The sequence below is a fragment of the Lolium rigidum genome, chromosome 6, assembly GCF_022539505.1.
Source record: "Lolium rigidum isolate FL_2022 chromosome 6, APGP_CSIRO_Lrig_0.1, whole genome shotgun sequence".
Classification (NCBI taxonomy): Eukaryota; Viridiplantae; Streptophyta; class Magnoliopsida; order Poales; family Poaceae; genus Lolium; species Lolium rigidum.
In genome coordinates this window covers 13631485-13696596 of record NC_061513.1, presented here as the reverse complement: position 1 = coordinate 13696596, position 65112 = coordinate 13631485, and the positions used below count along the sequence as shown (strand labels likewise).

At 43.6% G+C, this 65112-nt stretch overlaps 2 protein-coding genes across 2 annotated transcripts; both read left to right on the top strand.

The window, feature by feature from the left end:
* The first annotated feature begins 8757 nt into the window (after positions 1-8757).
* Positions 8758-10600, top strand: LOC124661917 (uncharacterized protein C24B11.05-like). Its single transcript, XM_047199803.1, has 8 exons — positions 8758-8834; positions 8941-9006; positions 9133-9230; positions 9396-9433; positions 9548-9635; positions 9717-9989; positions 10080-10145; positions 10240-10600. Exons 1-8 carry the CDS (start codon positions 8768-8770, stop codon positions 10393-10395), a joined length of 852 nt encoding a protein of 283 aa, XP_047055759.1. The 5' UTR covers positions 8758-8767; the 3' UTR covers positions 10396-10600.
* A 47028-nt stretch (positions 10601-57628) lies between these two features.
* LOC124661661 (chloroplast stem-loop binding protein of 41 kDa a, chloroplastic-like) lies at positions 57629-59660 on the top strand. The gene is made up of 6 exons (XM_047199537.1): positions 57629-58091; positions 58185-58306; positions 58407-58509; positions 58602-58740; positions 58836-59113; positions 59236-59660. Exons 1-6 carry the CDS (start codon positions 57729-57731, stop codon positions 59425-59427), a joined length of 1197 nt encoding a protein of 398 aa, XP_047055493.1. The 5' UTR covers positions 57629-57728; the 3' UTR covers positions 59428-59660.
* The last annotated feature ends 5452 nt before the right edge of the window (positions 59661-65112 follow it).

Here is a 65112-nt window from a genome sequence, read left to right as displayed (position 1 = left end):
TCGAGGAGCCCGGTTGACCGGATCTAGCGCCGGACCGGCCGGTTCACAGCCCGGTCAGACCGGGCCACTGACCGGGCCGTCCGGTTTCCGACCGGAGCTGGGACCGGGTCTTGACCGGGCAGCCGCCATTCTTTACTGGATAGTGCCCGGATGGCACCGGCGTAGAGGCCGGTTGCAGACCGGGGCGCCCGGTCTGGAGCCCGGTCCGACCGGTCCAGGAACCAGAGCAGCCGGTTCAAACCGGGCTGGCAACCGGACACTGACCGGGCAGCTCTTCAACCTTTACTGGATCCGTCCGGATGGCACCGGTCCATGGTCCGGTTGGTGACCGGGTGGTCCGGCGCCAGGGCCGGTCCGACCGGATCTGGGACCGGCCAGTCTCTGGAAACCTTGCTGATTTTTCTTCGAATTGGGGGGTCTCCCGTTGCCTTCTTGTTCCATTGATACACCATTTTACCTCTTTGGCTAATACCTGTGAATTATCTTGTAGACATGTATTAGTCCAAATACTCTAGCACGGTGTCATAGTTACCAAAATAATGGATAAGGGTAAAATACCCTTACAAAGATAACATGCATTGTGGAAGAAACTTCCAACACCCCTGGAGATAATGTTGATGCTCCATCTCTTGAAAATACTTGATTTTCACTTTCTGCGCCTAGCTGAAAGGCGTTAAAGAAAAGCACTTCTCGGGAGATAACCCATGTTTTATTTTATTTACTGTATTGTTGAGTCTTGGAAGTTGTTTACTACTGTAGCAACCTCTCCTTATCATGTTTTTGTGCCAAGTAAAGTTTCTATGTTAAAGTTGATACTATATTTGGGATTGCTGCGCAGAAACAACATTGCTGTCTGTCACGAATTCTCGCGGAGCTCCCTGTAAAAAATCGAAAAAATCTGCAAATTTACGAGCGTGATCCTCAGATATGTACGCAACTTTCATTAGTTTTGAGTTTTTCCATTTGAGCAAGTTAAGTGCCCCTGCCAGATTCATCTTTACAGACTGTTCTGTTTTTGACAGATTCTGCCTTTTATTTTGCATTGCCGCTTTTGCTATGTTGAATGAGTTTCTTTGTTCCATTAACTTTCAGAAGCTTTGTGCAATGTCCAGAAGTGTTAAGAATGATTGTGTCACCTCTGAATATGTGAATTTTGATTATGCACTAACCCTCTAATGAGTTTGCTTGAAGTTTGTTGTGGAGGAAGTTTTCAAGGGTCAAGAAAAGAGGATGATATACTATGATCAAGAAGAGTGAAAGGTCTAAGCTTGGGGATGCCCCGGTGGTTCATCCCTGCATATTTTAAGAAGACTCAAGCATCTAAGATTGGGGATGCCCAAGGCATCCCCTTCTTCATCGACAACATTATCAGGTCACTTCTAGTGAAACTATATTTTTATTCCATCACATCTTATGTTCTTTACTTGGAGCGTCGGTTTGTTTTTATTTTTGTTTTGGTTTGAATAAAGTTGGATCCCACCATTCTTATATTGGAGATATTACGCTCCGCTTTTTCATACGGAACACTTGTGTTCTTAATTGTGCTTTAATGTTCATGGCGAAGGCTGATTGCTTCGTTAAATTGCTAATTGGTTGGAATCAGAAAATGCTGCATATGGTTTGGATTAACTTGGCAATTGTTTTGAGCTCTCATAGATCATGTTTAAGCTCTTGCATCATGTAGTTTAATCTATTAATGAAGAACTACCGTAGAGCTTGTTTAATATGGTTTGCATGATTGGTCTCTCTAAGTCTAGATATTTTCGGGTAAAGTGTTTGAACAACAAGGAAGAGAGTGTAGAGCCTTATAATGCTTGCAATATGTTCTTGTGTAAGTTTTGCTGTACCTGTTCATACTTGTGATTGCTTCAAACAACCTTGCTAGCCCAAACCTTGTACTGAGAGGAAATGCTTCTCGTGCATCCAAATACCTTGAGCCAAAACCCATGCCATTTGTGTCCACCATGTCTACCTACTATGTGGTATTTTTCTGCCATTCCAAAGTAAATTACTTGAGTGCTACCTTTAAAATTTCATTTCTTTACCTTTGCAATATATAGCTCATGGGACAAATAGCTTAAAAACTATTGTGGTGATGAATATATAGTTATGTGTCTTAATTCTTATAAGTTGCTTGTTGAGCGGTAACCATGTTTCTGGGGACGCCATAAACTTTACCTTTGTTGGATATCATGTGAGATGCTATGCATGTTCGTCTTGTCTGAAGTAAGTGCGATTTCATGATCAAATAGTTTGAGTATGCATATGTTAGAGAAGAACACTGGGCCGCCAACTAAAGCCATGTATCATGGTGGAAAATTCAGTTTGGACATACAACCTCAATCTCTTATGAGAATATTAACTGTTGTTGAATGCTTAAGCATTAAAAGAGGAGTCCATTATCTGTTGTCTATGTTGTCCCGGTATGGATGTCTAAGTTGAGAATAATCAAAAGCGAGAAATCCAATGTGTGCTTTCTCCTTAGACACTTGTACAGGCGGCATAGAGGTACCCCTTTGTGACACTTGGTTGAAACATATGTTATGCGATGATAATTCGTGTTTTCCGAGCTAAGTAGGACAAGGTGCGAGCACTATTAGTACTCTATGCATGAGACATGCAACTTGTAGGAACTATTATGCATAGCACATATGAATTATTACTACCGTTGACAAAATTGTTTCTATGTTTTCAAAACAAAAGCTCTAGCACAAAAATAGCAATCCATGCTTCCCTCTGCAAAGGGCCAATCTTTTACTTTAATGTTGAGTCAGTTTACGCACTTCTTTCTATCTTAGAAGCAAACACTTGTGTTAACTGTGTGCATTGATTCTTACATGTTTACTTATTGCACCTGTTATATTACTCTATGTTGACAAATATCCATGAGATATACATGTTACAAGTTGAAAGCAATTGCTGACTCTTAATCATCCTTTGTGTTGCTTCAATTCATTCTACTTTGAATTTATTGCTTATGAGTTAGCTCTTATGCAAGTCTTATTGATACTTGTTTGATAGTATTATTCATGAAAAGTTTTGCTATATGATTCATTTGTTAGTCATTATCTTTGTTAGCAATCTTTTGTTCAGATCTCTCCATTCATCTCATATGCTTTACAATAATGTTGATCAAGATTATGTTGGTAGCATGTCACTTCAGAAATTATTTGTGTTATCGTTTACCTACTCGAGGGCGAGTAGGAACTAAGCTTGGGGATGCTTGATACGTCTCAAACGTATCTATAATTTCTTATGTTCCATGCTACTTTTATTACAATACTTGAATGTTTTATACATACTTTACAAGCATTATTATACATTTTCCGGCACTAACCTATTAACAAGATGCCGAAGTGCCGCTTGTTGTTTTCTCGCTGTTTTTGGTTTCGTAAATCCTAGTAAGGAAATATTCTCGAATTGGACGAAATCAACGCCCAGGGGCCTATTTTTACACGAAGCTTCCGGAAGACCGAGGGGAAAGGAAGTGGGGCCACGAGGCGCCGACACACCAGGGCGGCGCGGCCCGGCCCCGGCCGCGCGGCCCTAGTGTGTGGGCCCCTCGCGTCGCCCCCGCACCTACCCTTCCGCCTACAAATAGCCTTCGTCGCGAAACCCCCTGTACCGAGAGCCACGATACGGAAAACATTACTGAGAGGCCACCGCCGCCAATCCCATCTCGGGGGATTCAGGAGATCGCCTCCGGCACCTTGTCGGAGAGGGGAATCATCACCGGAGGGGCTCTACATCATCATGCCCGCCTCCGGATTGATGCGTGAGTAGTTCATCCTTAGACTATGGGTCCATAGCAGTAGCTAGATGGTTGTCTTCTCCGCTTGTGCTATCATTGTTTAGATCTTGTGAGCTGCCTAACATGATCAAGATCATCTATTTGTAATGCTACATGTTGTGTTTGGCGGGATCCGATGAATATAGAATACTATGTTAAGTTGATTATCAATCTATCATATATGTGTTAATTATGTTCTTGCATGCTCTCCGTTGCTAGTAGAGGCTCTGGCCAAGTTGATACTTGTAACTCCAAGAGGGAGTAATTATGCTCGATAGTGGGTTCATGCCTCCATTGAATCCGGGACGAGTGACGAGAAAGTTCTAAGGTTGTGGATGTGCTCGTTGCTACTAGGGATAAAACATCGATGCTTTGTCTAAGGATATCCGTGTTGATTACATTACGCACCATACTTAATGCAATTATCTCGTTGTTTACAACTTAATACTGGAAGGGGTTCGGATGATAACCTCGAAGGTGGATTATTTAGGCATAGATGCATGCTTGGATAGCGGTCTATGTACTTTGTCGTAATGCCCCGATTAAATCACATAGTAATCATCGTTGATATGTATTGAATCTTTATTTGTCAATTGCCCGCCTGTAATTTGTTCACCCAGCATGTTAGTTATCTTATTGGAGAGACACCTCTAGTGAACCGTGGACCCCGGTCCATTCTTTTACATCTGAATACATTCTACTATTTTTACTGTTCTTTGCAAACAAACACCATCTTCCACTCGATACGTTTAATCCTTTGTTTTCAGCAAGCCGGTGAAATTGACAACCTCACTGTTACGTTGGGGCAAAGTACTTTGATTGTGTTGTGCAGGTTCCACGTTGGCGCCGGTTTCACTGGTGTTGCGCCGCACTACATTCCTCCACCAACAACCTTCACGTGCTTCTTGGCTCCTACTGGTTCGATAACCTTGGTTTCATACCGAGGGAAACTTGCTGCTGTGCGCATCATACCTTCCACTTGGGGTTCCCAACGGACGTGTACATCTACGCGCATCACACAGCGAGCTTCAACACTTCCCGCTGCCGTCGAGCCCCAGAGTTTCACACAACCCTGCCACTCCTTCTCCCCTCGGCACCACTGCAGGCCAGAGAAAGAGGAGCAGAGGAGTGAGGAAGAAGATGCCCAACATAGCCAAGAGCCTTACTGATGGAGTTGCTTGTGGCAAACACTCTTATCGCTGCTGTCTCCAACCATAGGAGCACTTCGGCGAGCAGAGCCACCAGCGGTCTCCTCCAGATGAGCAACAGAGAGTTGCTCCACCATCTTGCAGCGGAGAAGCGAACACTTATCCTCTTCCTCCCCTCGTCGCCACAGCCGGCCATAAAAAGAGGACACGAGCTGCTAATCCGAATAAGAAGGAGGCAAGCGACTTTATTCCAGGAGGTATTGGCCATCCGCGTCGTCTCCAGCTCCGATCAGTGAAGCTCAAGAACCACGCCGACGAACCCTAGACCTAAGATCTGGCCGAAAAGATCTGGAGTACTACCCCAAACTACGGGCAAGCAGTCCAAAACCGGCAGACCGCCGAAAAACCTAAACTTAGCTACTCCGGTGACCTTCCCAGTCCAACTCCGGCCAGCTAGCCCGGCGGAGTGGACATGGGAGAGCTCCGGTCCCTAGCTTGAGAAGCGCAATTACTGTAGCACGGTGAGAGAGAAGGAGAAGGAAATGGTGCGTAGCACGAATCCCTCTCCATCTGATCTGTTGCTTCTGGATAGAGAAGAGGAGTACGTGCATGCCAAAGTTTAAGCCGAGCAGTGCGGTAGTGGTCGGTTGGTGGCTGGGTGCAAGCCAAAGTTGAAGCCGCTGTTCGTTCAATATTGAATGGAACCTTCTTGGGCGAGACTTTGTGGATTCTGGACGGTGCTCTCTTCCTTCATTTTGGGTCACAACTTCTTTGTTGTTAGTTTAATGCTACTAGTGGAGCACAATAAACAGTGTTACTACTATATTGTTTTGATTTGTCACGAAATGCCGCTTTGTGCTGGACAAACGGTGCACGTGGCGGCACCGCGATGAGCAGACGTGGTGACACCTCGTTGGTTCGGCGATTTCGACAGTTGCATACAGACTCATCAACTAGAAGTGATTTTTTTTGTAATTCACGAATTCCTTTGACAATCGTCTCAGTGGATCACGTGGTAGTTTGTTTGTTATCAAACTAAGGAAATGAAAAATAAATACCGGATGGAATAACAATGTCCTTTTCCGGTTACCAACACTGCATCTTGGTCTCTTTCTCCCTGTCTCTTCCCATTGGCCCAGATTCGCGGGTATTTATATACTAAAATCAGTGGCGAAGCCGTATGAGCAATAGTTGTACGTAGTAGGCTACTACAAATGACAGTTTTACTCATACTTGTCCTGCTCATGTGAATTACACAGATATACAAGCTTTTTTCAAAAATTAATGTGTATGCATTTGTATATCTATGCACATATTTCTCTTCTTCTATGACTAAAACGCGTCTTGTATCGAGACGAATCTGCGGCAAATAATTTAAGACCGAAATATGACCAGCTCAAAAAAGAAATGGAGAGGCCGAATATGACTATCGCGAACCACACGGAACAAATCGAACACATTTATCATTATTCTTTTTATTATTCTGCACGGGTGATGAGTAAACGGTATCAGATCCTGTCTGACGTGGTGCTTCTAGAGCGAGAAAGAATGGAGTATATACCGGGTCAGAACGTGACACCGACGAAAAGTGTAGTTGTCGGTGCATGCAAAGCCAGCCAAAGTTGAAGCTGCTGCTGTTTTCGCTTAATATATTGAATGGAATCCCTTTGGTGAGACCTCGTGGATGGATTGTGGACGGTGATGTCTCCTCTTTTTTGGGTTACATCTTCTTTGTTGTTTTCTTAATAGGTAATACTACAGGTGTACAGTATGACAAACACTTTTTTGATTTGATACGAGATTCAGTTTTTGTGCTGGAGAATGGTGCACGTGGCGACACAGCTGTGACTATGCATGGTGACGCACCAAAATGCAGATGCTTGCGTTGCTTCACGACTAAGTTAATGTAACTAGTGTTGCATCTGGAGAACAGCCGTAGCTGTCGAGAGCTAACGTATCTTAGCAAAACAAATTGAGACAAGGAAAGATAGTTTCATGTCGTTGTGTTGTGGAGCAAGAAACTCGTGAGTCGATTGTGACCTGAGTGAGTGAGTACATTTGGGAAGTTGCTCATCTGTTTGGATGATTTAGACAGCTAACTGCAAGCGCTAGCTAGAAAACCACATCTGCCTAATTTCTAATCAAATTATTTATCAGAACTATGTTGAATTTTGACACCTTTCATTTTTGAAAGGAATACGATAGGAAAGCCGCTGTAGTGATTTGCTAAATGAAATAATAGAGTGAATTTCACTTTTTACCGTATAATTATGTATTTGTGACACATATTATCCTATTTAGTAGAACGTTTAGCAAAATATAACATTTAGGAGACCTTGAATACAGTTTAACCTTAGTTTCGCATTTTGCTTGGTATTGTTAGATGGGACATGCTGACATGTCTATCTGACGGGATAAAATATGTAAATATTGGAGGGCGTCATCGAGGATTATGTCCAGAATTCTTTTACACATGTGTTCCATTCATCGTCAATGTTTTGATATTTTTTGATCCCGGCCATCACCTGACACCTTACCGAATGAATACCCATTAGAAGTTTATGGTCCAAAACTTATAAAAACGGTAATCTACGCGATTTCTCACTCGACGGGGTAATTAGTGTCACAAAAACCAAAATAAAGGGTAAAAAGTGGAGTTCACTCGAAATAATAAGAACCTAAATGTATGTTCCTGAGAACTTAAAGCTAGGTGGCTGAGTTATACATCGGGCTTTCCTAACTTAAGTGAGGTAGGCTTACTTCTTTTTCAACATCTTACACTGTACACTCTAAAAGAATAATTAAACACAACGTTGCGGAGTAACATGATGGGAAGGGAGTGGCATTTCTCATTTATTTGTTTTTATTAGTGACATAGTTTTGGACATACATGGTGTTTTGGCTCATAAGTGGAGATGCACTCATTAGGAAAAAATATATTAGGAATGTATTTTAAAATTAAAGAAATAAATATTTCCTTGCGTATATCCGGACATTCTATGTCGGCACACAAAGTTTGATGGAAAAAAGACATATTATATGATTTGTGTAAAAAACCAAATTAAAATATTTTTAAGTAGCTATTTTGGAGAACCGAAATTATATACAAAATCCACTCTCTTGAAACCAGGTCACAATATATAATTTTTTTTTAAAAAAAATTGGGGTATGAACGTAGAATGTCTGGACTTACACCCTGATTTTATTTTTGAGATTTTAGACATTTTGGTATATGTTTTTAAGCAGTGAGTGCATCTAAACATACGAGCCAAAATGGACTTCCTCATAATTTCGAGCGTTTTTATTTTTACCAGTTATATTATAAGTTGAAATAATAAATAAATAAACAATAAAAAAAATACTGTGCTGCGTATCGTAAACACTGGACGCCGACGGAACGGTTTCTCTTTTCCGTTTCCAACGCCACCTCCCATTCTCTTTCTCCTTTCCTCGTCTCTTCCCACGCCGACGCCGCCGACGCCCCCCCTCCTCCGGTCCATAAATACGTACGCCTTCACACGGAAACCTCTCCCCGATCCGCCATTCCTCTCCTCCTCGACGGTTCATCTCGTCCGGCCCCTTCCTCACTCTGCAATCTGGTACGTGCTGCTCATTTTATCCACTCCAATCCCCTCCCCTCCCCGGCCACTGCGTGTGTTGGGCCTGTAATGTAGCGTCACGCGGAATACTCATTTCTTAGATCTAAAGCCTGTGGTGTTCTCTTCTACAGTAGTATCTATGTTCGTTCGTTCGCATCGCCTGGATTGATTGATTGGGGATTGGTTTTGTTGTGTGACGAATCTCTTCTTGCGGTTGCAGATTCATCCAAATGGGTCACCAGGGCAGCGGCAAGTACAGCGAGGACCAGCGGCCCAACTGCGACTGCCTCCTCTTCGGTACGCACGCATTATGCCACCCATTTCTCGCCCGATTTCTCATTTTAGTTTCACCACATCTTGTGTCGTGGTATCTCATCTACCTATACTATGCTCTGTTTTTCAGACCTGGATGATACCCTGTACCCGGTGAGCTCTGGCATCGGGGTCGACGTCATGAAGAACATCCAAGGTACACATAGTATCCAACATGTGGCTTCACTGAAAAAGAAAATCCAGCTTGCATCAACAGATGACTGATTTTGGTTTCTGTACCGTTTTCGTGACCTCACGCTGTTGTTTTCATTGTCTGCTCCAGAATATATGGTCGAGAAGCTCGGCATCGAGAAGAGCATCAGCCTGGAGCTCTGCATCCTCCTCTACAAGCAGTACGGAACCACCATGGCCGGCTTGAGGGTGCGTGTGTTCTGAATCCCATGATAAAGATTGGTCATTTTGTTTGTTTCTAGCCTTAATAACAATGTTTCTTGATGCACCTGATTTGTATCATCCACAGTAAAGCCTAGTTCTCTCATTTTTATTCAGAGACTAAACCATGTTTCTTGTGATCCTTTGATGTAGGCTGTCGGCTACCAATTCGATTACGATGATTTTCACAGGTACCCACTGCTTCTCTCTTAACTTGCTGCTACTTGTTACTTGTTCTGGTCAGTAAGTTTGGAGAGAATAAAAAATGGAATGTCATGTTCTTGATGAACTCATTTGTTTTGCAGCTTTGTTCATGGAAGGCTGGCGTACGAAAAACTCAAGCCTGACCCCGTACTCAGGAACATGCTCCTAAGCTTGCCCATCCGCAAAGTTGTATGTATCGCCACCTTAAAATCTTATATCAGAACCCAAGTAGTAGAATGTTAATTCATGATGATGTAACTGTGCTACCAGGTGTTCACAAACGGTGATAGGCTCCATGCCTCGAGGGCCCTAAAGAGGCTCGGAATCGAGGACTGCTTCGAAGGCGTCTTGTGCTTTGAGACACTGAACCCAACATCACCTGCTACCATCCCAGCCAATGAAGTCAAAGTCTTCGACTTCATGAAGCACCTGGCTGATCCCCAGCCTGGGGTTGAGCTCCCAAAGTCGTCGATCCTATGCAAACCGTCCATAGACGCAATGCTGCATGCCCTCAAGCTTGCCAACATCAATCCTCGCACAACTGTAAGCCCCCAAATTACTCTTTTTTCATCATTCATGGGTACCTTATGTCTGTTCTATGGTGTACTGACTCACTACGAAAACACCTACCAGATATTTTTCGATGACAGCATCAGGAACATCCAGGCTGGGAAGCAAATTGGAATGCACACTGTCCTGGTGAAATCTCACCCCCGGTTAATGTTGCGCAATATTGTACTATATAATGATTTGAGTTGCTAATGTGAATGCGTTGAATTTATCAATGTGTCAGATTGGAACTTCTAAAAGAATTGAAGGCGCTGACCATGCCCTGGAGAGCATCCACAACGTGAAGGAAGCGTTGCCTGAGCTGTGGGAGGAAGCTGTGAAGGACGAGGATGTCAGGAACTCGAGCAAAGTCGGAATCGAGACATCTGTGATTGCATAGTATCAATCACCATGAACTGACTCTGTTTTCCGGCAAAGAGCAGTGAGGAGGGCGTATCAGTATCAGAGACAATCTGTGCACTATCTTGTTTGTGTAGATTTACTAATTAGCACGAGCGAACGTGTTGTAAACGTCAAGGAGAACTGATGTCACTTTCTTTTATACTTGTCCCTCCCCAGTAATAATAAGAAATAGTTACTCTCAACGTCAGTGTAATACAATTGGCATGGCAAAATATCTGCACTAAATTAATAATATGTAGATATCTTCACAATAGTTCAGCGTGGCAGCAAAGATACTGTTTTTGAAACGGGTTACCGAGCAAAGCAATCTGCATCCAAATGAATTTTGCATAAACAAACTTACCTGAATGACCCGAGGCGTAATTACTCCACATGGAACCGTAGTTGTTTTCATCTTGCCTATCAGAGCAGCTTGGCATCTCCAACGCGCTGACTGAAATCGGACCCGTTGGCCCGTTTGAGTGGCCGTGCCGACACTCGGACGCGTTGGCCCGTTCGGATTGGACCGTTTGGGTGGTCGTGCGGATACTCTGACCTGGCCGACGGTCCGTACGTCCAACACGACACGACAGTGCAAAAATTAAAAGACCACAAAAAAGTAAAAATAAAAACAATTAAACTTAAAACTTAGTTTATTTAAATATATGTCCTATTTTGGGCAAATTTATACAAAAGAAAGCCCTATATGGGCTTTAATTAAAAAAAACCCTAGCTATGGTTTGAGGTGGACGAGGTGGGCACATGTCGGGGTCGTCGTCCTCCTCGGGCTTCGGCACCGGCGGTGCGGGTGGCACCAATGCCACGGCACGCGGCCCCGCATCCTCGATGTAGAGCCCTCAGCGGTGGCGGGCAGCCCTCAGCGCTGACGCAATCCGCCGGTTGCTGCCGGCCTCGTCGTCGTTCAAGCCGAGAATGAAAGCTCTCTTCGGGGCCATGGCGGCGGATACGAGCGCGTGGGGAGTTGGAGTTCTGAGTGGGGTAGTGGACTGACATGGACAATCCTCTCCCAGTCCACATTTAATAAGACGTGCCCGTCCACCGACAGCTGCAGGCGAGCAGGCGGACGCGCGAGGACGCCGTGTGTCATCCACGGCCACACAAACCTGGTTCAGATCTAAGCCAAGTTTAGGTCGTTTCACACCGCGACCATCCAAATTTGAGATGCGTCGCGGCGTTGGGCCGCGTTTTTGTCGGCCACGACCCATCCAAAGTTGGAGATGGTCTCAGGTGAGCACCAACTTCTTGAGGTACGATTACGAAGGCGCGTCCGTTGAGCCGAAAAAAGGACAGGAAACGAAGTACTCCGTTCGTTCGTGCCTACCAGCGATGTGCTAATGGGCCCCGGCCTGCCAGCGGCTCGCAATAAGCGTTTGCGTAAGGTAGAAATTACTGTAGGCCTATATCATCTCCTCGCTGGGCCTTTGACTCGTGTGTACTAATAACTGCGCGACAAGCGAGTCCCTCGTCTTCTAGGTATCCTTGTTCCCCAATCCCTGCGAAGATATCTAGTGCTACCACTTCTTTGCATGCTACCGTGTTACTGTATAAAAAAACATATTTTGGACATGTTAAAAAATTATACGAAAAAATGTGAGTACTCATGAAGCATGTCCCTACAACATTCCAAAATTTCATATCCAAAATCGACATGGACACTGAGAAACAAAAAAGAGAAAATCAGCATGAATAGTGCTACCTAGTGTCACAAAAAGACAAATCAGAAAATGACACTATTCATGCTGATTTTCTCTTTTTTATTTTTCAGTGTCCATGTCGTTTTTGGATATGAAATTTTAGGATGTTGTAGGGACATGCTTCATGAGTACTCACATTTTTTCGTATAATTTTTTGACACGTATAAAATACGTTTTTTTGATGCAGATAGACGGTAAGACGCTAAAAGGTGGTAGCAGACTAGATATGTTCTCCTCTGTTGGCCATGATGAAAAACGGCGACAACGGCGCCGGCTCTTGGCTTTTTAATTTTGACGCAGCTGCTGATCCTGATTCGTCGATTCCCTCGAATCTCTCTCCATAACTTGCAAAGGTCAGCTGAAATACCCTTCTATATATATACAACAAAATGTACGTTCGTGTTCCTTTGTCCTATTGATTTTTCTCCATTGATGTAACTTCTTCTACTCCCCAGTTCCCCATCTGGCATTCCCCATAGGGTTAACCGCTTGATAGATCTTTTGTTGTCCAACGTATGTACTAATTGAGACCTTTGAATTTTATTAGAGCATCTCCAGTGCGTCTCCCAAAGCGTCCCCCAAAGGGATTTGGGGCGCGCCGGACAAAAAAAGCGTTCCAGCTGCGTCCCCTAAAGCCCATTTTTGTCCGGCGCGACCTGATACGGTGTCCGGCGCCCCGAGCCCGTCCCCGTCCCACAGGGGACGCTCCGAGGACGCCGGACACAACGAAAAGCGAGGCCAACCGACGCGGGCCCGACGCGTCAGCGGCACGGAAGGCTAAAACCCCGTCGCCTACCTTTGGTCAAGCGACGTTAATGGCGTCCCTGTTTTCCCGAGCGACGCGAGGACGCGTCTCGTCGTGCATGGCCGCGTGGCCGTCCGCGGCGGAGTTATTGCGTGCAACCACCCGCCGCCGCGGCTGTTTTAAGACGCCCTCCGGTTATCGCCGCTCATCATAATCCTTCTCGTCGCCGCCGCCTCCCCTTCCCGGATCCTCTCCCCGCCGCTCAAAAAATGTCGAGCTCGTCCTCCCGCAAGATCGCCGCGGCGAACGGCTTCGGACACGGCAGCCTCACCGTGGCGGAGGCGTGGGCGCCGTACCACGCCCGGTATCCGGTCCCGCCGGACATGCGGGCCGCCAGCGCGGCGGCGGCCGGAAGATGGCCGTGAACGGCATTGGCGTTCCGCCGCCGAAGCCGAAGACGGACCAATGGAGGGACGCCATCAAGGCCCGTCGGGCTCAACCGACCGCCGAGGAGCGGTTGGATCCGACGTGGGCGGTCAACGACAACGACGCTCGGTGGACGACATACTTCCGAGCGAAGTACGACGTCGAGATGCACAACACCGACAACCTCGTCGGCGGCCCCAACAGCTGGAACAGGGAAGGCCGCGCCCGTTGCCGGGGCGTTCCGGGGCGCACCCTCGAGAACGTCATCCGCGGCCTCCGCAACGGCGCTCCAAGGCTGGAGATGCCGTCGTCGCCGCCGGCGTCTCCTCAATGGCAGCCGAGGAGCTCGTCGTCCTCGCACTCTTCTTCCTCGGGACCGGCGCGATCGACGCCGTCCTCGTCGTACCGGTCGGCGCCCTACACCGTCCCCAAACGGGAGGTCAAGGAGGAGCCGGCGACGCCCGTCAACACGAGGCGTGGCGGTAGCGGCAGCGGGCGGCAGCAGGGAGGCGCGGCGGCGCCCTCCTCATCCCGAAGCCGGAGGTGAAGGAGGAGCCGGAGGAAGCGTCGCAGCGGCGGCGCGCGGCGGAGTACGAGCGGCAGCAGCGGCTTATCGCCGGCCGACGACCCCGAGGACTGCCCGGGGCTGCGGGCGGCGTTCTTGGCGTCCATGGACGACAAGGACGCCCGGAGGGGCGACCCGGACGCGGCGATCGCCATGTCCATCCGCGACTCCGGCAAGCCGGCCGGTGGACCTCACCGACGACGGCGAGGCGGACCAAGCGGCTTGGTGAAGGACGAGCCCGTGGACGAGCCCGTCGACGAGCGCGTCAAGCGGGAGGTCGTCACCGACGAGATGTACAACTTCCGAGCAGTACTACGACGCCTCCGGCCGCCGCAAGTGGTTCTAGATTAGGTTTAGTTTAAATTTAGTCAAATTTCGTTCGAATCTATGTAAGTTTGGACGAATCTTAATCGAATCTCGTTAAGTTTAAAATTTCCAAAAAAAAATTTGGGGGACGCGACTGGGGAGCGACGTCCCCCAAACGCGGCACGAACGAAACACGTCCTCCAAACGCTCAATCCGGCGCGATTTGGGGGACGGTTTGGAGGACGCGACTGGAGATGCTCTTAGGATCTACTGAGCTAGATTGAAATCCATACTATCATAAACGGCTTTGCACAAAGATATTTACTAGAAGAAATTGCTCACGTGCCTAGTGCGCTCGTTAGCAGATCTGCGCCAGGATCACTTATTCTATCTCCTCAGCGTACCCATATATTAACCACAGTGTGACCTGCCGGAACTAGCGGCTGCGTGTATTGCTGATTTATTTATACTACCTTAATCAGCCCCGTCTCCAGGATTTGGGGGTCCTAGTGCGAATTACAAAACGAGGCTGTATTTTTTTTCCCAAACTCACAACTAGTATCTAAATCATGCATTTCGGAATATGATATCCTGTGCAATGTTCAGAAATATATCATGTATTTGATCTAAAAGAAAAATATAGCACTAAAGTAATAAACGTACCTCATGCCCTACTAAAAAGTATCATCCGGCTGATGTTTCTTGAAATAAAATCTTTCAACTATATCTTTATAATTCATCTTCAATCAACATTAGCAACTGAAGTTTGATTTCAGAATTTATTTGAGACTTTCGAGACTCATCTTCTGCATCTAATCTCTGTCTTTTCTTCTTCCTTCCAGATAGATACTTTTCACAAAGTAATAAATTAACAAATAATTAACAAAATAATTTACCTTGATTGCTTGTGATTTGAGATCTTGACGTGTGCCTGGTGTCTGATGAACCAGATCCGATGGACAACGGGCAGGCTCGAACGCGAAGGGCGGAAGGGGCACGCCGGCAAGGACCAGCAGATAGGACATGCCGGCGCGAGTGCGCGACGCTCGCCAGGATGGGCGGAATGGATAAACGATCGGGAGGCAAATCGATTGGGAATTCGGAACTGATCGACGTGAGATTATTTTGAGAAAATTGATCATGGCCTGTTGGGTTTGGGCTGCACGACCAAACATCAGAGGAAACAAGTACTGGGTTGCAGGAATTTGGGGCCTCTAGAAATCGGGGGCCCTGATCTATCGATCACTTCGATCATGGCCATCGACGGGCCTGACCTTAATAACCGTCAGATTGCTACCGAGAAAAAACAGCATGCCATCATAACAAGGTTTTTTTATTTAAAACGCCTCGAACAATTATGTTTTCCATGTCTTTGCATTATGGTGGCGTGCATTCCTCCATGTAGACAACGTTAATCAATGACGCGTTCCTTTCTAACAAAATACATTTTCATGTACTCTCCTTTCGATCCATATTATTTTATGCTAAAATAAATGTATCTACAACTAAACTGTGTCTCCGTTTCGTCTCCACCTACTTTTCATTTCCGTCAAGGTTCCAGAATCGCGTCAACTTGTTAGTTCTCGACTCCCTACACCCTCGTATCCTTCTCTATCCCACTTAAGTATTTGCGGAGGAATTTTTCACCGGCCACCCCATGACCAACGCGACGTGGAAACTTCCCCAACCTCAAGTATTCAATCGGATTATTCAACGTAGATGGAGCCGACGAATTCTACCTAACTTGGAATGCCACCGTGATATGCTATAACAACTTCCATGACCACCTCGATTGTCGTGGCGGCCCTTTCCTTGTGGTCTCTCAGTGGCCTACAATGACGTAAAGGAGGGGATTACGTTCACTGCTGTCTACTCATCTGAGTCTGGTAATTGGAGCAAAACCATCTCTATTGACCAAGCAAACACTATGGGTGTAGGGATCATTGTTCTTCTGAAGATAAAGTATACTTCCCATGTGAGATATCAAACATAACCGTGGAGCACAACGTGGGTGAGCAAGAATTATCTTACCCACGTTGTACTACTCCATGATTTTTGTTTGATGTCTCACATGGGTAGCATATCTTATCTTCCAGAAGGACAACGACCCATGCGCTGATAGTGTTTACTAGGCCAATAGTGATAGTTTGGCGCCACTACTCAGATGAGGAGATGGCGGCGAACGGAACCCCCCCTCCTCGGCATCCTTGGAGCCAAAAAGAACACAAGGAAAGGCCACGTGGGCAATTGAGGTGGTTAGGACATTTGTTAAAGCATAACACTGTGCCATTCTAGGTTAGATTGAATTCATCGTCTCCATCTGCATTGAAGAGTCTGGATGTACCATGGGTTGGGGGCTTTCCACGTTATGTTGGTCACGGGGTCGCTGTCAACACCCGGATTTTTAAGTCCATATGCCTATTATGCCATTCATCGCAATCCCAGGAATATTGTTTTTGCGAGACATAATAGATTGATATCACAACACATCATTCATTACAACACATAATTGTCTTACATAGAGGGATCACATGATCCGGTCTTAATACATCATAGTGGATCTAGAGATCCTATTACATAACACATAGCGGAAGCGAAGTAACGGTTGCGGTCCATCTATTCCACAGTAACCTGTTGACGTCGGGAGTGATCCTAGTTGTCGTAGACGTCCTGCTGTCCATCTTCCTCGTACTCGTTGTTCTCCTTCATAGTCTGGCCATTTGAATAGCCAGGGACAAAGCCATGAGTACTTTAAAGTACTCGCAAACTAATACTAATGTAAGCACTATCAGCTATAGTAAAGGGGTGCTAAGCTCTAAGCTTATTTGCATAAAGCCAATTTTATTTCATAAGCATTTAGTAAAAACCTCTTCCTTTGCTAACTAACTCAAGTGGGAACATTAGTGTCATTCCCACAACTCTGTTGTGATTCAAATCAAATTCCCCATTCACCTTTCAATTCACAAGTCACCCTTCACATGTCACATTTTTGAAAAGTTCTGATGACGGAACAGTATGGCCTTTCCAACCGTCCATAACCGCGGCTATTCGAATAGTTCTACACTCTGCAGAGGTCGTACACTTGTGCCACAACATTTGCAATAATCCGTCAGGGTTAACTGGCCCTGATTTATCACACTCCGTGTGCGGACTACCAACCATAACCTTTCACTTACATACCCTAGTATAGGCACCTCTCCCCATGAGCTTGGCCTCCCGGTGAAGACAAGCTGTCAGCCCGGGAACCGCACGAGGCTTGGGCCGGACATTCACCTCATATCACGTCATTTCACATCATTTCATATTTCTTTGGAGGCAGCCCTTGGCATAACCCCGATGACGCTTGTTTAGAGGGAACCTATACTAAGATACATAAACTTCTAGTTAAGCCCTACCCATATCAGGTATTGTGGGGGTACTTGTAAAATTGGAATGGTATCGCATCCGAACCCAACCATCAGTTTTTGTAAAGTTCACCATTTCATTCACCAGTCACATTCACCTTCAAAATCTTTCAATAGAATGACTCATCATTCCAAGGTTTTCAAAGTCATTTTATTTCACAAGTTCCCATCTAGAGTAGTCAATTTTATATATTAGCACTAGCAACTAGTCATGAAGGGTGCTAACTAGCTTTGATGGTTCTAGGCTAACTTTGATACTCTTGTAGTACTCTATCTCTAGACCAAAGTTAACTATAAAAGCAAGTTATAATAATCAAAGTAAAAGCTTGTAAGAATAAAACTTGGGATGGGATCATGAAGCATAAAGTAAATTGGTGAGTGTGCCTTGCTCTAGTAGAGCTTTGCACTTTGCAAGAATATTAGCTTGCAAGAGTATATCTTGCAAGAGTATAGCTTGCAAGAGTATAGCTTGCAAGAGTATAGCTTGCAAGAGTATAGCTTGCCTTGGTTGGCGTATTGGTCAAAGTTCTCTTCTTCTTCCTCTTGGTAGGAAACCTCCTCCTCTTGATAGGCTCCGGTACTAGCGTCTATAAACGAATACGAGGACACAATCACCAAACAAATATTAAATGGCTACTTAGCCTTATTGGCTCACTCAAGATGATCTATTATCATCACAAACATTATTCAAACTTAGACTAAGGTTTCTCCTTAGGTTTTGGAAAAACAACTCCCCGGTTGAAATGTGGATTAGGGTTTCTCTTTAGTTTGGGAGAAATAATTTCCTCTCATTGAACATTGTTAAGATTTAATTTCCTCAATTCATAAAGGTGAGATCATGTTGACCAAGGTCAATACTTCACATTTACCATTTGAGAAACAAGATTTAAATGAGGTTCCATACCTCATGCAATTTAAATCCTATTTGATTTAATATCCACAAGTGAACAGGTATGAGACCAAGGAACAAGGGTCATCATATTACTTCATACCACTTGGGAAGATGATTTAAATGAGGTGCTACACCACATAGATTTGAAACCCTACTTTTGAAATAGTTTAAATGGGCTAGATTTTGACTACATAGCCAATACTTTGCTCTAGCCCATGATCATATGAAACAACTATAGTATTTTATTACATAATAAATTAGACAACATCAAATGTGATTTATGAGAGGTGGAACCACCTCAAAATAGTTTATGGTTGATTTTTAAGATTTATTTGAAGTTTGAAAAGTTACTGATTTGTTATTTTTATTGTAGAGGATCTAGGAAGAACTTTGAATTGAATCCAGTGCGATTAGCTAGGTACTTTCATGAGCTTTCCAAAACATTTTGAATCACTAAATTTGGATTTGTACAATTTAAGATATTCAAAATCTAGCAAAGTATCAGCAAGCAAATTAAAGGGAATAAAATTAAACGAAGTTTGAATTCGAGAAGGGGGCGGGAAGAAGTTGGGCCGGCCCAGTTGCTGCCCGGGCCTGGCGTGCATGGCACATGCACGTCGGGTTCCCGCGGGGCGCGCGGATCGTCTTCCTCCCGACGCTGCTAACTTGCGGGGGCTCTAACTTTTACCTCGGAGCTCGGATTGAGGCGTGGTTTGTTGCGTTGGAAAGGTCTTTCCAAGGGCTACAACTTTTCTGTAGGGCTCGGGGGCTATGGTGATGAAAATCTTGGCGCTTTTGAGGGATGCCGCCGGTGGCCGTGATGAGCTTGTGGACGCCGGTGTGTGGCAAGGAGGGAGAGAGGGAGGCTTTAGGAGGGAGGGAGTGAAGCTGCTGGGTGGTGTGGTGATGTCCAAGGCGCGGAGGGCTGCTTATATAGGCTCCAGGGACGGGAACGCGTCGTGGAGGTCATGGCGGGCGACGTCACGGGCGTGTCAAGTACATGGGGCTCTGGTCCTTGCCATGGCGTCAGCGGAGAGGTAATGGGGAGGGGTGAACGCGTGCACAGTGGCTGGCCTACAGACGTAGTGTGCAGGGCACATGAGGACGAGGCCGACGTCGGTGTCCTTGTGGGGCGTCGCGTCGTGTCGTGTCCTGGCGCGCATGCGAGCCCCTGGACCATGTCTAGCGTGTGTGTGGGAGCGAGGAGGTGTTGGTGGCGCAGGGAGACACGATGGTTTGCGGTGTACATGCGGGGAGAGGGTGGTGTCCACGGTTTGGTGACCATGGGCAATGGCATGAGTGTTGTGGTCATTCACTTGCTCTCCGTGACATAGGGTCATGTCTAGCAGGTGTCTAGGGTCAATGTAAAGCGGAATGACATGGTGAGAGAGAGGGAAAAGAGCCAGGGCATGTGGGTGCATGGTGGTGACTATGTGAGTGGCATGGTGTGGCCTTGAGGTGTGCAAGTGTTTGGTTGGGTCAAATCTGGTATGGTGGTGTTCAGAGGAGTGGGATGAGTCAATTTGACAAGGTGAGGGTGACCAGAGAGGGAGAAAGACAAGGGTTGGCATGGTGATGTCATTTGGAGTGGCATGGCATGGCATTGGTTCTTTGTGCATACTTTTCTTGTGTACCAAGGTGCTGCAAGCTTAAGTGGGGTGAGGTGAGTCTAGGAGACATGGTGGGCAAGGTGAGAGGGTACTAGAGTGTGCACAAATGATCAAAGTCAAAAAGGTGTGTGACATATGCAATGACATGGAGTGTCCTTGTGTCAAGGTGATCATGACAAGGCTAGATGAGGTCATTGAGAGTGGTCAGAGGTACAATGTACTGTGGATGATCACAAGAGAGAGAGGGTGAGGTGGTGAATAGTGGTTGCATAGTGGTTGTACTTCCATATTACTCTATGTATACTTTTCTATCTCAAGCCATTGACTTCTCTTGTATGTAATTTTGACCACTTTGCTGCATGATTGTGTTCTAAATAAGATTTGACACACATTGGTGGTCTTTGTTTGGGTTTTGGAGATGGTTTGTAAAAATTTCGAAAAGTGGAGGGAATCTAGAATCTGTTTCAATGTTGCCACTTGGCTTGACTAAATTAAGCAATGGTCAACGATCTGGTCAAGGTGGTCAACATCAAAGTTGCTCATCTTGATGAGGTCTTGGATGAGGTGCAAAGAGTTGTTAGGGTTTGGTTTAAGAATCTCTTACTAAAAGGGCTCAAAGTGGGTAAGATAATATAAAGTGACAAATTGACCAATATCATATGTAAGTTGCATTTGCAATTTTCTTTGATTTTATTCTGGTTTCTTTGATGCATTTGGGTTTGTAATTGATATATAAGTGTTTTACAAGCAAGGGAGCAAGCAAGTGTGACCTTGGTTGAAGATTTGCAAAATTGGCTAAGTGTGTATGTGAGTGAAAATGGGATTTTCTCCCTATTTGATTTCTCTCTTTTGATTTGATTTTTATTGACTCCAAAGTGATTCTTATTAGTTTAGGAACATTCCCAAACCATTGAAACCATTCCAAAAGGTCTAGCTCAAAGATTTGCAAAAATGGCCATAACACATAAGAGATGATGTGTCAAATTTTATTATTTTTGTAAATGGTTCCCCTTGATCTACTTGGGCATGGGTTAGGATCAATTTAGCATTAGATTAGGTTTAGAGATGGTTTCACACTAATTGATCAAGGTTTAAAGACATAGGGCAAGAATTGGGTATTATGGCTATGTGTCACATATGCCTCTATGCGTATGTGGCATTTGATTTTTTATTTGACTTTGCTTGACCCAATTGATGTTGTTGAGTGTTGAAATGGTATATGGAAGTGATCCAACCATTCACAACAAGTCCTAGGATCAATCTTCTCAAATTCATAAATTTGCTAATTTACTCTCATATGCCTCGATGGCATTTTTAGTTTCTTTTTATTTTCTATGGAAACCACTTGGATTAGGTTTGATAAGTACTAGATAGGGTGTATAATGGTTTTCCAAACCACTAAACAAAGTAGAGGAGCTTAGGATAAAGATTTATAGAAATAGCCATAGGCACATATGCCTTTTTCTTATTTAACTTCCTTTTATTTTATTCTAAATTGAATGATGAAAAGAGGGGTGAGGTTTAGGGTTTTGTGGGGTATCTCAATGGTTCACCACTCTTTAGAGTATTAGTCAAGGTTTGCATACTAGGGCTATATGTCCACATATTTTATTTTATTTTAGTTCCATCTTATTTGATACTATTTTGTTTTGGGAAGATTAGGGTTTTAGGGTTTTGGAATTTGGTTCAATGCAATAAATAAACAATCGGGGCAATATCACAACATATAAGGATGCTCACTAGGCACCACACTTACTTTTATAAAAGTTTTTGTTGGTTCTCATTTTTGGAAAAAGGAAATTCATTCTCTTTGTTTTAAATTTTTGGGATGTTACAAACCCTTCCCCCTTAAACAAATCTCGTCCCGAGATTTTAAGAGAAGGTAGGTTCCTAAGAGAGATTGAGCATTTTGATTAACAGGAAAACATACTTGGCATGGTCTGAGGTGCTTCCTGGGCTTCAATGGCAGTCAGGTGGTAGAGGCGGCCGTTATTGTTGTTCTGGTTCCTTCTACTGCAGCGCTGGCTGTTCTTGGGCGAGGTGCAGCAGTGTTGGCGGCAATCCTGGCAAGCTTCTTGGGGCACTCATTGGAGTAGTGACCCACAATTCCACATTCATAGCAGTTGACGGTGGACTTGTCTTTGGGGTTGACGGGAATGGCATTGCTTCCAGTCTTCGGGCCAGTGTTGGTGTTGTTGTTGGGGTTGTTGTTGTTGTGGTGGCTATTGTTGTTGTTGCCTCCAGTCTTCGGGGGTCCTCCGTTGTTGCTGGTGTAGTTGGGGCGATAATTCTGAGCAGGGGGCTTGTTGTATCTTGAGGCAAATCCTCCAGCTGAGTTGTTGCAGTGCTTCTGGGTATGGTGGGGTCCACTCTGGTTCATCATTCTGCGCTTGCGGTTCTCATTGGCCTGATGCAGCTTTCCTTCCATCTGTATGGCTGAGTCTACGAGGGCTTCGAGGTCAGCGAACGGAATATTCACTAACACAGTTTGCATCTCGTCGTGCAGTCCGTTCAGAAATCTTTCCTTTCTCTTTTCATTGGTGTCGGTCTCATCCGGGGCGTACCTTGACAGTGTAAGAAACCTGTCGCGGTATTCCACCACGGACATCCTTCCTTGTTTGAGTTCGCGGAACTCGTCTCTCATTTTCTTGATCAGTCCTTGGGGCACGTGATACTTGCTAAACTTCAGCTTGAAGTCTTCCCAAGTCATCATCTGTCCAGCATTCATTGCGCGGGCACTCGTCCACCAGGCTCTTGCAGGTCCTGACAGGTAATGGGTGGCAAACAGTACTTTCTCTGCGGTTTCTACTCCCGCAACTTCTAAGTTGTTCTCCATTGTCTGGAGCCAGTCATCTGCATCTAGGGGCTCTTCAGTCTTGCTGAACATTGGGGGATTAGTGTTTTGGAAATTCTTCAGCTTCGATCCAGGGTGATCGTGGTTTCCATGGCCCTGATTGGTCTGAGCTATCTGCTGCAGTGCAGCAATGTTGGCTTGTCGTTCAGCTCTCTCGGCTTCGCGGTCTTCCATCATCATCTGCAGCATTTGCATCATTGCATCCTGGTTGGCGCTGCGGGTTGGTGGGGCCATCTGAAGATTGAGGTAGATGATAAGATAAGAGGGAAATTTCTATGGTTTGTTTGAGTTAAATTCAAAAAGTTTCAAAACTTGGGTAGTGTTGAGGGGGTAAAAACCAACAACACTTTTTCATTCATACCAAGCATCACACATTACAAATCTAACACACCATTGGTTTGAAGAACCATTCATTCGCTCTACGATACAAGGGGATCCTGATACAACTCACACCTACTCAAGTGCTTTAGTGATACTACTCTTCAGGGGGGAATTCTTCGTCTTCATGGTTAAGGTGCTTGGCGAAGGGCGAGGGCATTGTCCAAATCCCTGCGGGTTTTGTACAGCCTGAAGTCCCGGTGTGCTACATAGTGGTTCATCTCCGTGTGTGGTGGCCTGGTCATCGATCTTCCCATGGAGTCATGTCTTGGGTAGTAGATGAAACGAGTGTTCCGGATCTTGTTCTCATTTTGTCCACACAGACGGGCGATTGCTTCTTGCATAGCTCTGACTAGTCCTTCCTTCCGAGTGTTTCCCGTTCGACGTAAAACCATATGGTTTCCCATACCGGGGCTCCAAGCTTTCTTCCTAGATCGGCAGAAACTTCCCACCGAGGTGATCCTCCCAACTGATTATTGAAGGATGTTCGAAGAACTCAGGATACGGGTGTCCTAGATATTCCACTAGTTGCTTCAAATCCTTTTCGAACTTCGGTTCTCCTCCATGACCAAGCCGATAGCATTCCCATTGGTATTCCATCCGTGAGCAATTAGGATAAGTAAGTTAGAGAAGTGATCAAGTGTGCAAAATTTTATGTAATATTTACAAGGAAAAGTGGAGTATGGATCTCTTATTTTGGAAAAGATCTCAAGGATAAGAGTGAGAATTATTTTTCATAAATATTCACTTCATTTGTTTTTGAAACTAATTTTTTTTTCAGGACGTCCATTCTAACTAGGGTCTCCTAAGGTCAACAATGGCTCTGATACCAACTTGTCAACACCCGGATTTTTAAGTCCAGATGCCTATTATGCCATTCATCGCAATCCCGGGAATATTGTTTTTGCGAGACATAATAGATTGATATCACAACACATCATTCATTACAACACATAATTGTCTTACATAGAGGGATCACATGATCCAGTCTTAATACATCATAGTGGATCTAGAGATCCTATTACATAACACATAGCGGAAGCGAAGTAACGGTTGCGGTCCATCTATTCCACAGGCAACTGTTGACGTCAGGAGTGATCCTAGTTGTCGTAGACGTCCCGTTGTCCATCTTCCTCGTCACTCGTTGTTCTCCTTCATAGTCTGGCCATTTGAATAGCCAGGGACAAAGCCATGAGTACTTTAAAGTACTCGCAAACTAATACTAACGTAAGCACTATCAGCTATAGTAAAGGGGTGCTAAGCTCTAAGCTTATTTGCATAAAGCCAATTTTATTTCATAAGCATTTAGTAAAAACCTCTTCCTTTGCTAACTAACTCAAGTGGGAACATTAGTGTCATTCCCACAACTCTGTTGTGATTCAAATCAAATTCCCCATTCACCTTTCAATTCACAAGTCACCCTTCACATGTCACATTTTTGAAAAGTTCTGATGACGGAACAGTATGGCCTTTCCAACCGTCCATAACCGTGGACGCGGCTATTCGAATAGTTCTACACTCTGCAGAGGTCGTACACTTGTGCCACAACATTTGCAATAATCCGTCGGGGTTAAGCGGCCTCGATTTATCACACTCCGTGTGCGGACTACCAACCATAACCTTTCACTTACATACCCTAGTATAGGCACCTCTCCCCATGAGCTTGGCCTCCCAGTGAAGACAAACTGTCAGCCTGGGAACTGCACAGGGCTTGGGCCGGACATTCACCTCATATCACGTCATTTCACATCATTTCATATTTCTTTGGAGGCAGCCCTTGGCATAACCCCGATGAAGCTTGTTTAGAGGGAACCTATACTAAGATACATAAACTTCTAGTTAAGCCCTACCCATATCAGGTATTGTGGGGGTACTTGTAAAATTGGAATGGTATCGCATCCGAACCCAACCATCAGTTTTTGTAAAGTTCACCATTTCATTCACCAAGTCACATTCACCTTCAAAATCTTTCAATAGAATGACTCATCATTCCAAGGTTTTCAAAGTCATTTTATTTCACAAGTTCCCATCTAGAGTAGTCAATTTTATATATTAGCACTAGCAACTAGTCATGAAGGGTGCTAACTAGCTTTGATGGTTCTAGGCTAACTTTGATACTCTTGTAGTACTCTATCTCTAGACCAAAGTTAACTATAAAAGCAAGTTATAATAATCAAAGTAAAAGCTTGTAAGAATAAAACTTGGGATGGGATCATGAAGCATAAAGTAAATTGGTGAGTGTGCCTTGCTCTAGTAGAGCTTTGCACTTTGCAAGAATATTAGCTTGCAAGAGTATATCTTGCAAGAGTATAGCTTGCAAGAGTATAGCTTGCAAGAGTATAGCTTGCAAGAGTATAGCTTGCCTTGGTTGGCGTATTGGTCAAAGTTCTCTTCTTCTTCCTCTTGGTAGAAAACCTCCTCCTCTTGATAGGCTCCGGTACTAGCGTCTATAAACGAATACGAGGACACAATCACCAAACAAATATTAAATGGCTACTTAGCCTTATTGGCTCACTCAAGATGATCTATTATCATCACAAACATTATTCAAACTTAGACTAAGGTTTCTTCTTAGGTTTTGGAAAAACAACTCCCCTGGTTGAAATGTGGATTAGGGTTTCTCTTTAGTTTGGGAGAAATAATTTCCTCTCATTGAACATTGTTAAGATTTAATTTCCTCAATTCATAAAGGTGAGATCATGTTGACCAAGGTCAATACTTCACATTTACCATTTGAGAAACAAGATTTAAATGAGGTTCCATACCTCATGCAATTTAAATCCTATTTGATTTAATATCCACAAGTGAACAGGTATGAGACCAAGGAACAAGGGTCATCATATTACTTCATACCACTTGGGAAGATGATTTAAATGAGGTGCTACACCACATAGATTTGAAACCCTACTTTTGAAATAGTTTAAATGGGCTAGATTTTGACTACATAGCCAATACTTTGCTCTAGCCCATGATCATATGAAACAACTATAGTATTTTATTACATAATAAATTAGACAACATCAAATGTGATTTATGAGAGGTGGAACCACCTCAAAATAGTTTATGGTTGATTTTTAAGATTTATTTGAAGTTTGAAAAGTTACTGATTTGTTATTTTTATTGTAGAGGATCTAGGAAGAACTTTGAATTGAATCCAGTGCGATTAGCTAGGTACTTTCATGAGCTTTCCAAAACATTTTGAATCACTAAATTTGGATTTGTACAATTTAAGATATTCAAAATCTAGCAAAGTATCAGCAAGCAAATTAAAGGGAATAAAATTAAACGAAGTTTGAATTCGAGAAGGGGGCGGGAAGAAGTTGGGCCGGCCCAGTTGCTGCCCGGGCCTGGCGTGCATGGCACATGCACGTCGGGTTCCCGCGGGGCGCGCGGATCGTCTTCCTCCCGACGCTGCTAACTTGCGGGGGCTCTAACTTTTACCTCGGAGCTCGGATTGAGGCGTGGTTTGTTGCGTTGGAAAGGTCTTTCCAAGGGCTACAACTTTTCTGTAGGGGCTCGGGGGCTATGGTGATGAAAATCTTGGCGCTTTTGAGGGATGCCGCCGGTGGCCGTGATGAGCTTGTGGACGCCGGTGTGTGGCAAGGAGGGAGAGAGGGAGGCTTTAGGAGGGAGGGAGTGAAGGCTGGCGGGTGGTGTGGTGATGTCCAAGGCGCGGAGGGCTGCTTATATAGGCTCCAGGGACGGGAACGCGTCGTCGAGGTCATGGCGGGCGACGTCACGGGCGTGTCAAGTACATGGGGCTCTGGTCCTTGCCATGGCGTCAGCGGAGAGGTAATGGGGAGGGGTGAACGCGTGCACAGTGGCTGGCCTACAGACGTAGTGTGCAGGGCACATGAGGACGAGGCCGACGTCGGTGTCCTTGTGGGGCGTCGCGTCGTGTCGTGTCCTGGCGCGCGTGCGAGCCCCTGGACCATGTCTAGCGTGTGTGTGGGAGCGAGGAGGTGTTGGTGGCGCAGGGAGACACGATGGTTTGCGGTGTACATGCGGGGAGAGGGTGGTGTCCACGGTTTGGTGACCATGGGCAATGGCATGAGTGTTGTGGTCATTCACTTGCTCTCCGTGACATAGGGTCATGTCTAGCAGGTGTCTAGGGTCAATGTAAAGCGGAATGACATGGTGAGAGAGAGAGGGAAAAGAGCCAGGGCATGTGGGTGCATGGTGGTGACTATGTGAGTGGCATGGTGTGGCCTTGAGGTGTGCAAGTGTTTGGTTGGGTCAAATCTGGTATGGTGGTGTTCAGAGGAGTGGGATGAGTCAATTTGACAAGGTGAGGGTGACCGAGAGAGGGAGAAAGACAAGGGTTGGCATGGTGATGTCATTTGGAGTGGCATGGCATGGCATTGGTTCTTTGTGCATACTTTTCTTGTGTACCAAGGTGCTGCAAGCTTAAGTGGGGTGAGGTGAGTCTAGGAGACATGGTGGGCAAGGTGAGAGGGTACTAGAGTGTGCACAAATGATCAAAGTCAAAAAGGTGTGTGACATATGCAATGACATGGAGTGTCCTTGTGTCAAGGTGATCATGACAAGGCTAGATGAGGTCATTGAGAGTGGTCAGAGGTACAATGTACTCGTGGATGATCACAAGAGAGAGAGGGTGAGGTGGTGAATAGTGGTTGCATAGTGGTTGTACTTCCATATTACTCTATGTATACTTTTCTATCTCAAGCCATTGACTTCTCTTGTATGTAATTTTGACCACTTTGCTGCATGATTGTGTTCTAAATAAGATTTGACACACATTGGTGGTCTTTGTTTGGGTTTTGGAGATGGTTTGTAAAAATTTCGAAAAGTGGAGGGAATCTAGAATCTGTTTCAATGTTGCCACTTGGCTTGACTAAATTAAGCAATGGTCAACGATCTGGTCAAGGTGGTCAACATCAAAGTTGCTCATCTTGATGAGGTCTTGGATGAGGTGCAAAGAGTTGTTAGGGTTTGGTTTAAGAATCTCTTACTAAAAGGGCTCAAAGTGGGTAAGATAATATAAAGTGACAAATTGACCAATATCATATGTAAGTTGCATTTGCAATTTTCTTTGATTTTATTCTGGTTTCTTTGATGCATTTGGGTTTGTAATTGATATATAAGTGTTTTACAAGCAAGGGAGCAAGCAAGTGTGGCCTTGGTTGAAGATTTGCAAAATTGGCTAAGTGTGTATGTGAGTGAAAATGGGATTTTCTCCCTATTTGATTTCTCTCTTTTTGATTTGATTTTTATTGACTCCAAAGTGATTCTTATTAGTTTAGGAACATTCCCAAACCATTGAAACCATTCCAAAAGGTCTAGCTCAAAGATTTGCAAAAATGGCCATAACACATAAGAGATGATGTGTCAAATTTTATTATTTTTGTAAATGGTTCCCCTTGATCTACTTGGGCATGGGTTAGGATCAATTTAGCATTAGATTAGGTTTAGAGATGGTTTCACACTAATTGATCAAGGTTTAAAGACATAGGGCAAGAATTGGGTATTATGGCTATGTGTCACATATGCCTCTATGCGTATGTGGCATTTGATTTTTTTATTTGACTTTGCTTGACCCAATTGATGTTGTTGAGTGTTGAAATGGTATATGGAAGTGATCCAACCATTCACAACAAGTCCTAGGATCAATCTTCTCAAATTCATAAATTTGCTAATTTACTCTCATATGCTTCGATGGCATTTTTAGTTTCTTTTTATTTTCTATGGAAACCACTTGGATTAGGTTTGATAAGTACTAGATAGGGTGTATAATGGTTTTCCAAACCACTAAACAAAGTAGAGGAGCTTAGGATAAAGATTTATAGAAATAGCCATAGGCACATATGCCTTTTTCTTATTTAACTTCCTTTTATTTTATTCTAAATTGAATGATGAAAAGAGGGGTGAGGTTTAGGGTTTTGTGGGGTATCTCAATGGTTCACCACTCTTTAGAGTATTAGTCAAGGTTTGCATACTAGGGCTATATGTCCACATATTTTATTTTATTTTAGTTCCATCTTATTTGATACTATTTTGTTTTGGGAAGATTAGGGTTTTAGGGTTTTGGAATTTGGTTCAATGCAATAAATAAACAATCGAGGCAATATCACAACATATAAGGATGCTCACTAGGCACCCCACTTACTTTTATAAAAGTTTTTGTTTGTTCTCATTTTTGGAAAAAGGAAATTCATTCTCTTTGTTTTAAATTTTTGGGATGTTACAGTCGCTGGCGATGAATTCCTGCGCAAACACTTTAGGGGTCTAGAAGAGAACGCATCCGTATTGGGAGTCGAGAACTAACCAGTCGACGCGGTCGCGACACCTAGACGAAAATAAGGAGGAGGTGGAGACCTAAAGGGAGACGCGGTACTCCTCGTTGCAGTTATTATGGATGAAGCCCAACTAAGGGCAGCACCCCGTGGAACTCACGGGCAAAGGTGGCATCGGAGAGGATGCACATGACTGAAACCTGTCTCGTATAGTATTTATTAACTTGGCTGCTGGAGCTGGGCCGTCCCAGCCCCACTGTCGTGTCGGGCCACTGGTCTTGCCCTCCATCACCACCTATCAAGTCTTCTTATGTAATATCTTTACTATTATATGGAAATATGTGGTGTTGCTAGGTAAAATCTCCGCCCGCACTCCTCATGTAGGTGCTCTGGTGATCGATCCACCACGTCTGCTCAACCACGACTCCGCCGACGTTGAGTTCCGATGGGACATATATACCCTACGCGCTCGAGCTAGAGCATGCCATCATCGACGGAGGCCAGCGCCAGGCGAGCTCTCCGAGTTGGTCGCCCTCTACCGAATCCACGATGGTTGCAATGTGATAGGGCAAAGGTGGCCGATCTTTCGATGAGACGTGGATAATTCGATTTGTTGGAGGAGTTCGTGCTTGACGATCCGACTACACGTGCAAAGCTCGTGCGCCAATGCAATCGCTAGGACAATCTCCGGGAGTTGCGATCTTGCGGATGCACGATCAGCCCGACCAGCGAGGGTCTTAATTCCTACCGAAATCGAGAACAAGTAAGAACTAATATTGCAATCAGAATATTGCGGATGAAAGATGAAAGCTTTATTGAATAAGGTGGGATTCCGAATAGTCGGTCTTGTTACGGGCGTTGGCCTCAAAAGAAGTACACGAGAGTTGCAAGCAATGGCTAACTTTTAGTCTAATCAAAATCCCCAGTCTAAACGTGACGGCTATGGAGGTATTTAAAGGAGGAAAAGGTGGGGTTTCGACCAGCCATACGTATGATGGTCGAACCAAACCCTAGAAGGCCTTTCCCCCTTCAATACGGACTCTAAAAAGTGGCTGACTTATTTCCTGCGAAAATGACATGGGCCTGGCCCAAAACTAAAGGTGACGCAGCACCATATTATGCTATGGACGAAATTATGAAGTGGAGAACTCTATATTTCGTCCATGTCTTCATCTCTTCTTATGGTGGCTTCAAAGTCACGAAATCTCCACTTGTGGCGTCATCTTCAATCCTCAAGTGCTTGCTGCCATCTCCTCCATGCGTGATCATGCTCCAATGCTAGTCCTCCTCATCCATGCTAGGTCCATCATTCCTAAGAGTAACAAACATATCTGATTTAGGCAGCATCATATTCTCATGTATATGAGGAATAGTTCCAAGAAACGAAAGTACCTGATAGTTAAGTTGTTTGGCACGAGCTCGAGTGATTGGTCCTTGTATTTGTGTGGCTGTAGGTTGATGACCCACAAGTATAGGGGGTGTATCGTAGTATCTTCGATAAGTAAGAATGTCGATCCCAACGAGGAGCAGAAGGTGTTGGCAGCAGTTTCGATGAAGGATTCACTGTAAATGCTCACAGACAAATATTCAGGGGGTTTTGATATTTCAGATAAATAAAGTACAAGTAAATAAAATGCGAGAGAAATAATTGCAGCGAGTGGCCCAATCCTTTTTAGCACAAAGGACAAGCCGGTTTGATTACTTATAATGACCAAACGTTCCTGAGGACACACGGGGATTTTAGTCTAGTGCTTTCGCTACATACGACCTGATTAATCTTCATTGTTTTGATAAGTGTTGTGTGGGTGAACCTATGCTAATGCACCGCCCTTCCTAGGACTAATACATACTTGTGATTATACCCCTTGCAAGCATCCGCAACTACAAGAAAGTAATTAAGATAAATCTAACCACAGACCTTAAACTACGAGATCCTGCGATCCCTCCCGCATCGATATACTAACGGGGGCTTAGGTTTCTGTCACTCCGGCAACCCCGCAATTAGCAACCGAATACAAGATGCACTCCCTAGGCCCATAAATGGTGAAGTGTCGTGTAGTCGACGTTCACACGACACCACTAGAAGAATGACACCACAACTTAAATATCATAACATTGAATATTACTCAACCATAATTCGCTACTAGCATTTAGACTTCACCCATGTCCTCAAGAACTAGACGAACTACTCACGAGACATCATATGGAATACAATCAGAGGTGATATGGTGATGAATAACAATCTGAACATAAACCTTGGTTCAATGGTTTCACTCAATAGCATCTACAACAAGTATAGAATAACACCGGGAGAGTTTCCCCTATCAAACAATCAAGATCCAACCCGAATTGCTACAGCGATGACGAGGTGCAGCGGTGGTGATGGCGGTGTAGATGGTGGAGATGATGATGATGATGATGGAGATGATGTCCCGCTCGATGACGATGGCGATGGCGTCGATTTCCCCTCCGGGAGGGAATTTCCCCGGCGGATTCCCGCCCGCCGGAGAGCTCTTTTCTCTCGGTGTTCTCCGCCCGCGCAGGCGGCTGTAACCCTTCGTGAGGATCCCTCCGTGGCTTAGGTTTTCGGGACGAAGGAGTACGCGAAGAAAAGGAGGCGAAAGGGGTCGTGGGCCCCCGAGCATAGGGTGGCGCGGCCGGGCCTTGGGCCGCGCCGCCCTATGGTCCGGGCCCACGATGGCCCCTCTCTTCTTCCCCTTTTGGCTCCCTCCGTCATCTGGAAAAATAGGAATTTACGTGAAATTCCCTTCCACAGTTGATCTTCCGAAATATTGCGTTCTGACGGTGCTTTTTCCAGCAGAATCCTGGCTCCGGTGTTTGATCCTCCAATAATGATGAAACATGCAAAATAGATGAAATAACATAAGTATTGTATCCCAATATGAAATATATCAATGAATAACAGCAAATTATGATACAAAATAGTGATGCAAATTGGACGTATCAACTCCCCCAAGCTTAGACCTCGCTTGTCCCCAAGCGAAACTGAGCTCGATAAACAAGACCACATGTTTATGGAGTGAAGAGTCGATAAATAAAATACGGACAAGAAGCATCATATTCATTTGCACAAGACATTCTAGTAAACAACTTCCTCATATAACTCATCTCGAAATAAGTAAAGAGAAATCACAAGTAAAGGTGCATAAGAAATCATAATTGATGATGGCAAACTTTGTTCTTGGTCAGAGAACTACTAACGGATTGTTCTTCTAAGCAAAGCTTTCATATTAGAATTTATAGCTGAGCCTTCATATTTAAGCATGACAATCTCTTCATAATCATTGATAACTTCAAAGTCATATTCATTCAGATAAAATTGGTACTAAACAAGAAAGTATAAAAGACATGATTAGCTGAATCATAGCATAAATGATTGGTTCACAACAACTCAATTGCTTGCTTGAGATAGAGAGAAATAGGTTTACTGACTCAACATAAAAGTAAAAGATAGGCCCTTCGCAGAGGGAAGCAGGGATTGAATCATGTGCTAGAGCTTTTCAAGTTTTGAAATCATATAAAGAGAATAAAAGTAAGATTTTAAGAGGTGTTTGTTGTTGTCAACGAATGGTAGCGGGCACTCTAACCCCCTTGCCAGACAAACTCTCAAAGAGCGGCTCCCATTTTATTTTTGTTTTTGCGTGGCACTCCTTCCAACCTTTCTTTCACAAACCATGGCTAACCGAATCCTCGGGTGCTCGCCAGACAATCTCATACCATGAAGGAGTGCCTTTTTATTTTAGTTTTATTATGTTGACACTCCTCCCCACCTTTGCTTTCTCAAGCCATGGCTAACCGAATCCTTCGGGTGCCGTCCAACAATCACAAACCATGGAGGAGTGTCTATTTTGATTAATTACTTTGGGACTGGGAATCCCGTTGCCGCCTCTTATTGCAAAGTTATTGGATAAGCGGATGTGCCGCTAGTCCATTGGTGAAAGTTGCCCAACAAGATTGAAAGATAAAACACCACATACTTCCTCATGAGCTATTAAACATTGACACAAATAAGGAGTAGTATAGTTTGAATTATTTAAAGGTAGCACATGAAGTATTTACTTGGAATGGCAGAAAATACCATGTAATAGGTAGGTATGGTGGACACAAATGGCAAAGGTTTGGTTTAAGGTTATGGATGTATGAGAAGCATTCCTCTCGATACAGGTCTTTGGCTAGCAAGGTTTGATAGCAAGCATAGGGGTTGAGGGAAACAAACAAATATACATATGATAGAAACAATCATGCATCTTTCTCATAAGCACAAGCAATTTTAACCTCGAATACTAAGCATAGAGATAATAGAGTAATGTATCTAAGTGTATTTCTCTCTTCTATTAAACATCAAGATGTTGTTGCTATTGACCAATGCTAAGTTTGCCAAAACCAAATAGATTTACTTAATGCTCCCAAAGTGATATCAATACTCATGTCAAGAGTAATCATATAATGGAGATTGCAAACTAAAATAAGGTGTGCAAAAAGTAAATGATAAGACTTCTCATTAATATTCCATAACGATAACTCACACCAATGGATACATAGATAACTAAGAGAGATACTTCCACATTGCATACTATTCTATATAATAACTTCCCTACTCATGATATGACACTACTTGATAGTAAAAGATAAAGGTAATGATGTGATACCGCGGCACTCCCCCAAGCTTGGAACAAACCAAGGGGATGCCAATACCGATGATGAATTACTCCTTAGGTGATGGTGGTGATGGATTCCTCTCGCGCCTCATAAGGATCTCCTTCAGCTTCAGCTTCTCAATTTTGTAATTCTGCACCAAAACCTGAAGAGACTCATTGTTACCCGAGTGTGGCGGTGACGGCCTTGTGCTGGGATTTGAGTAATATTCCAGCATTCTGCGAAGTCGCTGGTTCTCCTCCTGAAGTATCTCCACTTCCCTCCTTAGAGCACGATATTGATCACAAAACTCATCAGCAACCCGTATTGCTTCCTCCACACCAGGGAAAGAATCGAGGTCCAGAGCAGGCGGAAGAGCTCCCTGCAAGTTATGAGAAAAAGAGCGCCCAGTATTAACCGATCCCACCAAAATTGGCTTACTCCTCGTAGTTTTCCACTCTCCTTTTGCCGACGCTATCTTCTCCTTCTCCTTGTTGATCCTCTCATCCATCTCTTCCCTCCAAAGCCCCTTGTCTTTGTTGTTGGAGGCCATGGTGCTTCTAGATCAAAACAACTCGCGAGAAAACAGCTCGAAACAAAACACGACGAGAAAACGATATTACGGACCTCCAGGGGTCCGGGGGATTATATAGAAAATATTTTTACGACAAAAGGAAGATTCCAGGTCGAAAACGAGTCGGAAAGGGGCAACGAGGCGGCCAGACCATAGGTCGGCGCGGGCCCAGGTCAGGCCGCGCCGGCCTATGGTGGCACGCCCTCGCGCGTCTTTTCCACTCCGTTTCGATTCCGTAATTTTTCATATTTTCCAAAAACAGCAAAAATAATGTTCGGAAAGGTAAACGCGGACTTTTTATTACCTATACCGTTACCTATTCAAAGTCCAGCTCAGCGGATCGTCAATTTGTCCTTTGATGAAGGCCTCCGGTGTTTCCACTTGAATAATATCAACATCAACATTATAAGAATCACCCGAGATATAATGCTTGAGTCTTTGTCCATTCACCACTTGTGTGGCATTGCCTTGGAGAGAGCTAATTTTAATTGCTCCTGAACGATACACCTCCTCAACAACATATGGTCCTTCCCACTTTGAGAGTAATTTCCCGCAAAGAATCTGAGACGAGACCGATACAATAGAACTTGATCTCCAACATTAAATTCTCTTTTGATGATCCTTCTATCATGCCACTTCTTAACTTTTTCTTTAAAGAGTTTAGCATTTTCATAAGCTTCATTTCTCCATTCATCTAGAGAACTTAATTGCAACAACCTCTTATTACCGGCTAATTTAGGGTCTTTATTTAATTCTCTAACAGACCCAATAAGCTTTGTGCTCTAGTTCTAGAGGTAAATGACAAGCTTTTCCATAAACCATTTTATAAGGTGACATTCCCATAGGATTTTTATAAGCAGTTCTATAAGCCCATAGTGCTTCTTTCAATTTGCTAGGCCAATTCTTTCTAGATTTATTAACAGTCTTACCTAAGATAGCTTTAATCTCTCTATTTGATAACTCTACTTGACCACTAGTTTGAGGGTGATAAGCAGAAGCAATTCTATGATTAATACCATACTTAGCAAGAGTTTTTCTAAAACCTCCATGAATAAAATGAGAACCTCCATCGAGTCATAATATATCTAGGTACTCCAAATCTAGGAAATATAATATCTACAAGCATTTTTATAGAGGTCTCACCATCAGCACTTTTTGTAGGTATAGCTTCTACCCATTTAGTAACATAATCAACAGCGACAAGTATATGAGTGTTACCGTCCAAGAAGGGAAAGGACCCATGAAGTCGAATCCCCAACAATCGAATGGTTCAATAACAAGAGTATAATTCATAGGCATTTCATTGCGTCTAGAGATATTACCAACTCTTTGACATTCATCACAAGATAGAATAAATTTCCTTGCATCTTTGAAAAGTGTTGGCCAATAAAAACCTGATTGTAGAACCTTTTGCGCGGTTCTATCTCCAGACGTGATGTCCTCCATAAACACTTCCATGACATTTATTCAATATCTCCCGTTGTTCATATTCAGGAACACATCTTCGCATAATACCATCCACTCCTTCTTTATATAAGTGTGGGTCATCCCAAAAATAATGCCTCAAGTCATAAAAGAATTTCCTCCTTTGCTGAGCTGAAAAGGTTGGAGGCAAATACTTCGAAACAATAAAGTTAGCATAATCTGCATACCATGGGCTCTCTCGCGAGCTCACCTTTATTACAGCCAATTGTTCATTTGGAAAACTATCATTAACAGAACAGGATCATAAGCAATATTTTCCAATCTAGACAAATTATCGGCAACAGGATTATCAGCACCTTTCCTATCTATAATATGTAAATCAAATTCTTGCAAATGTAAGTACCCATCTAATAAGCCTTGGCTTAGCATCTTTCTTTGTCATAAGGTATCTAATTGCAGCATGATCAGTATGAATTGTAACTTTCGAATCAACAATATAGGGTCTAAACTTATCACAAGCAAAGACTACAGCTAACAATTCCTTTTCGGTTGTAGCATAATTTCTTTGAGCGAGCATCAAGAGTCTTACTAGCATAATGAATAACATTTAATTTTTTATCTACCCGCTGTCCAAGAACAGCGCCTACAGAAAAATCACTAGCATCACACATAATTTCAAAAGGCAAATTCCAATCGGAGGTTCGACTATAGGAGCAGTTGTTAAGGCTTTCTTTAGAGTTTCAAAAGCTTCCTTACAATCATCATCAAAAACAAAAGGTACATCTTTTTGAAGAAGATTAGTAAGAGGCTTTGAAATTTTAGAGAAATCTTTAATAAATCTCCTATAAAACCCAAGCATGACCAAGAACACTACGAATACCTTTAACATCCCTCGGATAGGGCATCTTCTCAATTGCTTCGACTTTAGCTCTATCAACTTCAATACCTCTCTCGGAAATTTTATGTCCCAATACAATTCCTTCATTAACCATAAAGTGGCATTTCTCCCAATTAAGAACAAGGTTAGTTTCTTCACATCTCCGCAAAACTTTATCGAGATTTCGTGAGCAATTATCAAAAGAATTCCCATAGACAGAAAAATCATCCATGAACACCTCTACAATACTTTCGCAAAAACCATGAAAAATAGCGAGACATGCATCTTTGAAAAGTAGCAGGAGCATTACATAAACCAAAAGGCATACGCCTATAAGCATAAGTTCCATAAGGACAAGTAAACGTGGTTTTCTCTTGATCTTTAGCTTTAACAAGCAATTTGTGAAAACCCGGAATAACCATCAAGAAAGCAAAAATGAGTATTTTTAGACAACCTCTCTAACATTTGATCAATAAAGGGTAAAGGGTAATGATCTTTCTTAGTAACTTTATTAACTTTACGAAAATCAATGCACATTCTATAACCTACAACTATTCTTTGAGGAATAAGCTCATCATTATCATTAGGCACAACAGTCATTCCTCCCTTCTTAGGAACACAATGAACAGGACTAACCCATCTACTATCAGCAATAGGATATATAATACCAGCTTCAAGGAGTTTTAATACCTCGTTTCTTACCACTTCCTTCATCTTCGGAATTAGACGACGTTGATGTTCAACAACAAGCTTTGCGTCTTCTTCCATATTAATAGCATGTTGGCAAATAGAAGGAGAAATCCCTTTCAAATCATCAAGAGTATAGCCAATAGCTCCTCGGTGTTTCTTCAATATTTCCAATAACCTTTCTTCCTCAATCTCCGAAAGCTTAGAACTAATAATAACAGGATATATTTTCTTATCATCAATATGAGCATATTTAAGATTATCGGGTAAAGGCTTTAAATCGAAAACAGGATCTTCCTTCGGTGGCGGTGTTGTACCCAAATCTTCCACCTGGTAAATCATGCTTGAGAATAGGTTGGCGACGAAAAATTTCCTCAAGCTCATCTCTTTCTTTCCTAAAAGCTTCACTTTCACTATTCTCCAAATGTTGCTGCAAAGGATTATTAGGAACCAGAACAATAGATGCACCACTGCTCCATTTTAAAATCATTACTAGGCAAGTCGGTTTTATAAGGCGTTTTGGTAAATTTAGAAAAGTTAAATTCATAAGGTTCACCAGACAAATCTAGTCAAAATTTTCTCTTTCTTACAATCTATAATAGCTCCACAAGTATTTAGAAAAGGTCTACCAAAAATGATAGGACAATAATCACTAGCAAGCAGAACCAAGTACCAAAAAGTCAGCAGGATATTTAATCTTACCACATAGAACTTCCACATCCCGAACAATACCAATTGGAGAAATAGTTTCTCTATTAGCCGGATGAATAACCACATCAATATCTTCAAGTTCACAAGAACCAATTTCGTGCATAATCTCCGTGTAAAGCTCATAAGGAATAGCACTAACACTTGCACCAATATCACATAAACCATAATAGCAATGATCACCAATTCTAACGAGATAGCATAGGAACACTAACTTGTTTGGATTTATTAGGATGTGAAACAATATTAGAAGCATCTTCACCAGAAAATAATATGACCATCCTCCACATTTTCAGTCACAAGATCTTTAACTATTGCAACAGCAGGTTCGATTTTAATTTGTTCTTCAGGTTCTTTAGGTTTCTTTTCACTTTTATTAACTGCACTAGATATGATAGAGTACTCCTTCATTTTAGCAGGGAAAGGAGTTTTTTCAATATAAGCTTCAGGAATAACATTATCAACAGTTTCAACCACTACACATTTGTTTACAGATGAATCAATTTTATCTTTATACGGTTCATGATACTTATCAAAATTCTTCTTAGGCAGTTCATAATGAGAAGCAAAAGCTCTATAAAGATTTGCAACAACTTGGGAATCAAGACCATATGTAGCACTCATATTACGAAATTTATCAGTATCCATAAAAGCTTCAATGCATTTATAATCATAAATTATACCTGATTCTCTATCTTTGTCGTTCTCCCATCCTTCGAGTATTTTCTTGGATCCGATCAAGAAGGTCCCTTTTAAACTCTTCTTTGTTGCGTGTAAATGATCCAGAACAAGAAGTATCCAGCAAGGTCTTGTCTTGAAAAGAAAGTCTTGCATAGAAATTATCAATAATAACATTACCAGGAAGCTCATGAATGGGGCATTTGAGCATTAAAGACTTCAACCCCAAGCTTGGGCAATACTTTCTCCATCATGAGGCCAGAAATTATATATGCGGTTCCGATCTTTGTGAATTTCACTTGGAGGATAAAATTTGGAATAAAATAAAGGCACAATGTCCTCCCAATCAATAGAATCACCATTCTTCAGCAATTTATACCAATGCGCCGCTTTACCGTACAGTCGATATAGTGAATAGTTTCTTTCTAACTTCATTCATAGAAATACCTGCACATTTGAATAACCCGCATAATTCATGCAAAAACAATAAATGATCACCAGGATGGACAGTTCCATCCCCTTCATAGCGGTTATCCATAACACGTTCAATAATTTTCATAGGTATTTTATATGGTACTACTTCCTCACCTGGCGCTTCATCCACTACCGTTGCAGTAGTAGTAGATTTCCCAAATAGAAATTGAAGAGAAGATCTCTCCATAATGATTTATAGCAGCAAGCAGAAATAAAATCAGCACAACAGTAAAGGTTTTCCTTACCAATTCCACTTACCAATAGCGCTTCACTCCCCGGCAACGGCGCTAGAAAATAGTCTTGATGACCCACAAGTATAGGGGGTGTATCGTAGTATCTTCGATAAGTAAGAATGTCGATCCCAACGAGGAGCAGAAGGTGTTGGCAGCAGTTTCGATGAAGGATTCACTGTAAATGCTCACAGACAAATATTCAGGGGGTTTTGATATTTCAGATAAATAAAGTACAAGTAAATAAAATGCGAGAGAAATAATTGCAGCGAGTGGCCCAATCCTTTTAGCACAAAGGACAAGCCGGTTTGATTACTTATAATGACCAAACGTTCTCGAGGACACACGGGGATTTTAGTCTAGTGCTTTCGCTACATACGGCTGATTAATCTTCATTGTTTTGATAAGTGTTGTGTGGGTGAACCTATGCTAATGCACCGCCCTTCCTAGGACTAATACATACTTGTGATTATACCCCTTGCAAGCATCCGCAACTACAAGAAAGTAATTAAGATAAATCTAACCACAGCCTTAAACTCGAGATCCTCGCGATCCCTCCTCGCATCGATATACTAACGGGGGCTTAGGTTTCGTCACTCCGGCAACCCCGCAATTAGCAACCGAATACAAGATGCACTCCCCTAGGCCCATAAATGGTGAAGTGTCGTGTAGTCGACGTTCACACGACACCACTAGAAGAATGACACCACAACTTAAATATCATAACATTGAATATTACTCAACCATAATTCGCTACTAGCATTTAGACTTCACCCATGTCCTCAAGAACTAGACGAACTACTCACGAGACATCATATGGAATACAATCAGAGGTGATATGGTGATGAATAACAATCTGAACATAAACCTTGGTTCAATGGTTTCACTCAATAGCATCTACAACAAGTATAGAATAACACCGGAGAGTTTCCCTATCAAACAATCAAGATCCAACCCGAATTGCTACAGCGATGACGAGGTGCAGCGGTGGTGATGGCGGTGTAGATGGTGGAGATGATGATGATGATGATGGAGATGATGTCCCGCTCGATGACGATGGCGATGGCGTCGATTTCCCCCTCCGGGAGGGAATTTCCCGGCGGATTCCCGCCCGCCGGAGAGCTCTTTTCTCTCCGGTGTTCTCCGCCCCGCGAGGCGGCTGTAACCCTTCGTGAGGATCCCTCCGTGGCTTAGGTTTTCGGGACGAAGGAGTACGCGAAGAAAAGGAGGCGAAAGGGGTCGTGGGCCCCCGCAGCATAGGGTGGCGCGGCCAGGCCTTGGGCCGCGCCGCCCTATGGTCCGGGCCCACGAGGGCCCTCTCTTCTTCCCCTTTGGCTCCCTCCGTCATCTGGAAAAATAGGAATTTACGTGAAATTCCCTTCCACAGTTGATCTTCCGAAATATTGCGTTCTGACGGTGCTTTTTCCAGCAGAATCCTGGCTCCGGTGTTTGATCCTCCAATAATGATGAAACATGCAAAATAGATGAAATAACATAAGTATTGTATCCCAATATGAAATATATCAATGAATAACAGCAAATTATGATACAAAATAGTGATGCAAATTGGACGTATCATAGGTACAGCGGTTGTATCAATAGATGGGATGTCCTCATCATGCCCCCCTTCTTGAATTTAAGTCGTCCTCGACGCAAGCTCATCTTCTTCACCAAAGTAAGGCTTCAAATCTGCAATGTTAAATGTAGGACTTACCGGACCCAATTCCGCAGGGAAGCTCAAGTTTATATGCATTATCATTTATCTTCTCTAACACCTTAAAAGGACCAGCGGCACGAGGCATTAACTTAGACTTGCGCAATGCAGGAAAACGATCTTTGCGCAAATGTAACCAAACAAGATCACCAACACCAAACACAACATGCTTTCTTCCTCTATCCCCAGCAATTTTATACTTAGCATTCATGCGTTCTATGTTGTCTTTAGTAGTCTCATGCAATTTTAATATCAATTCAGCACGTTGTGTAGCATCCAAATCATTTTGCACCGAAGATGGTAAAGGCAATAAATCAATAGGTGCACGTGGAACAAAACCATACACAATCTCAAAAGGGCACATCTTAGTGGTAGAATGCAGCGAACGATTGTAAGCAAATTCAATATGAGGCAAACACTCTTCCCACAATTTTAAGTTCTTCTTCAAAACAGCCCGCAGACATAGTAGATAATGTTCTATTTACTACTTCAGTTTGTCCATCAGTTTGGGGATGACATGTAGTACTAAACAGCAATTTAGTCCCCAACTTAGCCCATAAACATCTCCAAAAGTGGCTAAGAAATTTAGTATCACGATCAGAAACAATAGTATTTGGCACACCATGTAAACGCACAATTTCGTGAAAGAACAAATCAGCAACATGTGTAGCATCATCAGTTTTGTGACATGGAATAAAGTGTGCCATCTTAGAAAACCTATCCACAACAACAAAGATACTATCCCTCCCCTTCTGTGTACGAGGCAAACCCAAAACGAAATCCATAGAAATATCCTCCCAAGGTACACTAGGAACAGGAAGAGGCATATATAAACCATGTGGATTAAGTCGAGACTTAGCTTTTTGACATGTAGTGCAGCGTGCCACAAATCTCTCAACATCTCGACGCATACGTGGCCAAAAGAAGTGTGCAGCAAGTACATCCTCCGTCTTCTTCACACCAAAGTGACCCATCAATCCTCCTCCATGCGCCTCCTGCAACAACAAAAGACGAACGGAACTATCATGGGATGCATAGCTTGTTAGCACGGAACACAAATCCATCATTGAGGACGAATTTGTTCCATGTTCTACCATCTTTACAATTCAGCAACACATCTTTAAAATCAGCATCATGCAAGTATTGTTCCTTTATGGTTTCTAATCCAAAAATCTTGAAGTCAAGTTGAGATAGCATAGTATAACAGCGCGACAAAGCATCAGCAATAACATTATCTTTACCCTTTTTGTGTTTGATAACATAAGGAAAAGACTCAATAAACTCAACCCACTTTGCATGGCGGCGATTCAACTTAGCTTGACTACGAATATGCTTCAAAGATTCATGATCAGAATGTATAACAAATTCTTTAGGCCATAAATAATGTTGCCAAGTTTGTAATGTCCGAACCAGCGCATATAATTCTTTATCATAAGTAGAATAATTCAGACTAGGCCCACTCAATTTCTCACTAAAATATGCAACAGGTTTGCCCTCTTGTAATAACACACCTCCTAAACCAATTCCACTAGCATCACATTCAAGCTCAAAAGTCTTATTGAAATCAGGAAGTTGGAGTAATGGAGCATGTGTTAACTTATCTTTCAGTATCATGAAGGCGTCTTGTTGTGCATCGCCCCACACAAAGGGCACATCCTTCTTTGTAAGCTCATTCAGCGGCGCAGCAATGGATCCAAAATCTTTCACAAAGCGCCTATAGAAACCAGCGAGGCCAAGAAAACTCCTCACTTGTGTGACCGTCTTTGGCTGCGGCCAATTCTCAATTGCCTCAATCTTGGCTGGATCAACTTCAATTCCCTGCGCAGTAACAGCATAGCCAAGAAACGCAACTCGATTGGTGCAAAAGGTGCACTTCTCAAGATTACCATACAAACGTGCATCACGTAAAGCATTGAAAACAGCACGTAAATGATCCAAATGTTCCTCCAAAGATTTGCTATAAATCAGAATATCATCAAAGTATACCACCACAAAACGTCCAATAAAAGCACGTAAAACTTCGTTCATCAGTCTTATGAAAGTACTAGGTGCATTAGTTAAACCAAAAGGCATTACTAACCACTCATATAAATCGAACTTAGTTTTAAACGCTGTTTTCCATTCATCTCCTAATTGCATACGAATCTGGTGGTAACCACTACGCAAATCAACTTTAGAGAACATAATAGAACCACTCAATTCATCAAGCATATCATCTAAACGAGGTATAGGATGACGGTAACGAATGGTAATATTATTAATAGATCTACAATCAGTACACATGCGTGAAGAACCATCCTTCTTAGGTACCAAGATAATAGGAACAGCACATGGGCTAAGAGACTCACGAATGTAACCTTTATCTTGGAGAACCTGAATTTGTCGCTGAATCTCTTTGGTCTCTTCAGGATTGGTACGATATGGCGCACGGTTGGGCAGCGAAGCACCTGGAATCAAGTCAATCTGGTGTTCTATCCCACGGATAGGTGGTAGTCCAGGTGGTACATCTTGTGGGAACACATCAATGAACTCCTGCAAAAGGTTAGCAACCGCAGGTGGCAAAGAAGGAGGCATATCCTCAAATGAAAACAGAACTTCTTTGCAAATAATAGCATAGCATTGAGTAGTGTTCACATCAAGTTCAGCAATATCAGATTTGCTAGCAAGCAAACAAGGATTTTTCAAACGAATTTCAGTAGCATGGTTCGAATCAGATTTAGTATTAGTCTTATGTGGCACAAAATCTGCAGCAACAATCTGATTCTCACTCTTAAGTTTCTCCTCGTTTTTTACTCTACTAGCTCTAGCAAGATCATCTTTTAGTATTTGTTCAGGAGTCATAGGTTTGAGACCAATTTTCTTTCCATCATGCATAAGAGAATACTGATTAGTTTTACCATTATGAACAGATTCTCTATCAAATTGCCAAGGTCTACCAAGTAACAAAGAACAAGCTTGCATAGGTACAACATCACAATCCACAAAATCAGAATATGTACCAATAGTAAAATGCACACGTGTAGTTCTTGTTACCTTGAGCTTCCGAGAGCTCTCAAACCATTGAATGTAATATGGATGTGTGCGCTGTCTTGTAGGAAGAGAAAGCTTCTCCACCATGTCAACACTAGCCAGATTATTGCAGCTCCCTCCATCAATGATGATCCTTATAGCTCGCTCTTTGACAACGCCTCTTGTTTGGAACAGATTGTGGCGTTGATCATGCTCAGCTTTGCTCAATTGCACGCTCAACACACGCTGTGCAACTAAGCTCATGTACTGATCAGCAGTGTCAGCTTCCATTACCTCCATCTCTCTCTCAGAATCAGAATTGGCACCATCACGTGCAGCAATAAGGGCCAATGTATCTTCATCAAAGTCACTTGCAGAATCATATTCGCCATCTTCACGCACCAACATCACACGCTTGGTTCTGCATTCTCTCTCTATGTGTCCAAAACCCAAGCATTTGCGACATTGTATGTCGCGCGTCTTCCCCGTGGATGCCATCGAAGATGAACTCCGAGGAGGACCAGCAGATGGTGGTGAAGCAGCAGCCGGTGGTGCTCGTGATGCAGGCGCGGTGTACTTGGAGGTAGAAGGTGCTGGTGTAGCCCCACGAGATTGTGGCGCTGATTGTCGCGTAGTCCATGACGATGTACGACCTGCAGAAACATTAGCTTTTCTCCATGGTGGTTGACGATCCTGCACTTCACGTTCAGCTTTGCAAGCAAGATGAAACAAACGGGTAATAGTGTTGTACTCCTTATAATCTAAAATATGCTGAATCTCTTTATTCAGACCACCAAAGAAACGTGCAAGCATAGCCTCATTATCCTCTACAATACCACAGCGAATCATGCCAGTTTGCAATTCTTGATAATAGTCTTCTACAGAATTTTTCCCTTGTTCTAAGCGAGACAATTTTTTAAGCAAATCACGCTGATAATGTGGAGGAACAAAACGAGTACGCATAGCAAGTTTTAAACCAACCCAGGTAGTAGGAATATTAGCATGATGTACTCTACAATGTTCAGACCACCAAATAGATGCAAAATCTGTGAACTCACAAGTAGCAGCACTAACACGCAAGTGATCAGGATATTTCAAACATGCAAAGCGTTGTTCTACTTCCAATTCCCATGTAAGATATGCATCAGGATTATATCTACCCTCAAATGGCGTAATATTCAGTTTCAGTTTAGCAACATGATCATCATCATTACGTACCGGGCGGGGAGGTGGTCGAGCGTGGCGGTTCAGCTGCCGTGGACGACCAGGTGCGGGTTGTTGTACCTCCTCGTCATCCAGCACGTTCTCATCTACTTGCTCATCCTCGTTCCCGCCATAGTCCTCGTATCCTTCATCAGAAGGCGCGTCATGTGCGGCTGCTGCAGCAGGAGCGGTACCCGCCGGAACGTCCGCACGAGGAACGCGGCGTGCGCGGCGCTGCACGTTGGCGCGAGGCGGCGGTAATCGAGTCAACAACTCCTGGAACTTGGCGTCGAGCTTGGAGTTGAAAGCTGCCTCGAGGCCCTCGATCTTGTCCAGCGCGTCGGTGAGTTTGGCGTCAACATCACCAAGGCGCCCATCCACGTCGGTTGCATGCCCGCCCAAAAGGTGGAGGAAGTGAGCATGCATCTCTGCATTCGTCATGTTATCCGGGTCAATGTTCGCCGACTCTGTGTCTGTCATGGTTAGTACAGAAAAAGCACAAATGTATATGCCTACAAACTACGGAATATGGTGGTTCACGCGCAATTCGTCAAGCAAAATACAAAGCTCTTACAAGTCCTTACCAAACAGGAGGAAGGCGATGTAACAACCAACAAGGATCAGCGTGTCCAAAGATTGCCAAAGCGATTACCAAGTGTCGACACAGTGCACGTGGAGACAATATGTAGAGCTGTAGGAAGGCTAATATGGTAGCAAAACAGCGATGCAGTATTGAAAGTATGCTCAACGACGGTACTGTGCTGGTCCTAGGCTAGACCGTACTAGAGACGCGAGCCTAGAACACTAACGAGGTCACGGCGCTGCACGCAAGCAACTAGCAGTGATGAGGTGGCGATGATGTGGCGACGCGAGGTGCGAAAAATCACTATGATGGCAAGTGTCTCAAACTGATCCCCAAGGTCTAAAAACAGTATAGCCTCAGAAATTTTTTTTGTCGAAATTTCTGGAAAGTGCTCCGGAAAGCGCGCAGGCGCAAAAAAAATGTCGCTATAACGGCCAGTGGCGAAAAGTGATCGCCAAGGTGAAAAACCAATGTAGCCAGAAAATTTTTTCGGAGGCGGTTCCAGACTTTTTTTTTTTTTTTTTTTGCTCTCCTTCCAATTCTTTACTGGCGGCCGAAACTTATCTCACGGAAATTTTTCTTCAGCACAGACGAAATTAGAAGGTAACAGCTAAGTAGGAAAAACAATAAACCTAATTCTACACGGACTCTGTCGCGGCAGAGAAACAACACGAATCTGTGTCGCGGTGGAAGACAGGGTATATGGCGGATGTATATGACTATGGCGGAAACGATCTGGTGGGTGTATATGGTGGGTCTATATGGAAGTGGCGGAAGTATATGGTGGTTGTATATGGCAATGGCGGAAGTATATGGTGGGTGTATATGGCGGTGATCTGCGTATGGTGCGAGCGGGCGGCGGCGTGACTAATATGACCAGAATTCGAAACTCTAAAGGAACTAGACGCTAAGACCAGCAACTCGACACGAAGATCCAGACACAAATTCAACTATGCAAAACTGAAAAGACAATGCAAGGCGTGGCAGTGGGGTTTATGGGACGAGATGATCTAAACCCTAACTGTATTTTTGGCTTTTTCGTGGGTTATGGGTATGATGGCAGATGCAATCGACACTAGGAAAACAGTAAAATCTCACCGAGCAACCTGAAATCTGATACCACTTGATAGGGCAAAGGTGGCCGATCTTTCGATGAGACGTGGATAATTCGATTTGTTGGAGGAGTTCGTGCTTGACGATCCGACTACACGTGCAAAGCTCGTGCGCCAATGCAATCGCTAGGACAATCTCCGGGAGTTACTGATCTTGCGGATGCACGATCAGCCTGACCAGCGAGGGTCTTAATTCCTACCTGAAATCGAGAACAAGTAAGAACTAATATTGCAATCAGAATATTGCGGATGAAAGATGAAAGCTTTATTGAATAAGGTGGGATTCCGAATAGTCGGTCTTGTTCTGGGCGTTGGCCTCAAAAGAAGTACACGAGAGTTGCAGCAATGGCTAACTTTTAGTCTAATCAAAATCCCCAGTCTAAACGTGACGGCTATGGAGGTATTTAAAGGAGGAAAAGGTGGGGTTTCGACCAGCCATACGTATGGTGGTCGAACCAAACCCTAGAAGGCCTTTCCCCCTTCAATACGGACTCTAAAAAGTGGCTGACTTATTTCCTCGCGAAAATGACATGGGCCTGGCCCAAAACTAAAGGTGACGCAGCACCATATTATGCTATGGACGAAATTATGAAGTGGAGAACTCTATATTTCGTCCATGTCTTCATCTCTTCTTATGGTGGCTTCAAAGTTCTGAAATCTCCACTTGTGGCGTCATCTTCAATCCTCAAGTGCTTGCTGCCATCTCCTCCATGCGTGATCATGCTCCAATGCTTGTCCTCCTCATCCATGCTAGGTCCATCATTCCTAAGAGTAACAAACATATCTGATTTAGGCAGCATCATATTCTCATGTATATGAGGAATAGTTCCAAGAAACGAAAGTACCTGATAGTTAAGTTGTTTGGCACGAGCTCGAGTGATTGGTCCTTGTATTTGTGTGGCTGTAGGTACAGCGGTTGTATCAATAGATGGGATGTCCTCATCACAATAGGCACCAAGAGGGCTCCGTTTTTTTTCTCGATAAAGAAGAGGGCCAGGATAGGACGGGCGAGCTCAGGTTCCATAGGTTGGCCGGAGCCGCCACCACGGTGCTGCCGTCGACCCGCGTCGTGCAGCTCACGGCCGTCGGACACGCTGGGAGCGAGGCACGCCGTCGGACACGCTGGGAGCGAGGCACGCCGGCACCGGGCAAGCACGTCCCTAAATTTTTTCCACTTGGAGTATTTCGCGCGGTGGAACCGCGTCAGCGCAATGCGGCTAGCGACGTCCACCACTTAGCGCACTTAAATCTGACCGTGAGCTGGATCAGCAGCATTGCTTGAATCTGCCGACTGCAGGTGTACATGTCACGAATTTTAACTGATCATCTACGAAAAATAACATATACTTTAAATGGATAAAAGAGATACGAATCTTCCGCTCAGCTCAAATTGTAACTGTATCCTTTTCCTTCTGCTTGGACAAGAAAAGATATGAAATATTTGACTAAGACTAGATTTCATTCCACTTTCCTATTTCTCAACAACAACTTCTCTCATCAGCTATTTGGTGTTTTCAAAGTCATTAATTGTCTCATACATATCCTATTTTGATTTCGGAATTTTAATTGATCATCTACGAAAAATAACTGATTCGTACAACCGGCCCCGCCATCACCGCTGGTACCAGTGCTGCCGTCTTCGGATGGTCACACCGGCACCAACCTACAGATGCCGCCGATACAGGTGGTCCGCCGTCTCTGAACTGAATTACTCCAACCTACACCCGCATCCCCGGCACCCCCCCCCCCGGTTTCTTCGCCGCCGTCCCAACCAAGCTTAACTGCTGGTCCAGGCCTACCGCATGCCCAGCGTTGAACAGGAGGCCTCCAGGCCACGCGGACGAAATAGCCTTCAGGTTTGACATCAACAAGTGATCGACATACCTCCTGGGTACTAAGCGTTGATAGTTCTGAGAGTTGTTTGTTGAGCTGTCCATAGTTTTCTCTGCTGCTGTTTGTAATGCTTCTTTTTTTTTTCTGCCGGGGATGCTTCGTTGGACCCGTTGGCTTCGCTGACTATCTTTGTTGGCTGCTTTTCTCCCAGATTATTATTCTTGTTGTGCTTTACTCCAAGGTACATTGGGGGAAGTTGTCTGATTCGGCCACACGTGGCTGCAAATATAACCTGTAAAAAACATGTTACTTTTTATTGATGTGTTGCCTCTTTTGGTTAGAACGTTTGAACAAATTTTCTCCTACTTGAGAACGAACCTGAGGTTGGGTGGTTAGGAGGATGGTTGTATCCCCAGCCCACCAGAGTTCAAACTCCAGGTTTGACATCTGTGTGTCTTATAAAGGCGGAATATTCATTCAGTGGGAGGCGACGTTCCCGTCGACAGTGAGGCGCCTGTGGTGACTTCGTCAATTTCAAGATCCAATCCGCCGGCTCAGTCTTCCGAAGGTGTTCATAGGGGTAGGGTGTGCGTGTGTGCGTTCATATGGGTGAGTGTATACGCGTGTATGTGAGCGTCTGCGTTTGTACTGTGTTTCTCAACAAAAAAAAATTCTCCTACTTACAGTTGGTCTACGTTCTGAATTTTCCTTAGCATACTCTTCACTGTATGCCTCCTGGGAAAGATTGCTTAAACAAAGTCGGATTGGCAGTACTGAGCGATCATTCAAAATGACTTATTACTCACAGTGATGATGAGTATATTCGAGGCATTGGAGATAGTGAAGATCTGTTAATTGTATTGACCAAATTACCATGCCCTTACAAATAAGAATAGTATTTTCATGAGTTACCAATATATAGAGAGAAGTTGAAGCAGTGTATCAAACTATTGGGGTGTGAAAGACTAGCTGTAGCTTTGAACGCAGAAGACTAGCAAACGTTTTGAGCAGCTGTTTGATTCTGTCTAGCATTATCACAGAAGACTAGAGTCATGAGTTAACTTAAGAACAAATAGTTGATCTGGAATCCACCAAGCGACAATATATCTGATTTGTAAACATAAGGTATGTATGCAAGTATTTCTACGCACATGTTGATCGTGTGCCCTTGATGAGGAAATTGTTGTTGAGAAGGAACTACACCCGAGCTCAGCGTTTATGTGAGCACCAGGGGAACTATGACACGCTCTCTGGGGATGGTGTTTTGGCTCATATGTGCATATGAACCTATTGTTGAAAATGCATAAATATTACATCTCAAAAATATCAAAAAAAATGAAAATAAAATTTGACGTGTAAATAATATGGACATTCTATGTTCTCGCACAATCTTTTGTATGAAAAGGACAGAAAATGTTCAGTGAATAGTGATGTTGAAGCATCAAAATTTGTCTTTTTAACATGGGGCAGAATTTTTTTTACCTTTTTCCTGAATATTTGTGTGCCAACATAAAATGTCTAGATATACATGGGAAAATTTATTTCCTATTTTTTATATTTTGTATTATATTTTTACATAATAGGTTCATATGCACCTATGACCTGAAATGTATTTCCCACGCTCTCTGTACTTGTAATATCAGGTGGTCGCTAGAGAGAAAATTATATTAATATTATTATCTACACTAATTTGTTGGAAACTCGTACTTATAAAATAAGACAAGTGTGAGGCATCGATCAGCAGCAACTCGTGGGCACTTAGCTATTATACTTCTCTAAGTAGACTTTTCCATATTTTTATTTTGTCTTTTGGAGGTGCTGCTTTCACACAGTGGGAACACGTAGTTTCTGCTTTGGTAAGATATCGCTTTAAGACCATGAGACCCACGTACTATTTTGGACTATAGCACCGTGTAGCGGCATCCTAAAGTTAACTAGTTGAATGCCCGTGCGTTGCTACGGTTTCCTAAGTATTCTTGTATTGACACGTATAAAAAAATATACATGTAAATATCCATGTATATAGAAAAGGAAGCCACATAATATAAAGAAGCATTGAAATTTTGACTTCACATAATTCAATACCATGTGCATAGAAATCAAGGACCCATGTAATTACTTATTGTTACTCCCTTTGACATGCTTAAGATATATATTCAAATTCTAGCAAAGTCGGCCCAATTTGTATAAGTTATTCTATGTCCTGATAACTTAGTGTACGACCGCAGAATGTTCGGATGTACACGCAAAAAAAATCCACTTTCTTACATTTTAAAATTTGATTTTTATGAATTTCTTATAATAGGTTCACAGTTTAGACGCTCTAGAAGTCAAAACACCACCTCCCTTGCCACACAAGTAGATATGATTTATGTAAAATTCTCTTTTGAAGAAACGGTAGCAAATAATAGTATTAAAACATTGACGTTGCACTTTCTTGAAAGTGTATTTTCATAAAAGATATAATTTGGCATCGTGCATAGAAAGCTATGTCCGAAAGTATTCCTTTCTCATTAACCAAGATCTACTCCATGTTTGTCTTTCAATATTAACAACGTCATTATTATTGGTTGTGGACAAGTTTAGATATTTCCTCGGGTTCTGTCGTGTAAAACTTCAATTGTTTTTTGTTTTTTTGAACAACATTTTTCTCATGGCCCATCTTAGTGCTAGAATTTATAAAGAAATGCAGATTGAAAAAGAAAGTTGGACAATGAGATAATTTACCAAAGCAATCTCAAATTCTCAATAGTTCGAAAATACATAAAGAAACTAATGCTATATCACAACTTTGATGTGAAGTAGATTTGATGTCGCCGGATCAATAGGCTTAAGTGATTTGCAAACATGTGAAGCATACATCAAATCGTACATGGATGAATCACCCAAAAAGCATGTCATATAAAGTCTGGATTCTCTCCAGACTCATCCATTTTATGACGCCCCAACGGGATGTCTCTTGTGTGTCTTTGCCACTGATACCGGTCATTATCTTCGACTTCGGAGTTAGTGTGTGCCCTCATTGGCGCCAAGCTCATTACCTTTTCAGTTTCACCCTCATTCCCTTCGTGTTCTTGCCTTCTACTTGGCATCTCCTCTTCTTCTTCGTGGTCAACATGACTTGTTTCCCTTCTTCTCTTGTGGTTATGAATGTTACACACATGTACAATTTTACACTCTATTTGTAAGATAGCAAAGATACACACCGACATACACTTAGATGCTTGTTAAAAAAACAAATATATTTACGTCGACCTTGATTCTAGATCAAGCCCTTTCAAGATATCCCTATGGATTACTTGAATTCTAAGAAAGCTTTTCCTTGAAGATCCACTTCATTAAGTTCTCTGCCACCATTGTTGTAGTAGTATATAGCAAGACTTTTAGCTTCAGCCTTAGATCATCCCTGCCAACTTGGAAATTTCAACTATTATGCATCCCAACATATTCAAGAAAAAACTAAGCATTGGATAGACAACTCAATAATTAAACCATACTGTATATTAGATAAACATACTGAAACATGGTGTACTTCCTCCACCACGAAAAAAATGTTGCACATTGTACGGCATCCTCTTGGGACAAAGGCGGTATCAGATATTGATTTCCATCTGTCATTTGCAAAAGAACATATGAAAGTAAAATTTCTAAGCAAATAAAAATAGATGCTCAAAATGAGTAATCACCTAGGCAAAGGAACATATGCGCAAATTGAGGATATCTAGGGCTTTATTCATTAAATGAAGTAAATAGTAAAGGAAAGCTGCAACCTGCAAATATGTACAAAGATTACCAAAATTTTAATAATATGCAAAGGACGGGTCACTATGACCACTCGAATGGTCCGATATGCAAAATCACTTTGTATAACACACATACTTTCAAACACATGTTTCAACAAACAATGATTATGCTAGAACGAGGAAAAATATACTTTTATTACTCTATTGGATTTTATACCAATCACATGCAGCCACAATATTTCATAATTCTCTCATAGTTTGCTTTCTTCCTGATACCGAGACTTCATCATCGTTACCAATCTCAGAAAAATCTTTCCTTTAGACAACCTGCATGGCAACAAAATTAAGGTGAAGAATATAAAACTATAGTTCATATGCGGCATCCTGTAGCCTTAAAAGGAAGAGAAAAATGTAAAGAATATATGGCACTGGCATACATGCAAACATTCACGACATGTGATAACTCAGAAATGTGGTAAGGCAATGTAAAATAAGAAGTCATCATCGAGCAGTATCCTAAGTTCGTTGCTAAATTTTTTTTTTTAGAGGAAGTCACTAAAAAAATGTTGAAGTGCATACAAGAACCAGATTAAATTGACATGCATTCTAGCATTGCAAGATAACGTTAATATGTCGATAATTGTCAACACACCGAAAGATAGGTGCTAAATTATCACTTGCAAATAACGTTGTATTTATATAGAAAATAACAGTTATGTAGAAGAATTGCAGGATAATGTTTTACTTGTACATCAAATAATTGTTGAGAGGATCCTTTAATAGAAGATTAGGAATATTGTACAATATAAGATTAGGAATATTGTACAATACGAATAACCCTGAGACTGGGATATGTTTTCCAGAAATAATAATGATGGAGGCATGACTTTGTCAATGCCAATGCAAAGCTCCATGCCCGCTATGTAGGTGTCACCGTAGATCTTATATTTATATCATAAATAATCATAGAAGGTAATCAGTTAAATTGTCATGAATCTCATATTAGCATTATAATTTCTGACTGATTTAGGTGTCACCATAAATCTTAACTAACACAGAATTATCTTCATTCTTTTTCCACAAACAATGCGGAAAATTCAGAACAACGACTTACCATTAATCATTTAGAGCTGGTCTATTATTCTTTCGGAGTTCCTCGTCCTGGATATGTAAGCATTCCCTAAAATTACACGAATCATGTAAAGCAATTCTCATGACAGTTTAGAAAGGAACATCCTCTGATACATTAAACACACATGAAGAAATGAACTTCGCATCATTCAGGTACAGGACTAATGTAAGCTAACTACTAAGACAAATAACAATTTTCGCATGATGCAATTCTACAAATGCATTACCTTTCTACAACCCTTCTTCGCGCCAGTCTGCAGCATGTGGAACAGGTTTACTTCAAAATAAGAAATCAACATACTAATATGCAAATAAAAGGTACAAATTCAGTTAACTCGCTGAAATTCTTCCATCTAAATCCTGAGGCCGCTCTTTTGTATAGGAGAAGGGAAGATGGAAAAGCATAGAGAGGAGGTGCGGCGTACGTGCTCCTCGCCCGTGGTCCAACCGTCGGAGGGGGGATGTACGTGGACGCGAACGGGCCAGACAAAGGAGGCGAGCGGGCGAGTCAGACCGTCTGTGTGCAGCTCCACTGCCTTTGTCCTCTTTCAGAAAAAGTGTCCACGGTTCCCGTGGTCGTGGAGGACGATGCACCCATGGCTGATGTGTTGGTGGCGACGCGGCGTGTCATGAAGGAGACATGCGGCGTTCTCGAGGACGGGGAACGGCATGACGATGCCGGCACAAGATGGGTCGTCGGTGAGGGCGGAGGCGAGGTTGAGGAGCCTTGGCATGTGGGTGGCTGCTCGTGCGGTGGAGGCCGGCGGCGGCAGGAGCGCTGATGTTGTTCAGCGACGCTATGGCCTCGATCCTTCGAGTACACCGTCCAGCGATGCTATGGTGGCGGCGGATGATTGCCATGTAGTGCACGGTGGAAGATGTGGTAGACACGATGAGAGAGGCGGCGCGACGGATGAGGGAGCCGGAGGCTCTGAGTGCCGATGTGCGGGTATGCGTGGAGAAACACGATCTGCTCGTATGCGCAGTTTCCTGGAGGGACGAATGAAAAAAGCAAGACAACGCCGCACGATGGATGGATGAAACGGACGGTTGCTTTCCATGCACTACTAATTTTTTCCATGCACTACTAATTGCGGTGATTCCCTAATCGTGTTTGTGGCGATCCGCACGATTGCTTTCCATGCACTACTAATTTGCGGTGATTCCCTAATCGTGTTTGTGGCGATCCGCACGATTGCTTTCCATGCACTACTAATTTTTTCCATGCACTATTAATTGTAATTTCCGATTTATTGTAGTCATGCACTGACTACTTCCTTATATGGACGGCAATGTAATGCTGCTGATCGTGATTGTGGGTACATATCAAGCAGATGTTTGGAAAGTGCAAGGCGTTTAGGAGGGTAGATGTATGGATGGCTAGATAACATTTTTGATGACGTACGAACTCACATATAATAGTAAAGATTGATAGAGTTTAATTTGATACCATGATTAGCAGTAATAAATGCAAACAAATGGCGAGTTACCGTGGAAAGATCATATTTTGAAATTTCCGTGATTGTCGCTATCCCCTGATTGATTTGTGCATAATATACTTCCTTAAATATTGTTTAGACGTATTTGACGGATGGATTTTGAGCGGAGACCTTCAGATTAAATTGGATGGTCCGGATTGTTTTAATGACGACCATCAAAGTGCGTTGAGTGTCAAACGACCAACTCCCATTTAATAGTAAAGATACACAATTAAAGGACAAAACTAATACACTGAAATGGTAACTCCACGTACGCGCGGTATGGAGGGGGAGTAGCTTTTAGTAGCTCTACACTGGCAGCTTTTGTATACAGGCAATATTGGACCCCATGGTCAACATGCACTGTTAATCTCCAGCGAAATCTCCGTCCAAGAATGGAAATTGTAGACCTCTAGGACTCCACCGCAACTTAAACACAGATTGCAAAAGGAAGAAGAAAGAAGAGTGATTTACCAAGGTAACCACGACGCGGCGGACAACAAACGCACTGACATAGGGCAAAACGAACGACCACAAGTGAAAAATCTGCAGGAAGGAATTAGTCTCCACTAGCGTAATTCGAAGAACAAACAAGAAAAGGCGGCACTGTTTAGGTAGGAGGATGGATGGATGTGGTCCAATGGCTAAAGCTCTGCCAGCTTCTTGTAGACTTGCAGTCTCCGAGAGGAATCTTCACCCCCCCCCGCTAGGCTGGGTGGGATGGTATACTCTTTTTTCGCCACAAGTATGAACTCAGTCCTTGGTAAGACACAAGGGGGAAGGAAGATCTTCACTCATTCATTAAGTGCCTGCGGTGAGATGCGACCCACAACAAACGAAGGGGGTGGAGGGAGACCGAACAAGGAACAATTATCTTGAATGCATAATATCAGATGAATAGAAATTAAATAGATTGAAAAGAAGAAGGGGGACACAGGCGTGCCTAGCGACCCGACGCGTGGCCGCATGTGTGATGACCTGGACGATGGATCGTGCGGTTTGATCGTCAGTGTTTTCCTTTGTGGGTGGTGCTCGGCATCCCCCCGAGATCACCCGGGTCCCTGGCTGTCCGATCGGTCAATCCGGGTTATTCTTGGCCATCTGATCAAATCATATACATCTCTCTCCCGTTGTTGCTTCCATATAATGTATCAAAGTATCGAAAAACATTTTGTTTGTAGCAAAATCTATTTCCACCTAATATCACACTTTTGCTTCCATAATATACAAAAGTAGTGAAAAATGGTTCATTTGCATCAAAATCTATTTCACATAGACTTCCGCTTTTTTGCTACCATAAAAGCACCATTGTAGTTTAACCAACCCAATTGTCGCAAAAACTAGTTCACCCACAAAACACAGAGACCTCGCCGAAAACCTAACCGGAGACATCGGAGCAAAATATTTATTCTATTGTAGCAAGATTCAACCTCGTCGGATATATCCCCGGCGGGAGAAAAGAGATTGCCCTAATAACGAAACGGTCGTAGCAGCAATTTTGTACTATTGTAGCAAGCACATAGATTATTTTTTTTTTGTAGCAAAACCGACTTTTACAATTGCAGCACCGCCGGCGCACCTCCACCATCGTGTACCTCCTCCGCCTGCAGCATCTCTGCTCCCACTCGCCCCCGCGCTATCTGCATCTCCCAACTGGACTCGCAGCGAGGATTTTAAAAGAGGAGTAGAGGAGGCCAGCCATGGGTGCGAGAGCCGGGGATGGCATGAATCCGGTTGCCATGGGTGCTCGAGGAGGCGGTGGAGCGGCTGGAGGGAGATCTGCAGGGTGGTGCGCGGTAGTGGCGGAGGCCTATTGGTGGAGGTAGGGGACGAGTGGACGGGCGTGGTTGGGGAGAAAAAAGGTGGGTGTCCGAGGATGAGGCCAAAGGTGGTTGGCAGGCAGACGCTGGCGGTTTGGGCCTAGGGCGGAGGAGGAGTCGGATGAGAGGCTCATCTTATCTGGTCTGTGTGTATGACGATGCCTGCTGCTTTCGCATATCCCAGTATCGATCATCCCATGCCTACCGATCATCAGTCTCTCCTCTCATCTCCTCCCAAGCTCCCACCATGGCCATGGCCGCCACAGCCACAGCCGCAGCGGGCGCCGTGGCAGCATTCACCTCAGGCCGCCGCATCTCGACCTCGCCTCCGTCGTCACTCTCATCGCCATTCCTCCCGCGCGCGGCCGGCGCGATCGTGGCGAGGAGACGACGTGCGGCGCCGACAGCCCGCCGTGCCGCGGCTGCCGTGTCAGTGCGCGCCCAGGCCCAGAAGAGCGTGCTGATCGTCAACACCAACAGCGGCGGGCACGCGGTCATCGGGTTCTACTTCGCCAAGGCGCTCCTCGCCGCTGGGCACTCCGTCACCGTGCTCACCGTCGGCGAGGAGGGCTCCGACAAGATGAAGAAGCCGCCCTTCTCCCGCTTCTCGGTGCGATCGAATTAGACTCAATCGGAGGCTGCCTTGCCTGCTCGCGTTCGCGTTCTCATGGATTCTCTCGTGGCCGGGTGCACATGCATGCAGGAACTCACGAGCGCCGGGGCGAGCACGGTGTGGGGCGATCCGGCGGACGTCGGCGCGGCGGTCGGCGGAGCCTCGTTCGATGTCGTGCTCGACAACAACGGCAAGGACCTCGACGCCGTCAAGTATGCATGCATGTTGACCAACAGCTAGCTAGCTGCGCGCGCGCCTCTCTGTTTTCCGACACACACGGAAGAGCTGAGGCGATTTCTCGGTTTCGTGCAGGCCGGTGGCGGACTGGGCCAAGTCGGCCGGCGTGGGGCAGTTCCTGTTCATCAGCAGCGCCGGGATCTACACTCTCACCGACCAGCCGCCACACGTCGAGGGGGTAATACAATCCTCGTGCATGCTATTTCTCTCGTTAACAAAGCTAGCTGATGGATCCTCAATCTCCGTGCGTGCGTGGCGATGCTTTCGCAGGACGCCGTGAAGGAGAGTGCCGGGCACGTCGGCGTGGAGAAGTACATCGCGGCGGAGTTCGGCAGTTGGGCCTCGTTCCGGCCGCAGTACATGATCGGCTCCGGCAACAACAAGGACTGCGAGGAGTGGTTCTTCGACAGTAAGAATCTAATAACTCATTGTGGGGTTTGTGCACCACAGAAATAGCGAGATTGACACACACACACACACACACACGACCTGATTTTTTTGCAGGAATCGTGCGGAAGCGGCCGGTGCCGATCCCGGGGTCGGGGATGCAGCTCACCAACATCTCCCACGCGAGGGACCTGGGCAGCATGCTCACGCTCGCCGTCGAGAACCCCGACGCGGCGGCAGGGAAGATCTTCAACTGCGTCAGCGACCGCGCCGTGACGCTCGACGGCCTGGCCAAGATGTGCGCGGCGGCCGCCGGCACCACGGCTGAGATCGTCCACTACGACCCGGCCGCCGCCGGCGTCGACGCCAAGAAGGCCTTCCCCTTCCGCAACATGGTAATAATCGAATTACCATGCTACATCACGCGTGCATGCATGTTCGCGCGCAACCTCCGACATGCGTGGAGCTTACTTGGTGAAGAGCTTGCGTGCGACTAATTGCATTGGTTTTAATTCAGCATTTCTACGCGGAGCCTCGGGCGGCCAAGGAGGTGCTCGGGTGGACGAGCTCCACGAACCTGCCGGAGGACCTGAAAGAGCGCTTCGCCGAGTACGCAAGCAGCGGCCGGGGAGAGAAGGCCATGACCTTTGATCTCGACGACAAGATCCTCAGTGCCGTCGGCGCCGCGCCAGTCAGCGTCGCCGCCTAGGGTCCTTGTTTCTTTGATTGACGTGCAGCAGGAATACCCGTGCCTTGCTACGGGTAACCAATTGCACGATACACATATTTTATCAAAATATATAAATAGATATTAAAGTTGTTGATTCCAAATAATTAATTGTTTATTTGAAATATATTTGGCCCTAGTTGTAGTGTAAGATAATGTGTTACACCATCACGGGTTTACAGTTTACCTAAATAATAAGAATAGTCTGCACCACATATTTGCTCTCACATTGTCCTTAACGTATTATCTTTCTGGTATTAACTTACGAAGAATCAGACTCATCTTATACTTGAACTCTTATCTCTTAGAGACAGTCTACGGGTTGCGGCAAATTTGACTATATATCTTAATTTGTAGAGATCTGAAAAACTAGCCGTTGCGGTTTACCTCGACATTTCGATGGAAGCGGCAAACCTCAATCTCTTACATTGATTTCTATAACACCCAAACTTGTCTCATACACAAACCCAAACATTCAATAACAGCAAAATATCATCTATACAACACAACAATTCACATAATCAGAATAAGTAATAGCGAAACCATTTAGCCATGACCAATCGTTAGAACAAACCTATGCATAAAGGTGTGAGTTAACAACGTTGCATTTCAAATCAATTCACAACCAGCCCTTTGAACAGAAACTCTCTAGTGTTGATCGGTGAGCACTTGGTGAGACCAAAATAAATTATGGGCTATGGTACCTTTGAATCTCACATTAAACAAAACATTGCTGATATGATTCAGCATGCCTGAAAAGTTGAAGGGATACAGTTCTTGTTCTCACCATTGAGGATGGCACTTGATAAGCCAATAAACGAAATTGTCATGGCTAAAAAGACGGACCTCTCCAGAACAGATCATAAGCCGCAAAAATGCTTTAGCATATAATTCTAACTAAGTTTACATAAAATAGAGAAAAGGGCACTGAATCATAGCATGAAATAATTTTTATACACATGACATATTTGTAGCCCTAGTATTGCAGTACATAATATATAGTAAAGCAATTATATAATTTATGAGGTAACTGAATTAGCATGGTAAGACCCTAGGATCCGTCCTATGTGGCATGGCACTTGCACAAGCTGCGCTCTCCTAGATAATTTCCATATGAAGAAAGTCCATATTTCGTCCCTAAACTTTCCAGGAAGTTCACATTTCATCCTAAATGTTTTGTTTAGTCTAAAACTAACCTTCAACTTTGCAAACCGATCACTATCACAGTTTCCACTTGACGTGGAAAAAACCTGGCTAAAGGGACATCTCAACCCGAACTGAACCGGGCCAAATAAAAACCAAACCGGTTGGACAAATCTAAAATCCCCACCACCCTATTTTGGTCAAAATTAACTAGTTGTGGTCAAAATCCCCACACTCCGAGCTATCGCTCCACGGCGCCTCAGCCTAGCTGTCCCGCCCATCCTAGCTCCTCGCCGGTGCCGCCGTCCGGCTAAGCCCTCGCGGGGCTGTCTTCCTCTCTGTCGCGGTCAGCCTTGACGTGCCGCGCATCCGCCTGTCGGCTTACACCTCTCCGACGCTGCCGCCGGCGTTTACCTCGCTGTAGTCATCCACCTCGTGTGCCACTAAGTCGACGGCGCGGCGGTAGTCTCCTCGTCCTCTTCGTCTGCAACTAAGCTGACTGCGCTGCTTCGTCGTCCTTGCCGTGCGCTCGTCCGCCACTCGCATGCTGCGGGCGGTCAAGACATGCTGATGACGCGGCTGCCGTCCTCCTCGCCGTGCCGCTTGTGAGCCTTCCTGTGCGAAAATCATGATCTATTTTTCCTCTTCTTCCCTTTGTTACGGAAACAAGCTGCCCTCACAAGTGTGGAAAAACAATAGAGGAGTGGTCTAGTCTGTGAGTGCAGAAAATGCAGGCGCGTGTCATTTTTTCTCACATTGTAATTAGCAAATGAGTTCTGGTCAGAATATAGTGTATGCTAATATGTATTTGCAGTTGTGTTTGAAATAAAATTTTCTTGGGTTTATATCAATGGAAAGCTGGACAGTATTATGTATTCAAATGAAATGAGCATGTATGCCGCAACTTAGTCATGCTTCCTGACAACTGAAATTGAGCATTCAGGCTACAGAGCTGACAGATGCATTCATATCAGCCTTAGGTAATTCAACACGTGTTTTCATAACATACATTGGCACAGACATTAGATAACATATCTGTAAAATTCAAGTTGCATATGAAAGCACAAGAAATTCAGTGGGAATGAAGTAGAAATTCAGTGGGAATGAAGTAGTCTGACATGAACAAATGAATAAATTCAGTAGCAATTTAGATGCAACAATAACAGGAGATTTTCTTCTTCTAATTAATCTTCTTGTAGCAGCAGTGGGAGAGGCTTCTTCTTAATCTTTATTGTGGTATGTAGTACATCGGCTCTTGCACTAACACTCCCAGAATTGATGTTTATTGCAGATGAAGATGCTTGTGAGGACTGGTCCTGAGTAATCAAGTTGATAGAAGCAGGGCCAAGTTGCAATGCTGGTTTGGCAGTACCTACTTCCCTCTTTCTCTTCTGAGGATGATGTGAAGTCTACAAATTCAATCAAGTACTATTACATGTTAAATAAAGCATATATTACAGACAAATAAACATACTGATATGTGAAATATAGGAAAATGTATACCATATCTTTGTCATGCATATGTTGAGTTGATGGTTCTGCTGTAGTAGATGCTGTTGCAGCTGCCTTCTTTTGCTCACAAGTTTTCTTATTGTGCCCGTATTCTTTGCAACGAGAACATTTTATCCTTGTACCAGCCCTTGACATCTTTGAAGCTTTTGAAATTTTTGGTTTTTCATGTAGTTCCCTCCTCCTCTCTCCACTAGGCGTACCAGGCATTACACCATACATTGGTGGAAGTGGCCTTGGCCTGTCAGATATTGGCCAGCTAGGCATGCCCTCAATTGGCTCCAAGCAATGGTCATATATATTTTTGAAGCACTCTACGGTATAGCACTTGGCAATGTATGTGTCAACACTTTGACCACTATAGAATATGCATGACAGGGCATGAGGGCATGGCAGCCCAGAAAGTTGCCAGTACCTACAACTGCAAGTCTTTTCTGTAAGATTAACAGTGTATCCATGACCAAAGTATTTTACCTCATACCCATCTTTTCCATTCCACATGGCAGGACAATTACCGGACTGTAGGATCCAAGTCTTAATTTTCTTGGAAATGTTTGGACAAATATCCTGATGCCATCTACCACACTTTGATCTTTGTTGTTGGATCCTTACCATCTCCTTCTTTCTAATCACTTCAAGCATGCTTATGATTGGCAAATATCTAGCGCCAACTATCCAGTTGTTAAAAGATTCACAAATATTGTTATCCACTGAATCACAGTTTGATCCTAGCTTGAACCAAGCTCTACACCAATGCATTGGATCAGTCTTCATGATTGCCTTAGCACCATCAACCGTCTTTTGAGCTAGCTTTGCTTTGTGGTAGTTGAACAACACCCTACATGGTGCTTTCGCAATTCTCCAGAAATTCTTCTGCCACTCCTTATCCCTGTAAGTCTTCCTCCAATTAGCATAAATGTGTCTTGCACAATTTCTATGCTCGGCTCTTGGGGCCCAATTTTTTACTGCATTGATTATGCCCTTCTATTGATCTGATATAAAAACCCAACTTTCACCGTCTCCAATTGCAATATCCCGGAATAAGAGAGAGCAGAACCAGTCCCAAGTATCATTGTTTTCCTTCTCGACGACAGCCCAAGCCAATGGATACATCTGGTTGTTACTGTCCCTTCCTAGTGCACAAAGAAGCTCACCACGGTTGCCACCCTTGAAGAAGCAGCCATCCAGTCCTACAACTTTTCTACAACCAGCCATGAAACCCCTTTTGCAAGCAGCGAAACAGATATAAAATCTCTGAAAGACTGGCTTGTCTTTATTAGGATCAAGCTTCACAATCACTGTACTTCCTGGATTACTCCTTAGTAGCTCTGCCTGGTAGTCAAATACCCTGGAATATTCACCATTGATTGCATCAACAAGCTTATCAATCACAATTTTCTTAGCTCTCTTGCATTTAGATATATGCACATCTGCTAGCATCTCCTCTTGAACAGTCTGTTGTAGGCTCTCCATCTTCCAGGTGGGATTGGCTCTTAACATTTTCTCATACTTCTCCGCTATCCTTCTAGCTGTAACCATCTTGTTATCTCTCCTCGGAGGGCACCAATGTTCGTTGTTGAAGGTGCTAATTTGCCAGCTGCTAGTCCTTGTGTTTCTAGACAACAACATAACCCAAGGACAGTTGGTCCAAGTGCATTTAACTCTCACCCTACCCACATCATTCTTTACAAACTTGAAAGCCCTCTTCTCGGATAAACCATGCTTGATTATTTCCCTCCTAAATTGCTTCCTTCCCCTAAACCTCATCCCAAGAGCAAAATAAGGCACATCCGCTTTGCTGTTATACCGATGAAGGTCTTCATTATTTCTTACCAATTCTCCATCGCTTTGCTCATCATAAGAAGCTTCATCCTCACTACTGTCATAGTATGGAGTGTCATTGCTCTCATCTGATAAATCTTCATCATCTGATTTTGAGGGAGGAAGCACTGAATGTTCCTCAAAAATAAAATCATCCAGGTCAACTGCCTTGCCCGTCTTCAATTTTTTCTTGAACTCCTTAAACTTCTTTTTGATGGAAATTGCTTCATCATCCTCATCAGATGCTTCACTATCTCCAGGCATATACTCAGAATCTGAGCTTGAACCATCTCCATCTAGCACCACACTTTTTTGTTTGGCAAGATCAATGTCTAGTTGTTTCTTCTTGCTTTGTCCATCTTCATTCCTTACAACTATCTCATCCTCATAGTTGCTGCCATCCGTGTCTTCGGTCACACACATCACGGGCTCAACGAATATTTCTGCCACCTCTCCAGCTGTAACGACATCTGAAATACCTTTGCAGCCCTCGTCATCAATAATAGTCTTCAAACCATCAAATAGTTGCCTCCCAGGATTCAACCAATGAAGATATTGAGCTTCATTGTATGTTGGAAGGTGACTTTTAAGGTGCCCAATCAGCTCCAAATATGACATTTTGTCACGCTTAATGAACGACGATTCTACAGTACCACCAACATAGGTTAGACTCCTTGTTGCACTCAAAAATTCCCTATTGTAATGATATCTGACATGAAGGAACTCAGAGTCATCCATGCCAACACCTATTCAGAGATAAGATAAATAAAAAAATCAGTTAATAATTAAAAACCGTGTGAAAGGCTAAACCAAAATTGCAGCAAAACCACACTATTGATCTGCATAGATGTCAGTCGACACTACATCAGAATCAAACACCCAATTAACTTTGAGCTAATTAACAACTTATACACGTCTAGATCCATTCAATGAAAAACAATATCTTATTTCAAAAGAAAATCAAGGGGGCATATTAAGAGAACCTAGGTGCAGTTCTAATCATACACGTACAGAAATTGATGGAATAAAAATACCATATCTAATTCTAGTGCAAACAAATCAAAAGAAATCAAGGTGAGGTGCAAAGAACCTAGATCGTACATAAGTTTGCATGTAGACGAACCTTCAGTTCACCCAGTATCGGACACCTTGCGATCTCGTTTTCTTTTTGTGCAGGTGGGATGGAGCGGCTCT

What these genes read in the sequence shown, in the direction of transcription:
- LOC124661917 (XM_047199803.1), top strand. Translation starts at nt 8,768, where the DNA reads ATGGGTCACCAGGGCAGCGGCAAGTACAGCGAGGACCAGCGGCCCAAC. An exon ending in CTGCGACTGCCTCCTCTTCG is followed by an intron (nt 8,835 to 8,940) that starts GTACGCACGCAT and finishes TCTGTTTTTCAG; the next exon opens with ACCTGGATGATACCCTGTAC. An exon ending in GATTACGATGATTTTCACAG is followed by an intron (nt 9,434 to 9,547) that starts GTACCCACTGCT and finishes TTTGTTTTGCAG; the next exon opens with CTTTGTTCATGGAAGGCTGG.
- LOC124661661 (XM_047199537.1), top strand. Translation starts at nt 57,729, where the DNA reads ATGGCCATGGCCGCCACAGCCACAGCCGCAGCGGGCGCCGTGGCAGCA. An exon ending in CGCCCTTCTCCCGCTTCTCG is followed by an intron (nt 58,092 to 58,184) that starts GTGCGATCGAAT and finishes ACATGCATGCAG; the next exon opens with GAACTCACGAGCGCCGGGGC. An exon ending in CGAGGAGTGGTTCTTCGACA is followed by an intron (nt 58,741 to 58,835) that starts GTAAGAATCTAA and finishes ATTTTTTTGCAG; the next exon opens with GAATCGTGCGGAAGCGGCCG.